This window comes from Medicago sativa, chromosome 3, assembly GCF_051527215.1.
Source record: "Medicago sativa cultivar Bolivia chromosome 3, Bolivia_mono, whole genome shotgun sequence".
NCBI lineage: Eukaryota > Viridiplantae > Streptophyta > Magnoliopsida > Fabales > Fabaceae > Medicago > Medicago sativa.
The window spans coordinates 22,415,684-22,487,772 of NC_140751.1; the positions used below are offsets into that span (position 1 = coordinate 22,415,684).

General features: G+C 36.2%; 1 protein-coding gene, 1 non-coding gene and 1 pseudogene across 2 annotated transcripts; 2 read left to right on the top strand and 1 right to left on the bottom strand.

Moving 5' to 3' along the window:
- The first annotated feature begins 28,765 nt into the window (after nt 1-28,765).
- Nucleotides 28,766-33,874, top strand: LOC146936414 (uncharacterized). The gene has a single exon (XM_085751267.1). It carries the CDS (start codon nt 31,500-31,502, stop codon nt 32,910-32,912), a length of 1,413 nt encoding a protein of 470 aa, XP_085607393.1. The 5' UTR covers nt 28,766-31,499; the 3' UTR covers nt 32,913-33,874.
- A 16,816-nt stretch (nt 33,875-50,690) lies between these two features.
- LOC146936415 (small nucleolar RNA R71) lies at nt 50,691-50,797 on the top strand. The gene has a single exon (XR_015033700.1). It is a non-coding gene; the product is annotated as a small nucleolar RNA R71 (small nucleolar RNA).
- Nucleotides 50,798-56,286: 5,489 nt separating this feature from the next.
- LOC146936416 (uncharacterized) lies at nt 56,287-63,118 on the bottom strand (annotated as a pseudogene).
- Nucleotides 63,119-72,089: the final 8,971 nt, after the last annotated feature.

The window sequence follows — 72,089 nt, forward strand, 5'->3', positions numbered from 1 at the left end:
AAAAGTATGCAGGGAAGACCATTTCGAAGGAACATCAAATTTAGTACATGCGCAGGCTACAAAATATATGAATAAATTTTGTATAGGTTCCTTCCACAATTCGGAAGTAGTCATGTCTCCCTTGCACTTCTAAGGAGAGTTCATTAAAATCAATATATGATTACAAATGCTCAAGCACAAAAGCAAGAGACTTCAAACTACTCAAGCACAAAAGCAAGAGGTTTCCTATGCTCAAGCGCACACGCAAGAGACTTCATATGCTCAAACACAAGCAAGAGACTTCTAAACAAACACAATTACACATGAAAATGTTTGAGATTGAACACTTGATATACAATCAATGGTGTTCACAAAACAAATAAGATATAGACTCTTAAGACTCTAGAATTTCTAAGATATGAAAGTTGTTAAGAAATTCTAAGTGAACTTTGATGTGAAATTTCAGCAGAGTTTTGTCACTTGTAAAATTGTCGTGAGTCTCTCTTTCAATCTTCAAGTCTTCACTCCTTTATATAGAGGTGTGAAAGAGACGTTGCTGATTCCAGCACATCAAAAGAGTTGTTGTTGAAGCTTGATAATCACCAATGATCTGTTGCTTGATTTGGTTATTTTCCTAGGAGGGAACAATTTCAAATTCATTCCTTGAATAGAGAATAATCAGCGAAGATGCAACTGTTATCTTGTACTATTGCAGACATGAAGAGTGGAGTGGTGGAGTAGTGGTTGTACAATTGTACTATTGTCCTTTTCCTGCACTCTTCAGTGGATAAGCATCTAATGCCTTCTAATTCCTCTGAAATAGTCGTTGCTCCAGGTTTCTATTCCTTCTGCAATGGTGTATCTTCAGAATAACAAACTTTAACTAACTGCAGCTTCCGGTCTTCAGACTCTGATGAACTTTAGCTTCTGATGATCATACACTCCTATGACGGCAGCTTCTGGCAGTCAGCTTCTGATAGTCTTCAGACTCTCTTAGTATTTAGACTCTGTCTTGCAACATAAGTTTCTTTTGTAAATTTTATTGCTCTCTTTTGTTCTTTCATAACCAATGCTTGACTTTAAGACTTATAAATTTTTATCTATGGTCCTGCACACTTGAACAAATATTAGCATATCCAATTGACATTTTAATACTTTGTTATCATCAAAGCATAAGGTGGTAATGTTAAACACATTTTGTTCCAACAACTATGGGACGTTTTAGAAGGTGGAAATTAGGGATGCCCTCCGTTTAGTTCTATTATTAGTAGTTGAATAAGCATGTAGTCCCTACGAGCTCTGATATTGTAACATTAGGGCCGATGATGATGATTTAATTTTTAATTAGCAGCTTGAGTTGAATCTTAGAAACTTTGTTATTTTCCTATTTATGAATATTGAACAACAAGTATGAATTTATTAATGTGATAAATGATTAATCTTCTTCTTCTCCCACAAATTTATTTTAAAAGAAAACATTTTATCATTATTCTATGACATAATGTCGAGTTTTGTAACATCCTTACTATTAAATATATTCTTATTATTTAATAATTATCGTTGGGAAATAGGGTGCTACAACATACATATTTATAAAATGATATAAATAATTTTGATAAAAAAATAAAAATAAAAAACATGAGGTTAAAAACTAAGTCTAAGATGCTTTTTATTCTATTTACTTCCATTAAACAAAATAAATAAAAACGTCAAAAAAAACAAAAGCAAATGTTTCTAAAAATATATGGTTTCGAAAAAATTAAAGGCAACGGAGATAAAAAATTAAAGGCAACGGAGATAAGAAAGAGAAGACGAGCAAGTGCATGGAAGGTTTTTATTTCTGGTTACATATATATGCAAGTGCATGGAAGGTTTTTATTTCTGGTTACATATATATTAAATTAAAATGTCATTTTTTTTGGTGGTGGCCGAGGTTCGAACCCCGGACCTTGCATATTTTATAATAGGGTGCTACAACATACATATTTATAAAATGATATAAATAATTTTGATAAAAAAATAAAAATAAAAAACATGAGGTTAAAAACTAAGTCTAAGATGCTTTTTATTCTATTTACTTCCATTAAACAAAATAAATAAAAACGTCAAAAAAAACAAAAGCAAATGTTTCTAAAAATATATGGTTTCGAAAAAATTAAAGGCAACGGAGATAAAAAATTAAAGGCAACGGAGATAAGAAAGAGAAGACGAGCAAGTGCATGGAAGGTTTTTATTTCTGGTTACATATATATGCAAGTGCATGGAAGGTTTTTATTTCTGGTTACATATATATTAAATTAAAATGTCATTTTTTTTGGTGGTGGCCGAGGTTCGAACCCCGGACCTTGCATATTTTATTTTATGCGTTGTGCATACCAACTGAGCTAAGCTCACGAGGACAAGGTACTAGTCTTTGTCTCTTTTTATTTTGGATTAAATAGTTAAATTGTTCCTGTAAATTCGTTTGTTTTTTGTTTTCCTTTCTATATTTTTTTATTGCAAAAAAAACTCTGTAAATCTAAACATTTTGCTTTTGATTTTCATTTGTTAATTATCAACATATTTGTTGTTGTCGATTTATGCAGTGCGCGGATTCATAGATTCACTTTTATTTCCTATGAACCCTTATCTCCTACCCACATTTCTGGACCAAAAGTAAAATATTTAGAAATTACTAGGTTTGTTTTGCAACAAAAGAAGATACAGAGATGAAAACCAAAAACATGTAAACTTATATGGACGATTTAACCATTTAAGTTTTTTTTTTATACAACAAATCATTGTCTCTTTATTTGCTATTCTAATAATCCTCATTCATTTTCAAGCTCATATATTACATAACCATGACTGTTCCGAGTCTTTTGATATTACATTAAAAAAAATTAAATCTAATATCTTTCGTGTGCAATTGTAGAGATTAAAATTCATATTGAATATGGAAGCAAACCGTAATGAGTGACAAACCTCTCTCCAAAGAGACTAACCCTTCACCACAACCATGCATAGTGAAGGATAAAACACAATTCTCATCATGATAAGCATCCACAATGGTGAGGTCTTCTCCATTTAAGACCTGGTACCTAATAGATACCCCATTGTGGAATTTTTTTTTAAGGTCTTAAACGATCAAAGGTCTAAGTTAAGACCCCATTCTTCTTTTTTGTTTTTTTGGTTACAAGACCTCATTCTTAGGGACACACATCACTTTTTATTAAAATAATAATTTCATGGCTTTCTAATCAATTTAATATTATAAAATTGATATAATGTTTTAAACAAATAATATTGGTGGGACCCAATTAGACCTTTTGTTAGAATGTCTCTATTGAAGTGGTTGAGGACCTATTAAGTATTATTATTAAAAAATTATTAAAAAGTGATGTGTCCATGTGTGACTCATTTAAGATCTAAAAAAATTGGAAAAAGAACAAAAGCACAAAAATTGGAAAGCGTGTGGAACACAACATAAATTGAAAATACAATATTTAGTTTTGATAGTCTTTGCTTGGTGACCAATGGTCATTTTCAGTCAATATAATTGTTTAATATTACTGTTGGGATCTAATGGCTGGAGAATGTCTATTCACATAAAATATTGTTTAACTGGTCATAATTTTTTTATTTTGTTATACACATTTCGATACATACCTCAGTGGACTTTTATAAAAAAAATTAAGAAATATGTTCGATACTTATAAATTTTTTTATTTTGTTTAATACATAAAATCGTTTAATTTTTTTCCCTTAAAAAATACCGTTTATAATTTAAATCATTTTGAAAAATAAATGATTCTTGTCGTACTTAGCATTCCTTGTACGGGGTAAGTAAACAAGGTTAGTTATTATAATTCTATTTTAATTTCTTCAAAAAGAAATAAACATAACAAAATTCATAATCATAAAATATTTTTCTAAATTTATATACATGGTGCTATAATTAATTATGGTACGCTTAGATTGAAAACCTACAATTTCTATCTTCAAGTTAGAACCAATAAGAGAAAAAAAAATTACTCGACTGTAATCAAACATCTAAAAATCAATTTCACAACTAAGTACACCCAATATCCGGTCAATGATGTAATCATTTTTAGATTTAATAAAGTATTGTTTTTCATTGGTGTTGACTTGAGACCTTGGAGCATGCTCCTCCTCAAAGTCTCAAGTTTGGTTCTTCCCGATGTCAATATGGGTGAGGTAGTTTAGCTACTTAAAAAAAAGTATTGTTTTTCATTATGTTATTTACAGTTTTTGTTAAATGGGTAATGTGATAAAGTCCTTGATTAAAACTATAGATTTATTATTAGAGATTACAATAAAGTCTTTTATTATATTAATCTAAATTGTTCTTGATCATTGATTATTGTACGTAGGACATCAATATATATATATATATATATATATATATATATATATATATATATATATATATATTGGCCAAAGATTAATAAATCACATTTATTAAATTATACTTATAGATGATGCATATGTTGATATGATCATTGAACCAACTCAATTGAGATTTTGTAGTGGTTAAATCACCTTAACTTATTATAGTTTTGCAAGAATATCAAGCTCTAGAGTTAACCAGAGTTGTAATGACAAAAAAAAATATATATAGACTACTCTTCTAGATCGAAAAAGAGAATGTGTCATAAAAAATTTATTCGAATGAAAATAAACTTAAAAGGTCGATTCAGAAAAGAGATCAAACTTAAAGTTGGCTCATGCATTTCGATGGGTCATTCTAACATACATCATTCATTTTTTGCTCATCCATTACATTAAAATGACTTTTTTAATCTTTCAACATTAAATTGGCTAAAAAGTTGTGGTTGAACATGTACATTGATTTGAAATACATTGATATCATATTATAGGAGCATTGATTGGTTTTCTCTAATATCCTGCTCGTCATTATTGGAATATTACCAGTCTAGCGAGACAGAGGACTAAAGTTTATAGAAAATGAGTATGACAGAGAATGTTTATTAAATGATATTAGTCAAGCACGAGTAAAGTTTAGTGTCGGAACAAACACGTTTAAGACAAGAGACAAATTGGTTAATAGCTACGAGGGCTATTTAGTGGTATAGCATATCATTTTCCCTTCATTTTTCATGCTCTTTCTCTCTCTTGAAGCAAAAACAGAGTTTTGCTCTTCCTTCTCTCTAAGAAAACGTGACTCACTCTTCCTCTCTTCAATCAACTTCCAAAAACTTCATTCCTTCATGAATTGAGCTTAGGTTTTGGCACCTGCATGAACTAAGATCAAAAAGGAGCTTGGTTTTAGCTTAATTTCCAACTCTAGAGCATCAAAGAAAGAATCAAGAAGCTAGGGTTTTATGCTTGCTGTTACAAAATTGTTAGGTGAGTTCATAGCTAGCTAAATCTCCCTTTGGATCGAGTAATCCTAGTGAGAAAATTGTGAATTTATGCTAAGATAGTACGATTTGAACTTTAGTACCCAAAGTCAACTCTTGTTGTTTATATGCTAAAATTGCCATGAAATATGTTTATTATTGTTTCTATATGTTGCTGGATGTTTTGGTGCATTGCAAGATCAATTTGGACGAGTTTTGGGTCAAAATTGCAAAATCTGCACCACAAACCCGAAGAAACTCGCTATTAGCGAAATAATTTCGCTAATAGAAAAATTCAACTGAGCCATGCCCAGAAAAAATCGCTATTAGCGACATCCTCTGACTTGCCAGCATGCTTTTTGGTGTGTTGGCTCAACGTAGGGTTGGTGGTGCATTCCGAAGCTTTTCTTTCATCGTTTTACACCTTTATAACCCCAAAACAACATCTAGGCAATGCACATAACATCAAATGATTCTTGAAATGAAAATCATGGCAATCTTAGCTTAACTAACAAGAACGGCTTATGAGAGAATTATACGAAATGAGATGGGGCAGAACTGAATTTAGGAAAAGGGAATGAAACTAGAGCCTCAATATAGTTTATCGAGAACTAGAACGTTTATCATGAATTATATGTATGATAAGATGAGAAGCAACTAATTAACCTTTTTCTAAGAATAATAAGTAAGACGTAGGTGTCGTGTCTCTTGCGATCCATGCTAGGTTAGGATCTCAAGGGGTTCCCGCCAGGGGAATGGGATAAGCTTGTAAGGGAGCCCGCACGTTGCTGAGGGAGTCCGATAATTCCTAATTTTTGGTTTCATCGGTTACGTATGGGATTGTGTTCATGATTACTCCACCCGGGGCAATCTGTAAAATGAATCTAGATAATATTGTTGTTCCACGCTAACCTCTAACATAATGAATGTATATGATTTTATATGATACGCTGTTAGACATGATGAATTATGCATAAAGCAAGCTATGAAATTATACCAGTGACGAACTAAGTTTCCCCAATCGTCCGGTTTAAGTTTGTGTCATGAATATTTTATATTCAGCCTCAGTGCGTTTAACGTATCTTGGTGTTGCGGTCTTAGGTTCCCTTGACTGCCATGACATGTAGGAATCATAAGACCTATAACGAGTTATACGAATCTATGACGGTCCTAGTATGCACAACCGTCTAAGTATGCAAGTCCCCACACACGTATAATCAACCGTCAGGTTGTATTTTAGACACGTGGTAACCATAGGTTTTCCCGAGGTTACCTATAGCCTAGGATTAGGTAGAACTCACTGAGACATTATGTCTCATCCCACTCCTTTTTGTTCAGGTTCACAGGTTTCCCGTGGCAAAGGTAAGGAGAAAGCTTTGGATTGATCGTGCTTTTGTGGAACCAATCTTGTGTCTCACTAATGGATGCATATGTTATATTATGAGATGTGTTGTAATGAATATTGTAATCAAGTTTCGTTCGACTATCTTTTCGAAAAATAATGTAACATAAGACTCAAGTTGGCTTGTATCTGAATTCTCGACTGATGTCGTATCTGTATTGTATTGAAAATTCTAGACACTTTCAATTTGGGCGTTACATTTCCTATTTTTCCTACCTGATTGGTTTTATTTTTCATCTCACAAATTCTTTCACATCATATCTTTACTTATTTTATACGATTTATGATTCATTTTTAAGAGTAAAGTCAAATTTTTATTTTTAAATCAATTAGCCTAGTGACAAGAAATTCACTTGTTGAGGCACCTCTAACATGAACAAGTGAGAAATTTAAGGCTTGAAACACGACCTCAACATATATAATGTGAAGTCCAGTTTTAGTCTCTGAAAAAAATCACAAAACTCAATTTAATCCATCAAAAAGTTCAAGCTATTTTTAGTTTATGAGAAAAAAAAATGTGTCAACTTAATCCCTATTTTCTTTACCGTTTGTTTGGTTGATCAAGAAATGAAAGATGTAGTAAAATAAAGTTAAATGAAAAGAAAATAAATAGAAAATAAGTTAAAAAAAAATTGAAAGGAGAAAATAAGATTTTTTTTTTTTTACAAAAAATTAGATGATTATTACTTGGTAGTTCAGTATGTAAGGAAACAATATCTATTTTATGGGATCAGCTGCTGCACTTCGTGGGTAACAATGCCGAAGCCAATCTCTGTTTTTGTGGCAACTTTAATTCTATTCGGTCCGTGTCTTAAAGAAGGGGTAGGGGTTCTATTTTTCGTCAACATGATTCCGATATTTTTAATAAATTTATTGCAGATGGTTCTTTTGTCGACTTGCCAATTTGTGGAAGACTTTTTACTTGGTACCGTGGTGATGGGTATTCCATGAGTCATTTGGATAGGTTCCTACTTTCTCCTAACTGATGTGCGACGTGGCCGAATTGCATTCAACTGGTGAACCAAAGGGGCCTCTCCGACCATGTCCCTTTGGTTTCGTATGTTGACGAAGACAATTGGGGACCACGCCCTTTTTGTATGTTAAAATGTTGGCCGGATTTACCTAGTTATGACTAATTTGTGAGTGATAAGTGGGCATCCTACAACATAGAGGGGTAGGGCGCTTTTGTTTTAAAGGAGAAGTTGAAGATGTTAAAAGGATGTTTAAAAATCATTGTCAGAATTTGGATGCTCGGTGTGGTATGTTAAAGGAGCGGATGTCGACTCTCGACATCTAAGGGGAGATAGGCGCTCTTGAGGACGAAGAAGAGATAGAGCTTCATGAACTTTCAATCAGTTTGCATTCTTTATTGTGTGTTCAGACAGGCAAAAGTTGGCAACAAGTGAGATTAAAATGGTTACAAGAAGGAGATGCTAATACAATTTTTTTAACGATATCATGTCTTCAAGGCGTCGTAGTAATTCTATTCAGTTGTTACAGGTCAACGGTAGTCAGATTGAAGGTGTTCAGAATATTCGTGGGGCTGTTTTTAATCATTTTTCATCCCACATTCAAACAACAGCATTGGCGCGGCCAGGGGTGGAGAAATTGAGGTTTTGCCAGTTATCTTTGTTGAGGTGGGTTCTCTCATTCGACCTTTTTTGTTGGAGGAGGTGAAACAAGTAGTATGGGATTGTGATAGTTATAAGAGCCCGGGTCAGATGGCGTCAGTATGGGATTGAAGGGGGACTTTATGCGTTTTGTAACGGAATTTCATCGTCACGGTTAATTGCCTAAGGGGATTAACGCAACTTTTATCGCTCTAATTCCAAAGGTGGTTAGTTCTCAACGCCTGAATGATTTTCGCCCAATCTCCTCGGTGGGTTGCATGTATAAGGTGCTAGCTAAACTTCTTGCAAACCGTTTGCAAGCAATTATCGGAAGCGTAGTGTCGGATTGCCAGTCAACTTTCATTAAAGGCAAGCAGATTTTCGATGGTATTTTGGTGGCAAATGAGGCGGTAGATGACGCACACCGTCTTAAAAAGGAAATGTTGATTTTTAAGGTGAATTTTGAAAAGACATATGATTCGGTGGATTTTAAATACCTGGATACGGTTACGAAGAATATGAATTTCCTGACTCTCTGGAGGAAATGGATGTCCGAATGTGTTGGAATGGCTACGTCGTCGGTTCTCGTTAATGGGTGCCCCGCGGACGAATTCCCTTTGGAACATGGGTTACGTCAGGGCAACCCACTTTCTCCGTTTCTCTTTTTGTTGGCGGTTGAAGGTTTCAATGTCCTTATGATGTCTTTAGTGGAGGCCGACCTATTTAATGGGTATAGAGTGGGGTGTGACAATGCCTTGGGTTTGTCGCACCTTCAATTCGTTGATGATACTTTGATCATAGGTGAAAAAAGTTGGTTGAAAGTACGTTCTATGCGGACCGTTTTGTTGATTTTCGAGCAACTATCTTGTTTAAAGGTTAATTTCAGCAAGAGTTTACTTACGGGTGTTAATATGTATGATTCTTGGTTGTCTGAAGCCACTTTGTCTCTGAACTGTCGTGTGGGGGCTTTCCCTTTTGTGTATTTGGGTTTGCCTATAGGAGGGGCTCCGCAGAAGCTAGACTTTTGGAAGCCGATTTTGAATTGTATTCATTCTAGATTGTCGAATTGAAAAAGCAAATTTCTCTAGTTTGGCGGCCGCATAATTCTTCTGAAATATGTCCTGTCATCCCTACCAGTTTATTTTATTCCCTTCTTCAAGGCCCCCACAGGTTTTATTTCTTCCATGGAATCTATATTTAAATTTATTTTTTTGGGGGGGGGGGGGGGGGGGGGGGGTGATGAATGTAGTTTTGCATCAAACAAGATAAGTATTTGTATCGTCTCCACAGGGATTAGTGCGACATCAAGGATAATTCAACATCAATTATCATTTCAAGTTAAAAGAGTGCAAAGTTGTTTGAATTATAACTAGCTAAACTAATTTGCAAAAAGTAAAGTTGAGATAAATAAGGATTGAAACTTGTTAGGAGTAGAGTTCCTTAACCAAGCATTGCACATAACCTAATGATCCATACGAATTCTAGCTTTGTAAACAACATTATCACAATCAATTCTAAACTATCCTTCGTGTCCAAAGTGATATAATTAATTCTAAGGTATCGTTTAAACATTCGTGTCCAAATCCCTTAAACGATAACAAAGTCGATCAGATAACTTAATCGACCGTGTCCAGCCTGATTAAGCATCCGAAAGCATTAAACTCTTGATTATGGTGATTATCAAAGATAAACAAACTTGTCAAGAATGATATAACCTAAGATAGATTGCTACTCTAGCTCTAGATTCAAGAGTTTGTGTCCAAAGCATCTTGAATCTCATGGAAAGCATTAACACAAGAATAACAACAATATTTGAATATAAATTGCTAGAATCATATTTTGCAAGATCAAAAGGATTACATGTTTAGCAAGAATCAAGTACCTCTCATCCCAACAAAGAGTGTTTAGCTACACATCATCATGGAAGCCTTGCAAGGATGGATTGAAAAGGAAGGAACCATTACACTTGTGATGTCTCAACAAAGGAATAAGGATCCAACTTCCAAAATCACTCTCACTTCATATGATCTACCCTATTTTCTCTCTAAGATATTACAATGAAAATTAAGAGAAAAGCTATGGAAAAACTAACTAAGTTCTAAGACTATCTCCCTAATGAAATTCTAATAATATATAATATATCAAGCCCAAAATATCTAAAAATAATATCTCACATAATATCTAAAATAATATCTTACATAAATATCTTACATAACTAGCAAGTGGGCCACTTGAGTGAGTATTTTAAAGGGCTAAGTTTTTACACCTACGCTAATAGCGAAATATACGCTATTAGCGTGGTTGGTCGGCCTAAGTTCTGGCCAATTGCAGTGTGCCACGTTGGTCCTTGCCTTGTTTCTTCACCCTTGGTACGCTAATAGCGTAGTCCTCTGGAACCTTTACGCTAATAGCGTCATTTACGCTAATAGCGTATATCTTCAAACCCAGATTCTGCTTCGCTCCAGGTACGCTAAAGGCGTACCTCTCTGGACCAATTTTGCCAATAGCGTGGAACACGCTAATAGCGAATTCTTCAAAACCAGCTTTTGCTAATTTGCACTTTTTCATGATTTTTGGTCTTTGCTCAGTGTCTTGAGGCTAATTCCTGCACAAAAGGATAGAGTAAGATATATAAAGCGTAATAAGGCATTTAACGCTTATTTCTCGGCTTTTCTTACAATAACTTGCAGAACAAGTAACAAAAAGTGCTTAAAATATAACATGAATTTTTAGCACTTATCAAACTCTCCCCAACTTAACTCTTTGTTTGTCCTCAAACAAAAGATTGAAAATCAAACAAGTTAATAACAAGACACAAGTACAAAAGGCTTTGAAAATATTTTCAGATGAATGATTTAAAAGTGAATGCGCGGGCAAGTCTAAGTTTCCAACTAATCTAAAATTCTACTACCAACATGAGTTGAGTCCTAAGTACAAAGTTCATGTCAAATATTTCAAAACAATAATATATTTACTTACGAACCACACCTAACACACTTCTATGAAAGTAGATAAACAATTGAAATCAAATGAATGAGGATTATGAACACACATCCGGCAATCAAGTTAACATTCCAATCAAGTTATGTGTTCATCCAAATATCATTTCAAAAGGCATAAAAACATGGATCAAAAGGTCTTTGAGGGTTATAACTTGGCTTGGCTACAAAAGAAATGTCATATGTGTGGCAATTGAAATCAAAAAGCCTAACAAAGAGGAACATTCCTTGTATCAACCATTAAAATTCCCAATCTTCCCTACCAATTATTACAAACCCTTGGTGTTAACATGTGAAGCACTTTGATCTCGACAACTTATTCTATTTTTGGATTTTTCTTTCTTTTTCTCTTTTTCTATTTTTCTTTTCATGTACACATTGTTTTCTTTTCTTTTGTATTTACAACACCATGTTGTCTTGATCAAAGATAAAATTACACCATTGTACTTGACATAAGATTTACATCTACCTTCTCTCCCCAACTTGAATCAAAATACACCCTATTTGAATGTTCCTTTACTCTAAGGCAAAAGGGACAAATAACATTGAAAGTTTGGGGTTCAACAATTAAAAACAACTCAGAGTCCTAAAGTGCGTCAAAAATGAACTGGGTTTAAATTTAAGGGCAAGTTCATCAAGCATGGTGCTTATGACTTGACAGTTCACAATTGAGGACTCCGATTCATTTGGCTCAAGTGGGTTAGCAAGTACTCGCTCTTCTCACAAGGTAGGCTATTTGTGGTCAAGTAAGTTTCACTCATAAACAAAAATGTGCCTTGATCACTTCCATGCCTTCACACAATTTAAAAACAAATATTGGATTTAAAATAACACAATTGAGTTAAACAATGAATCCGGTCTCCTTGCATATGTACAAACACTTGAGGTTTCCTCACTTTTAACTAGTACTAAGTGGTTCACAAATAAATAAATTATTGTGAAAAACTAAATTACATGAAATTTGCACAAAGTATTCGTTTCATATTCGAGTAAAAACCTAGAAAAACTGAAAACTTGTACCTTGGCTTTGCACTTTAACCATAATTATGTATCATTACCAATCATCTGAGATTTGAAAAATGAAGCAAGAGTGATGCAAATGAAGCTTCCATGATTTTCAAAACAAAATGAAGTACTTAATCAACAAAAAATGCTAACACATTATTCAACATAAAACATAGTACTAATAAAACAAAATACGAGTCCATGTGCCAAAATGAAACAAACAACAGAAGCAAACTAGTGTTTAAAGGTATCAAGAAAGAAAACAAAAAACCAAACTATGCTTGCTCGCAATTGCGAGTTGATCTACTCGCAGTTGCGAGTTATGACCATTTTGCTCGCAGTTGCGAGATGTTTTTACTCGCCATAGCGAGTTGTGTCAGTTCAGGATTCTGCTCTCTGTTTAACTTCTGTTTTTGCTGTTTTGATGCATGCACATGACTTCGAGACTTATTATGCATTAAAACAGTAAATGAATTGGGTTGCCTCCCAACAAGCGTTTGTTTAATGTCGTTAGCTCGACGCCTTTTTCGTTAGGGTGGCCAAAATGAGACGGACAACACATCATCCTTTGTGTTCCTTCTCTGTGGGAGGAATTCCATGAACTTTAAGTACAGATGATGTGGAGTCCATGTCCTCCTTAACTTTGATTTCAACAAGGCGAAAATTTCATCAATGACCCGGTCAATTTCAGCCTTGCTCACTTTCTTCCCCTTTTGTTCAAATGTTTCTTCCTTGCTAAGTAACCGTTCCTTTCTCTCTACCACCTCTATCACTTCTCCGCTATCAACAGTTTTGTCCTCTTCAGTAAATGACCTTTCTTGAGGAAGTTCGATTTCATGTGGTGGACCACATTCCTCTACTATTGCATCTTCCTCAAGTTCAACAACACCTTCTCCAACAATCTCTCCGTCATGAGTGGATTGAATGTTGACTTGATTATCCATGATTTTAGCTTGAATCATCTCCAACTGAATTGATAAATTCATCAATCTTTGGTTGGTATTTTGCATGTTTATCATGGATTGTTGCATGAAGATATTCAAAGTATTTTCCACATTGGTCATTCGTTCATCTTCAAAAGGATATTGCAGATGCTGTTGATATGGTTCATACTCGAATGGAGTGTAGAAGTTGTTATAACCATGATCAGCCATGATTTTGTCTAGGTGATGATCTGAAATGGAAACAACTAACAAGAAACTTTTCTTTGTTTATCAAAGAGGGGTTAGTGGTAACAACTATTAAGTAAAAAAAATATATACGGAATATGTACGAATACTTAAAACGATAAATCAATCGTTCTATCTATGATATCTAAACACCAATCCCCGGCAACGGCGCCATTTTGATGAATGTAGTTTTGCATCAAACAAGATAAGTATCTGTATCGTCTCCACAGGGATTAGTGCGACATCAAGGATAATTCAACATCAATTATCATTTCAAGTTAAAAGAGTGCAAAGTTGTTTGAATTATAACTAGCTAAACTAATTTGCAAAAAGTAAAGTTGAGATAAATAAGGATTGAAACTTGTTAGGAGTAGAGTTCCTTAACCAAGCATTGCACATAACCTAATGATCCATACGAATTCTAGCTTTGTAAACAACATTATCACAATCAATTCTAAACTATCCTTCGTGTCCAAAGTGATATAATTAATTCTAAGGTATCGTTTAAACATTCGTGTCCAAATCCCTTAAACGATAACAAAGTCGATCAGATAACTTAATCGACCGTGTCCAGCCTGATTAAGCATCCGAAAGCATTAAACTCTTGATTATGGTGATTATCAAAGATAAACAAACTTGTCAAGAATGATATAACCTAAGATAGATTGCTACTCTAGCTCTAGATTCAAGAGTTTGTGTCCAAAGCATCTTGAATCTCATGGAAAGCATTAACACAAGAATAACAACAATATTTGAATATAAATTGCTAGAATCATATTTTGCAAGATCAAAAGGATTACATGTTTAGCAAGAATCAAGTACCTCTCATCCCAACAAAGAGTGTTTAGCTACACATCATCATGGAAGCCTTGCAAGGATGGATTGAAAAGGAAGGAACCATTACACTTGTGATGTCTCAACAAAGGAATAAGGATCCAACTTCCAAAATCACTCTCACTTCATATGATCTACCCTATTTTCTCTCTAAGATATTACAATGAAAATTAAGAGAAAAGCTATGGAAAAACTAACTAAGTTCTAAGACTATCTCCCTAATGAAATTCTAATAATATATAATATATCAAGCCCAAAATATCTAAAAATAATATCTCACATAATATCTAAAATAATATCTTACATAAATATCTTACATAACTAGCAAGTGGGCCACTTGAGTGAGTATTTTAAAGGGCTAAGTTTTTACACCTACGCTAATAGCGAAATATACGCTATTAGCGTGGTTGGTCGGCCTAAGTTCTGGCCAATTGCAGTGTGCCACGTTGGTCCTTGCCTTGTTTCTTCACCCTTGGTACGCTAATAGCGTAGTCCTCTGGAACCTTTACGCTAATAGCGTCATTTACGCTAATAGCGTATATCTTCAAACCCAGATTCTGCTTCGCTCCAGGTACGCTAAAGGCGTACCTCTCTGGACCAATTTCGCCAATAGCGTGGAACACGCTAATAGCGAATTCTTCAAAACCAGCTTTTGCTAATTTGCACTTTTTCATGACTTTTGGTCTTTGCTCAGTGTCTTGAGGCTAATTCCTGCACAAAAGGATAGAGTAAGATATATAAAGCGTAATAAGGCATTTAACGCTTATTTCTCGGCTTTTCCTACAATAACTTGCAGATCAAGTAACAAAAAGTGCTTAAAATATAACATGAAATTAACACTTTTTAGCACTTATCAGGGGGGGGGCGATGGTGAGGATATTAGGAAAATTGCCTGGGTTGATTGGGATTCTTTCTGTTCATTGAAGGAGGAGGGTGGGTTAGGTGTCAGGAGATTACGAGAATTTAATGTGGAATTGTTAGGAAAGTGGTGCTGGCGTATGTTGGTAGATAATAAGGGGTTGTGGTATCGAGTCTTGAAGGCTAGATACGGGGAGGAAGGGGGCGGTTGAAGGAAGGAGGGAGGGAAAGTTCGATTTTGTGGAGAATGTTGTCTGCCATCCGTTCTGGTGTTGGAGTGGGGGCGGGTAACTGGTTTGAGGAGAGTGTCCGTAGGGTGGTATGTGGAGGTAGTAGTACCTATTTTTGGCTAGACAGTTAAGTGGGGGGAGCACCATTTCGTATGCAATTATTCCCTTGGCTTTTTGATCTGGCTGAAAATAAACAGGCGACGGTGAGGGAGATGGAGGGTAGAGGGTGGGCGGTTGGTGGAAGAGCTTGGGAGTGGAGAAGGCGTTTGTTGGCTTGGGAGAAGGAGTCTGTTACGGAGTGTGCGGCCCTGCTGTCTGATATTGTTTTGCAGGATACTACTCTTGACAGGTGGCGGTGGGTTCACGATCCTATCAATGGTTACTCAGTCAGAGGGACTTACCAGTATCTCAAGACGCCGGCAACTCCTGTGGAGTGCGTTCTATCTGATGCGGTGTGGCTGAAGCAAGTTCCATTGAAAGTTTCAGTGTTCGTTTGGCGGCTCCTACGTAATAGACTTCCCACTAAAGATAATGTAACACCCATACTAGACGTATCTAGAAAGTCTAGCAAGTGCGTTAATTTAGTACTGGATACATTAAAAATTTACAACAATAAAACTTTGAATGAATATAAAAGACAACAAGGGCGTTCGTACGATGATAATACAACTTAACTTCTCTAAATCATAATAAAAGCATCCTTTAAAATCCACACCATCCAGCTGCGAGTACGAACGAACACTTGTCGCATCATCCATTCGGCTACTAGCTTGCTAATCCACCTGATATCTGAAACAAATAAGGATTGGGATGAGACATAATGTCTCAGTGAGTTCCACCTAATCCTAGGCTATAGGCAACCACGGGGGAAAACCTACGGTCACCACGTGTCTATTTTACAACCTGACGGTTGATTATACGTGTGTGGGGACTTGAATGCTTAGACGGTGGTGCATACTAGGGCCGTCATAATTCATCCTACTTGTTATAGGCTTACTATCATACGTGTCATGGCGGTCAAGGGAACCTAAGACCACTATGCCAAGATACGGTAGACGCATCGAGGACTTCATGTAACATATTCATGACACAATCCTAAGCCGGACGATTAGGGAAACCTAAGAACGTCATCGGCATCATATTCTTTACTTGTCCTAATCATAACTTGTTCTTAACATAAACATACATGATCATAAACATATCATACATAATCGCGTCTAAGTTCATTATTCATTATGTTAGCGTTGAACAAACATTATTATCTTGGTTCATTTTACGGATAGTCCCGGGTGGAGTAACCCCGAGAACAATCCCATACCAAGCTTCTTTGTACCATAAAAATATTGGGAAGAAACTTGTTCACCATGCTTCTTGATTTGGTAAGAGATTGGGAAAAATTGAAGAAGAGAAGGTGAAGGGTAAATCAAGCTAGAACCAAGCTTCACACACTTAAGAGATCAAGAGAGAGCAATATTAGCTCACTTGCAATATGAAGGAAGAAGATTTAGTGGAGAAGAAGAGAGAAACGGGCGTGAGGGAGAAGAGAGAAGGGATAGAAGTTCTCCAACTTCAACCCTAGAGAGAGAAAGAAAAAGGGAAAATGAGATATTTTTCCCCAAAATCAAATAAATATCCTTCCCACGTGAAATTACCAAAATGCCCTTGCCATAGGCGTATTAAATACGACACTGATACTTTATCCATATTATGCTGACATGTCATAAAATATTAACTATTAACTTACTTTCCATGAATTAAATTCATCTGACACCGTCAACGGGTAATATAACGATACTGTCAGGCGGGATATAACATTCTACCCCCCTTAAAAAAAATTTCGTCCTCGAAATTTAGAGATCACTTTATCATGGAACGAATTCAACATAACATCTTGAAATAATCCTTGCAGAGTCGGAGTCATCCCTTTTCATAATCTTAGCTTAACTTAAAACATCATGGTCATAACTTTTCTTTACGGCATATTGGACTATATCTCGGATCCACATCTTATCTACTTAGCATAAAACATTTGCATAAATAACTTATCATTAACTGGAACACTTAGGATTTTCCTTTTAACTGGAGTCTTACTAGAATCCAGGTTTGCCCTGCAGTGCTCAATTGCATCATAAACATCTTATTGTGTAAACACATAGATCATACATAATCTTTCTTATCTAACTTGAGACACACATGTCCCTGACTTACATTACTTATCTAGTCGATTCAACGAATCTCTTATCTCTTCAGAGTCTTAGGAAAATATTCTGTTCTCATTTCATCTGAACTCATAGGTATCTCATATAGCTGGACATGAAGAAGCAAATTTAAATTTGACATCCATCAACTAATTCTTTAACAATCATGGCATCGGAGAGTATGAATCTCATCATACATAGCTCACGAATCATAATCCTTTACATGATAAAATTCTTAAACTTCGGAAGAGAATTCTTTTCTATTCCTTCTTAACTGTATGTATGCTTCAGACACATATTCTTTCTATCCGTTTAACATTTCTTGTACGTGCCCGACATCACCAATAAGCAACCTGATCATTTCATTACTGTTTCAAGAACTATTCACTTGTCTCATAATACTTCTCATGAAGCTTCTTTACTGTTAACATCTTAACCGATTTACTTTCGTTGCGCTACTCTGATTCCCACCGGTTGCGTTTGACCAATACTCAAAATCATAGAGACGAGTGAAACTTCACGTTCTTTTTCTTACGCTTCATCATCTTCTTGGACTCTTCTCTAAAGACCCTTCATGTGGCATCCAATGTCGCAACTTGCTTTCCATAAGGCCTTGTTAAATATAATCTCATAATAGACTCGCCGTATTCTCATAACATTTCCTTATGGTTGAACCTTACATACTTAATATTAGACTTACCTTCTGCCATATCAATACCATACTTAACTTTTATTCCTGAGCAGATCTCAAACTCCCATAGCATGCTCATAATTCACCTCGTGCTTATCTTTCTTGAACATCCTACTTGCATCTTCGTCTCTCGCATGTTATGCTTTGCTTAATCTTACTAATGCTAGCTCGTTTATTTCCTCTTGAATAAAAATTCATAAAAGTTGCACACGGATCATTTGTGTTGATGTTTCTTTATTATATTTATAACATATTGAATTTTGGGTCTCGGTCGTTACCATAAAATTCGTGGAACGAGTTGATAACACAACAGTGTCATCAAATCTTGATCCAAATGTTCAAATTATTTTTCATGTATTGTAACCGACCGGTACCTACGAAATTCCATTTGAAATCATGGACACCAATTCCAATCACCCGTATGCGTATATCATTTCTAAAATTTTATAAATTTGTCATGGTAACGTGCCTTAGTAAATTAATTAAGCAAATCATAGATCCGAGGGGTAATTGATGCTCCACAAAACCTGAGAATCTTGTGATCTAACGTAACTCCTCACCACCTTAACTTCTTACTTCATGTCTTCATGTCCGTTTCGTATATCGGAACCTTTAATCTCTTGGTTTAAACTCCTTTCTAACTCTTGACACATTAATCTCCGAGGTTACCTTAAACTGAATCGATTCCATTAATGGTTGTTCATGCTCTTTTTCCTTTGAAAACTTTAGGATGTAATGTGCATTCATTACTTAATGTTATAAAAAGTGTTATTGCAAAAAGGTTGTGAAGACAACTCTCCAATAGTCACTGCGGACACTAGAGACGAACTGACAGTTTTTGAAAAACTGAAAATTTCGCCCCATATTCGCTATCAGCAAAATCATCTAAAGTAATTTCGCTATTAGCGAAAATTTTGCTATTGGCGAGTTTCTTCATCTCAGTTCTCCAAATATATATATATATATATATATATATATATATAGTACAAAATCTTATTCCTCAAGCAACCCAATGCACATTATCCATTCTTAACATCATTAAAACATTTATATTGTATGCATGACAAACATCAACATCATTCGATTCAATTCTCGGCTCATCCGAAATTAATGCCTTAATCCTGATATCATTAACATAAAGCGTTCACATAAAACCTTGACTTCGCGTGCTGTGAACGGTTTGACTTGTTCTCTGTCTACTCGATCAACATTCCAACATTAGAACCATATCCTCTCTGGACATTCCAATCTTTAGCTTCATTCACAAACCTCTATCTATGAGAACATACAAATTCTATCAACATGTGTCGGCTTCTCCTTATCTTGTAACCTCATACTTACATTCCAGAAATATTCATTTCCTTTCCATAACACAGTCTTGCTCCAACAACGACTTTTACCGAAGCTTCCGGTCACTCTTAAACATTCCTAAAATATTCACTTACGGATATACAAAATATCTTTAACAACTTCCCAAACGTTGTCGGATCAACCCATCTTGACATAACCTTACATTCCTGGAGAAATCAAACTCAAACTGATAAGCTCACCGGCCACCATTTGGCACGATTAGACTCTTACTATTCTTACTCCGAGTTCCTACATTCTCAAATCATCTTCATCACATACTTCGTTCCTCCTGGTCCTATTCAGCTCTCAGGCATCCGCTCTAACCGTCGAGTGTTAAATTGAGTTGATCAGGCTCAACTAACATCAACAATTAAAACATTTACCTGGAACCCAATGGTCCCACTTCCTTGTTGTAACTTAATGACCCAAGGCACGGTCTGAATCGACCTGCTCAGATACCAAATGTAACACCCATACTAGACGTATCTAGAAAGTCTAGCAAGTGCGTTAATTTAGTACTGGATACATTAAAAATTTACAACAATAAAACTTTGAATGAATATAAAAGACAACAAGGGCGTTCGTACGATGATAATACAACTTAACTTCTCTAAATCATAATAAAAGCATCCTTTAAAATCCACACCATCCAGCTGCGAGTAAGAACGAACACTTGTCGCATCATCCATTCGGCTACTAGCTTGCTAATCCACCTGATATCTGAAACAAATAAGGATTGGGATGAGACATAATGTCTCAGTGAGTTCCACCTAATCCTAGGCTATAGGCAACCACGGGGGAAAACCTACGGTCACCACATGTCTATTTTACAACCTGACGGTTGATTATACGTGTGTGGGGACTTGCATGCTTAGACGGTGGTGCATACTAGGGCCGTCATAATTCATCCTACTTGTTATAGGCTTACTATCATACGTGTCATGGCGGTCAAGGGAACCTAAGACCACTATGCCAAGATACGGTAGACGCATCGAGGTCTTCATGTAACATATTCATGACACAATCCTAAGCCGGACGATTAGGGAAACCTAAGAACGTCATCGGCATCATATTCTTTACTTGTCCTAATCATAACTTGTTCTTAACATAAACATACATGATCATAAACATATCATACATAATCGCGTCTAAGTTCATTATTCATTATGTTAGCGTTGAACTAACATTATTATCTTGGTTCATTTTACGGATAGTCCCGGGTGGAGTAACACCGAGAACAATCCCATACCAAGCTTCTTTGTACCATAAAAATATTGGGAAGAAACTTGTTCACCATGCTTCTTGATTTGGTAAGAGATTGGGAAAAATTGAAGAAGAGAAGGTGAAGGGTAAATCAAGCTAGAACCAAGCTTCACACACTTAAGAGATCAAGAGAGAGCAATATTAGCTCACTTGCAATATGAAGGAAGAAGATTTAGTGGAGAAGAAGAGAGAAACGGGCGTGAGGGAGAAGAGAGAAGGGAGAGAAGTTCTCCAACTTCAACCCTAGAGAGAGAAAGAAAAAGGGAAAATGAGATATTTTGCCCCAAAATCAAATAAATATCCTTCCCACGTGAAATTACCAAAATGCCCTTGCCATAGGCATATTAAATACGACACTGATACTTTATCCATATTATGCTGACATGTCATAAAATATTAACTATTAACTTACTTTCCATGAATTAAATTCATCTGACACCGTCAACGGGTAATATAACGATACTGTCAGGCGGGATATTACATTCTACCCCCCATAAAAAAAATTTCGTCCTCGAAATTTAGAGATCACTTAATCATGGAACGAATTCAACATAACATCTTGAAATAATCCTTGCAGAGTCGGAGTCATCCCTTTTCATAATCTTAGCTTAACTTAAAACATCATGGTCATAACTTTTCTTTACGGCATATTGGACTATATCTCGGATCCACATCTTATCTACTTAGCATAAAACATTTGCATAAATAACTTATCATTAACTGGAACACTTAGGATTTGCCTTTTAACTGGAGTCTTACTAGAATCCAGGTTTGCCCTGCAGTGCTCAATTGCATCATAAACATCTTATTGTGTAAACACATAGATCATACATAATCTTTCTTATCTAACTTGAGACACACATGTCCCTGACTTACATTACTTATCTAGTCGATTCAACGAATCTCTTATCTCTTCAGAGTCTTAGGAAAATATTCTGTTCTCATTTCATCTGAACTCATAGGTATCTCATATAGCTGGACATGAAGAAGCAAATTTAAATTTGACATCCATCAACTAATTCTTTAACAATCATGGCATCGGAGAGTATGAATCTCATCATACATAGCTCACGAATCATAATCCTTTACATGATAAAATTCTTAAACTTCGGAAGAGAATTCTTTTCTATTCCTTCTTAACTGTATGTATGCTTCAGACACATATTCTTTCTATCCGTTTAACATTTCTTGTACGTGCCCGACATCACCAATAAGCAACCTGATCATTTCATTACTGTTTCAAGAACTATTCACTTGTCTCATAATACTTCTCATGAAGCTTCTTTACTGTTAACATCTTAACCGATTTACTTTCGTTGCGCTACTCTGATTCCCACCGGTTGCGTTTGACCAATACTCAAAATCATAGAGACGAGTGAAACTCCACGTTCTTTTTCTTACGCTTCATCATCTTCTTGGACTCTTCTCTAAAGACCCTTCATGTGGCATCCAATGTCGCAACTTGCTTTCCATAAGGCCTTGTTAAATATAATCTCATAATAGACTCGCCGTATTCTCATAACATTTCCTTATGGTTGAACCTTACATACTTAATATTAGACTTACCTTCTGCCATATCAATACCATACTTAACTTTTATTCCTGAGCAGATCTCAAACTCCCATAGCATGCTCATAATGCACCTCGTGCTTATCTTTCTTGAACATCCTACTTGCATCTTCGTCTCTCGCATGTTATGCTTTGCTTAATCTTACTAATGCTAGCTCGTTTATTTCCTCTTGAATAAAAATTCATAAAAGTTGCACACGGATCATTGGTGTTGATGTTTCTTTATTATATTTAGAACATATTGAATTTTGGGTCTCGGTCGTTACCATAAAATTCGTGGAACGAGTTGATAACACAACAGTGTCATCAAATCTTAATCCAAATGTTCAAATTATTTTTCATGTATTGTAACCGACCGGTACCTACGAAATTCCATTTGAAATCATGGACACCAATTCCAATCACCCGTATGCGTATATCATTTCTAAAATTTTATAAATTTGTCATGGTAACGTGCCTTAGTAAATTAATTAAGCAAATCATAGATCCGAGGGGTAATTGATGCTCCACAAAACCTGAGAATCTTGTGATCTAACGTAACTCCTCACCACCTTAACTTCTTACTTCATGTCTTCATGTCCGTTTCGTATATCGGAACCTTTAATCTCTTGGTTTAAACTCCTTTCTAACTCTTGACACATTAATCTCCGAGGTTACCTTAAACTGAATCGATTCCATTAATGGTTGTTCATGCTCTTTTTCCTTTGAAAACTTTAGGATGTAATGTGCATTCATTACTTAATGTTATAAAAAGTGTTATTGCAAAAAGGTTGTGAAGACAACTCTCCAATAGTCACTGCGGACACTAGAGACGAACTGACAGTTTTTGAAAAACTGAAAATTTCACCCCATATTTGCTATCAGCAAAATCATCTAAAGTAATTTCGCTATTAGCGAAAATTTTGCTATTGGCGAGTTTCTTCATCTCAGTTCTCCAAAAATATATATATATATATATATATATATATATATATATATATTGTACAAAATCTTATTCCTCAAGCAACCCAATGCACACTATCCATTCTTAACATCATTAAAACATTTATATTGTATGCATGACAAACATCAACATCATTCGATTCAATTCTCGGCTCATCCGAAATTAATGCCTTAATCCTGATATCATTAACATAAAGCGTTCACATAAAACCTTGACTTCGCGTGCTGTGAACGGTTTGACTTGTTCTCTGTCTACTCGAGCAACATTCCAACATTAGAACCATATCCTCTCTGGACATTCCAATCTTTAGCTTCATTCACAAACCTCTATCTATGAGAACATACAAATTCTATCAACATGTGTCGGCTTCTCCTTATCTTGTAACCTCATACTTACATTCCAGAAATATTCATTTCCTTTCCATAACACAGTCTTGCTCCAACAACGACTTTTACCGAAGCTTCCGGTCACTCTTAAACATTCCTAAAATATTCACTTACGGATATACAAAATATCTTTAACAACTTCCCAAACGTTGTCGGATCAACCCATCTTGACAAAACCTTACATTCCTGGAGAAATCAAACTCAAACTGATAAGCTCACCGGCCACCATTTGGCACGATTAGACTCTTACTATTCTTACTCCGAGTTCCTACATTCTCAAATCATCTTCATCACATACTTCGTTCCTCCTGGTCCTATTCAGCTCTCAGGCATCCGCTCTAACCGTCGAGTGTTAAATTGAGTTGATCAGGCTCAACTAACATCAACAATTAAAACATTTACCTGGAACCCAATGGTCCCACTTCCTTGTTGTAACTTAATGACCCAAGGCACGGTCTGAATCGACCTGCTCTGATACCAAATGTAACACCCATACTAGACGTATCTAGAAAGTCTAGCAAGTGCGTTAATTTAGTATTAGATACATTAAAAATTTACAACAATAAAACTTTGAATGAATATAAAAGACAACAAGGGCGTTCGTACGATGATAATACAACTTAACTTCTCTAAATCATAATAAAAGCATCCTTTAAAATCCACACCATCCAGCTGCGAGTACGAACGAACACTTGTCGCATCATCCATTCGGCTACTAGCTTGCTAATCCACCTGATATCTGAAACAAATAAGGATTGGGATGAGACATAATGTCTCAGTGAGTTCCACCTAATCCTAGGCTATAGGCAACCACGGGGGAAAACCTACGGTCACCACGTGTCTATTTTACAACCTGACGGTTGATTATACGTGTGTGGGGACTTGCATGCTTAGTCGGTGGTGCATACTAGGGCCGTCATAATTCATCCTACTTGTTATAGGCTTACTATCATACGTGTCATGGCGGTCAAGGGAACCTAAGACCACTATGCCAAGATACGGTAGACGCATTGAGGTCTTCATGTAACATATTCATGACACAATCCTAAGCCGGACGATTAGGGAAACCTAAGAACGTCATCGGCATCATATTCTTTACTTGTCCTAATCATAACTTGTTCTTAACATAAACATACATGATCATAAACATATCATACATAATCGCGTCTAAGTTCATTATTCATTATGTTAGCGTTGAACAAACATTATTATCTTGGTTCATTTTACGGATAGTCCCGGGTGGAGTAACCCCGAGAACAAACCCATACCAAGCTTCTTTGTACCATAAAAATATTGGGAAGAAACTTGTTCACCATGCTTCTTGATTTGGTAAGAGATTGGGAAAAATTGAAGAAGAGAAGGTGAAGGGTAAATCAAGCTAGAACCAAGCTTCACACACTTAAGAGATCAAGAGAGAGCAATATTAGCTCACTTGCAATATGAAGGAAGAAGATTTAGTGGAGAAGAAGAGAGAAAAGGGCGTGAGGGAGAAGAGAGAAGGGAGAGAAGTTCTCCAACTTCAACCCTAGAGAGAGAAAGAAAAAGGGAAAATGAGATATTTTGCCCCAAAATCAAATAAATATCCTTCCCACGTGAAATTACCAAAATGCCCTTGCCATAGGCGTATTAAATACGACACTGATACTTTATCCATATTATGCTGACATGTCATAAAATATTAACTATTAACTTACTTTCCATGAATTAAATTCATCTGACACCGTCAACGGGTAATATAACGATACTGTCAGACGGGATATTACAGATAATCTGGTGCGTAGGAGAGTACTTCATCGTGACGATACTTCTTGTGTTGGAGGGTGTGGCAGCCAGGAGACAGCGGCTCACTTTCTTCTCAGATGCGACGTATTCGGTGGTTTGTGGCACATTATTTATCAGTGGGTTGGTATTTCTTTTATTTCTCTAGAGTCGATGGCCGATCATTTTTATCATTTCGGTCAGTTAGCGGGTTTACCGCGATTTACTCATACCTTCCTCAAATTAATTTGGCACGCTACTGTTTGGGTGATTTGGAAGGAAAGAAACAACAAGATCTTCAACAGCAAAATTCAAGATTTGGCTCATTTATTATAAACTGTCAAGTTTCTGTCATTTTCTTGGTTGAAGGCTAAGTTACTCACTTATGCTTTCAGTTACACTTCTGCTCACTTCTTCTTTCATTTTCTGACTGCTTTCACTTCTGTCTTGTTCTTTTTTCGTTGTGCATTTTGGCAACATATACTTAACTTTGTATTTCTTTTGGGTGGTTCTCTTTTACACACCTTGTGCGAGATGAATCACTCTTGTTGAGTTATATTCCATTTTGGTTCTTCAAAAAAAATGTATGGAAACAATATTAAGAAAAATATGCGTAGTTTTAAATTTACATAAAAGTCTTTGATGAAACACCGTGAAAACAATTTTGTCAAAAAAAAACCGTGAAAACAAGATGTTTATAAAAGAATGTTTTTATTTCTTTTTACTTACATTAAGCAACTGCTAAACAAACAAGAGGTTTAAAAAAAATGTGGTTTGAAAAAAATTAAAAATTAAAGAGAATAGAGGAAAGAAAGAAAAGACGAGAGAGTGCAGAAAGACTAAGTATTGTTTTTTGAAATGAGTTTGAAAGATTTTTTTTCTGGATTTCAATTTTTTAGGTTGAAGAATATTATTTATCAAAAAAAAATTTGATGAATATCTATAAAAACTACCATTTTCAGCACTTTTGGGTTGAATTTTTCCTTTCCAAAAATATCCTTAATTTTCAATACAAATAACACATGTAACAAACATATAAGAATGAATTTAAATTTTAAAACAAATGTAACAAACACGATATGAATATATTTAAGGATTTATCAAAAAAAATGAATATATTTATGGTTTATTTTCCCTTGTATCATTTAAAAAGGGTAACAAACTAGATGAGTATATTTATGCTTACTTTTTAATTATCTCAATAATACCCTTAAACAGCTTTTTCTATAATAAAGATCGTTGTTGATGTCATTAAAAAAACAAATTTAATTAATTTTTTTGTTACATTGTTGGTGTCATTAAATAAATAATCATGATTAGTTTCGTTTGTTACAGCAACAAACATTTATATTTTTAGTTTTAATCCAAATCAAAATATCATTAAAAAATTACCGTTAATGATTTTCAAACATTTACGCAGTAAAAAGAGCGGAAAGACAGGCACGTGAGTACCGGTCTTTTAGCTAGTTATGAATAAGAGGAACAATTTTCTTGTATCATGAAAAAACTATTCCAATAAAAAAAATTAATAAGCCGATTCATAAAAAGGTCTGTTGGTTGTGATTTTTCCTAGTAGGTCCATATATTCATTAATTTTTAAATTTTATCAAAATCATAGAAAGAGTCGTATTAGTCTCTCTATATAGTCATTGTCTATGTAACCAAAAAAAAACAAATTAGTCCATGTCTCTTTTTTTGGGGACAAATAGTCTTGTCTCTTTATCTGCCATTCTAATAAGAATTGTTTATTTTCTACCCTATCTGTTACATTATGAAGACTGTTTCGAGTCTTTCAACATTACAATATCATTTTTATGTGTGTGAAAATTGAATCTCCTCTGCATGTAACTTCAAAAACACTAATATATCGAATCGGATAGAACTGTAATGAATGAAAACTTCTCCCTCAAAAAATTAATATTGATGTATTTTGAGAATACTCTAATAAGAATCATTTGTTTTCTAAGTCATCTACATTATAATGACTTTTCCAACTCTTTCAAGATTACATTGGCTAAAAATTGTGGTTGTACATCCACATTGACTTATGAGTTTTTCTCTCCTAGCTCATTGGTTGGTTTAATTTTTTCTTCGTAACTGATTGGTTTGATTTTTCATCTCACAATTTCTTCCCCTTCATATTGTTACTTTAACTTTTATGATTTATAATTTTTTTTAAGAGTGAAGTCCAATTTTAATTTGTTAAAAAATCGTAAAACGTAATTTGATCCCTAAAATATTAAGCAATTTAGTATCAAAGAAAAATAGATTGTGTCAACTTGGTCCTTCAATCGAACCAAATTACTCTCTCTCTCTCTCTCTCTCTCTCTCTCTCTCTCTCTCTGCCTCCCTCCCTCCCTCCCTCCCTCCTAGTCAGAGTCTCTTTATTTGCCATTTTAATAAGTATTGTTCATTTTCTAGCACAATCATTACCTTATGATGAATATTCCAAGTCTTTCAACATTACGTTGTGATTTTTATGTGAATAAGATATCCTTTGCTTTACTTGTAAAAAAAAAAAGATATCCTTTGCTTTCAACTAAAAAAAATAATCATCAAAGCTAAATAGGACCGCAATAGATTACAAAACTATTTCTCTTAAGATTTAATGTTGATGCATTGTGGGAGGTCATTCTAATAAGCATCATTCATTTTTTGTTCATCCATTACGTGATAATGACTTTTTTGAATCTTTTATCATTACATTGGCTAAAAAGTTGCGGTTGTACATGCAGATTGACTTCAAAGTCATTGTTATCATATTATAGGAGCATTGAGTGGTTTGATATTTCATCTCACAAATTCTTCCACATCATATCATTACTTATTTTATACGGCTTATAAATTTTTGAGTTTTTTCCCTAGCTCATTGATTGGTTTAATTTTTCCCTAGCTGATTGGTTTGATTTTTCATCTAACAATTTCTTCCACTTTATACTGTTACTTTAATATTTATGTTTTATAATTTATTTTTAATAGTTGTCATACCCCAATTTTTGACCTAAGGTCTCACTGACACATGTCCTCTGACCCGGAATATTCTTTGACGTTTCAGTTAAAATTTCGGCAGAGAGGTATTTTAAAATACCTCATTTTTGGTTCGAGTCGGGCCCTCGTCTCTCTGTTATTATTATTATTTTTATTTTATCCTACTTTTATTTTTTTTCAAATTTCCATCTTTTATTAAAAAAAAAAATTTCTTTTAATTCTAATCCTATTTTAGTTTTTTTTTCGTTTTTTAATTTGTCTTTAATTTTTATTTTATTAGGTGTGTCTTATTTTATTTTGTCTTAAATTATTCCCAATAAGTCCCAAAAAAGTTGTCCATGGTCCAAATTGGCTTCACGCCACCATCAGTGGCTGGATCAACAAAAGTCAGAAGTTTTGTTTCCTTTTTGCATCAAACGCGTACCAGCTCTTAAACAGGTTTTAATCACCATTCAAGGCACTTTTAATCAGAGTTAATTCCTGTCCAAATTGAGATTTGCAAATTTGTTTAAAAGGAACAAAATCACATATCAAAGGGACACAGAAATACACAGAAAAAATCCAGAATCACAAAGTTTTCAAAGCCAATTCACACACAAAATTCACCAAAAAAACCCAATTGATCACCGCACAATTAACCTGCAAAATCAACACAATCTCACAGACACAATTTCATCCACAATAAACCTGCAAACCCGCACAATTTTCACCGGTGTTTATCGAACAATTACACACAGCAACAGATCGGAACCAACAGCCACACAAACCAGTCCGATCTCTAAACCAAAGGTATAAACCTTCTGTTGTTCAAGGTCACCTTTTTTTTATTATTTATTTTGTAGGTTGTGTTGAAAAGAACCAAAAAAAGAAGATAAGAAGGAGAAAGAAGAAGTAGAAAACGAGAAAGAAGATGAGAGAGAAACGAGAACGAAGAAGAAAAAATTGAAAAAAAAGAAGAAAGCAAATGAAAGAGAGACAGAGGCGGTTGGGTTATGTATATAACCCTTAGATCCAGTGCTCAAGGGTGCATGGTCTTACCATGCACCCACGCGCCTCCATCCTCTCGTTTTAATCCAATGGCTGGCTTTCCTTAATTCCTGATCAGATCAGGGCCGTTGATTAAATCAACGGCCCAGATTATTTCCTCTAATCTTTTTTTGTTTATTCTTTGCACCCCTGCATTTTATTTCTTAGGTTCCTTCACGCATGTTATTTTGTTTAGCATTTTATTTATTCTCTCATGCATTTTTATTAGTTTAGATTTATTTCTGCATTTTTATTTATATATGCATATTTATTTTTCGTAATTCATTTTATTGCATGGAAATAGAATGTTATTAGGTCAATTGTACAAATATAAATGAGAAAAAGTGTGTGTGTGTGTGTGTCTTTTTATTTCTTTTACTGCTTTATATATCAAAAAATGCAAAAAAATTAAATTAGGTTAGGGAATTTTTGCGGTGATCCAACATCACTATAAAATTCTCACGCTTTTATTTTATTGCTACGTTAGTTTATTTTTAGTCTAGTTATTATTCAAAAACAACAAAAACATGCAAATAACAAAAAATCACAAAAAAATATTTTCTTAAATAAACCTTGATCTTAAATCAAGTGACGTCTTTTTATTTTTATTTTCTTAAATCAAACGTTAATCAATCTAATTTCATTTTGAGTCTCTCTTCTTTAATATAAAAAATACAAACAAGCTTACTTCGCCATTTTGGCTTTCTTTCATTTTAAAACCTTTTCAAAAACATTAAAAAACACTCAACCAATCAAACGTCATTTTTTTAACCCCGAACTACGAGGTTTTGATCCCTCACGGGTACGTAGGCAGAGGACACTCGTCCTTCCAAATCAATAAAATGTAGATAATTAGGTCTTCTTTTTTTTTTAATCATTTCAAAGTTTCATCTTTTTTAAAAAAAAGCAAGCAAGTTCATAGCACAAAATTTTAAATAAAACCAAAAGGTTCTCGTAGAGTACTACGAATATTTAGGGTGCCAATACCTTCCCTAAATATAACCAACCCCCGGACCCCCCAATTTAAATAAATTTTTTCAAAGTCGTGAAATAAAAAGTGAGTCAAACGCTAACCAAATGGCTTTGATCTCCGAAAAATGACGCGACAGAAATGGCGACTTCACTGGGGACCCCCTAAGAGGGTTGAGCCTAACTTGGCTTTATTTAAATTTTTGTGCTATAACTTGCTTAAAAAAAACAAAAATAAAAGATGGAAATTCGTGTATATATTTGTTCTTCCTTCTTCTTTCTCCCTTCTTTTAACGTGAGTGGTGAGATAAGTCCTAACCCGGACTTGAGAGAAATGTAAGATAGGACGGGGTATAATCATAGTGTCATACCAAGAGCATTCTTGGACCATGTGCACATGTGATAACCCTACTCGGTGGAGGCCTCGCAGAAGGTAGTACTCTTGTTGTCATGAGCATTCATGTCGACGTTATTACTTTCAATGTGAGTGTCCGTCGAAGCCGTGGACCTTAGTAACCCTTAACCCATCTTGGCCTTTTTAGGACGTAGTGCGGTGGCTAAACCAAGAGCATTCTTGACTTTAGTTGTCACGCGATACTACACTCAAACTAGACTACCTTATGGATGTTATTGGACTAGGAGCATTCCTATACACCGATATATTCATAAGGTTAGTTGTAATTTGGGAACTTGGTAGAACCTTTGTTACAATTACAAATGAAACCATAGTCCTTACCTAATGGCGTTGTTACCCTTGACTCCAACATGTGACTTAACCTCGCCATAATTTCACCATTTGTGTTAGCATAATCATGCATACATGCATTCATTCATAAAACAAATTCTTTTTCTCATTAAAAAAAAAAATATCGAAGGACTTAAACAAGTTTTTTTGTAAACATTGTAGATATGACTACTAGGAGTATTAAGAAGTATAGCTTCCAAAGCCAAGATCTGGAAAGCTTGAGGAGTTTGGGAGATGTCATCACTAATCAAGCGAGGTTTCAATCTCACCATGGGAAGTTGCTCAAGATTCTCAATACAAAGTTCGACGAAGGGATCCTCAAGACTCTGGTCCAATTCTACGATCCTCGTCTCCACTGCTTCACCTTCCCGGACTACCAGCTTGTCCCCACCCTTGAAGAGTATTCCTACTTGGTCGGCTTACCAGTACTTGACAGAATACCTTTCAGTGGTCTCGAGGGGCCCCCTACAGCATCCGATATTGCAAAAGCCCTTCACCTCAAGATATCCGACATAACTGATAACCTCACTACCAAAGGGAAAGAGAAAATCCAGGGGCTAACTTCCAAATTCCTAATCAGTAAAGCCAACATTTTTGCTGCATCAAAGAATACCCTTGCTTTCGAGTCCATCCTGGCCTTGCTCATCTATGGCCTTGTGCTTTTCCCCAACGTTAATGGTTTCGTCGATGTTAATGCCATCCAAATTTTCCTCACCAAAAACCCTGTCCCAACTCTCCTTGCTGATACTTACCACTCCATCCACCATAGAACCGATAAGCAGGGCGGAACCATCCTTTGTTGTGCACCTTTACTCTATAGGTGGTACATCTCACACCTACCCCAATTCTACCTCTCCAAAGACAAAGCTATATACTCAGAGAAAATCATGTCCCTTGCTCCAGCCGATGTAGTTTGGTACAACCCAGCTTACGATACCGGAACCATCATTGACTCATGTGGAGACTTCGGTAATGTGCCTCTCCTCGGTATTCATGGGGGAATCAGCTACAACCCTATCCTAGCTAGACGCCAGTTCGGGTATCCTATGAAAGAAAAGCCTTGCAACATTGCACTAGAGGGCACATTCTATCTCAACCTCACCGATAGCAAGGGTATGAGAGACCAGTTCATGAAAGCTTGGCGTACCATCCGCAGAAAAAACAGCAATCAATTGGGGGATAAGTCAGACCTCACTTATGAAACCTATACCCAATGGGTTATCGATAGAGCTGCTGAGTATATGATGCCTTACCCTATACCGAGGTACTTGTCCTCAACCACTCCAACAATACCTTTACCCCTACCCCTTAGTACCCAAGAAAAGTACCAAGAGAAAATGGCTGACTTAAACCGTGTGTGTACCACTTGGAAAAGGAAGTACGAGGAAGCTATGTCTGAAGTAGGGGATAAAGATGTGGAAATACTGCAGCTCAAGCATGAGCTCCTCAACAAAGAGCGACAATTGATCGAGAAAAACGCTCAGATCCAAGCTCAAAGTGCGAGGCTTGCACAATTTATCAGCAAGAAGGAGTGCATGGATTTCTTCGCAGGGGTGCACCCAGATTTCGAGGAATAGTCTACTACAAGAGCTCAAGAGTTTCCTAGTTGATTCACCATTTTATGTTATTTCCTAACTTTTTGTGATGTACTTTGGAGTCTATCCCTTGGCTCAGTTTTGTTAAAAGGGAGTTATCTTATAGTACTTTAATTAGTCAGTGAATTTTTCAATTATGATGTTTACAAACTTGCTTTTATAAGTCCTTCGGAAAAAAAAGTGTCTATTTTTGCATAAGCATCATGCACCATTTTGCATTTCATAGTCTCAATTCCGAGTCTCACAAATCTTTCTTTTCTATAAAAGGTCAATCTGTCTCAAAAGTGGTCCGACTGTCCTCGTCCAAGGCCAACTCGCACCTACAACACTCGTGCAAACAAAAAGAGTGAACATATCAGTCTGAACAAGAGATCACAACACTCCAGGCCGATTCAGAGAGACTGAGCACGCTGGTGGTTTCACTGGTAGCTTCGCAAAATCAGCCGCAGTTCCAGCAAGGGCCTGAACGCCAACATCAACAACAGCCTCGACAACAGGCTCCAAAGATGCAGTTTGACCCAATCCCAATGACGTATGTGGAGCTGCTTCCCATCTTGCTAATGAAGAACCTTGTCCAAACTAGAAAGCCTCCCCGAGTGCCCGACGAGTTGCCGGTTGGGTATCAACCTGACCTCTCTTGTGCCTTTCATCAAGGAGCACCCGGCCATGACATTGAGCACTGTCTCTCTTTGAAGATTGAAGTCCAGAAGCTAATTGAAGCCAATATATTGCTCTTCGAAGATTGAATTCGGACTTGCAAGCCACATTTGGGTCGTTTTTGATGTTCCTTCTACTACTTATCTGTTCAAATAATTCGTTGGTTTGTTGTTTGCTGCTTTTCAAAAAAAAAACCCTTTCGTTCTGCCCGAGACGAAAGTGAACTGGTGTAGGGCTTTTTGCTTTAAGCATTTTCATCATTAATAAAAAGGTCGTTTTGATCCCGACTTTGTTTTTTATTTTGTGCTTTGTTCTGGAAAAATGGTAATACAAAAAACCAAAAAAAATATAATCATTCTCAAATATCTGCATAATCATAACTTACACTTGTCAAAATCAATAATCAAATCATGCATTAATAAACCCGTTGAACACGTTAACCATGTACTCTCTTCCAACTTTGAGTTCCCTGTGTCCGAAGCTGAAGAAGGAAAATGAAGAGATTCCCGACGAGATCTCTCACATATTGGGGCATCTTAGCCATTGAAGCTACAAACAAAATATCAAGGAGATTGTTCAGAAGATGGCAGTCACTCACAAAGACTGGCATGAGATGTTACTGTTGCCTCGCACGGATATCGTACTTCAGTACACATTTCAAACAGGGGCAACCCCCCTCCTTCCCCAATATACAACATGGAGATAGTGCTTCCCGTGGAGGTTGAAGTCCCGTTAATAGGAGTTCTACTAAAGTCCAAGCTTGATCGAATCTAAACTCATGACGACCTTGTACAAATATATCAAGAGAAGTTTGAAACAAGCTTCTAACAAAAAGGTTCGTCCCCATGAATTTCAAGAAGGGAACTTTGTACTACTTTTCAATCAGAATCCAGGGGCAAGTGGATGCCTAATTACGAAGATTTGTGTGCAATGGCTCTTACAATCATGGATGGTGACAAACTCACACGTTCTAAGAATGCTGGTGCAGTCAAGAAATACTCTGTCAAAAAATAGCAGCTCGGTAAGTCGCAAATCTTAAAAAAAGCGACTTAGGCAAAAATGAGTGTCTCGGTGGATTGAAAACCCGAAAGGGTGGTCCAGGCAAAAGTTAGAGACAAAAAAAAATGATGATTATCCTGATAGATTGAAAACCCGAAAAGGGCGATCTATGCAAAAGTTAAGGATCATGACAAGTAACTGCATCAGTCAGCACAATCCACTTGGGGCATACCTGCTATCAAAGAACCTCCAAGTTCGAAGCATGGGGCATACCTGCTATCAAAGAACCTCCGATTCTAAGCATCTGCAGATCAAACACTCGAAACTGGGGCATTCAAAGTTGTTAGGGAGTATAGCGGTTATTGTGTTCAATGTACCTCCCAATTACAATTACCATTTTCCAAAATTTTCAAAGATCCGTGGAGCCATGCCATTGGCAGGTCACCACTCAATTCATCAAATTTGAGCCTGTGTCCATTTATTTGGAACTCTCATTTATTCTATTTGCAAAATTTCTTCTATTTTTGATGACAATACTTGAAGCAAAAATTTTCAAAATATAAAACTTTTTTTTACATTTTTTGAAAAGTGTGAACAACAAACACACTCTCTTTGAACTCATGAGTAGTTGAAGCGTACATCAACATCACCCTCGAAAAGGGTCACATTCCGAAAGAGAAACATGGCTAAGCACAATGAAGAGGACCTCTGCTTCGAGCAAGATGCTTTCACAATCAAAAAAAAAATACAAAAAAAATATACAAAAATAAATGCTCGCTAAGTTGAAAACCAGAAAAGGCGGCTTAGGCAATAGAGAGCGTCCCGATGGACTGAAAACCCGAAAGGGCGGTCCAGGCAAAAATTAGGGACACAAAAAAGGAATATACTCCCGGTGGACTGAAAGCCTGATAGGGCGGTCCAGGCAAAAGTTAGGGATTTTTAAAAACAAAAAATATATACAAAAAAAAAATGACTGTTGTAGCATGCCAGGGGAAAAGCACCTTGCGTCGGTTTACAAATGGGAACTTCTTCCAGACTTTTGGTTAGACAATGGGCTCCCTCCCCAAGAGACATCAGTTGCTACCTTGTGCCGGGTTTTACACCGTCAACGGCTCGATTTGTTCACGATAATATCACCTCCAAAGAAGTTTGCTGAGTGTTTGTACTGCGATGTCAGTCCGCCTCTCATCTTACCTGTCGTGTCCTGTCACATCGAGTTCACCTGTCACGTACAGTTTATATAGTCGTACAAGTTACATCCATACATTCATACATCCATTTATACAATCGTACATACATATATTAATACTTTCACATATTCATACATTCATGCATACACAATATATACACAATATCAATTCATACATGGTTGCATCAGTCACCCAGTGTTTGGTCGTATCCTTTCATTTCAGTCTTCAATTGTTTCAAGCTGCCAGTCCTAAACAACGGACCGCTTGAGTTTACCTTTTTGTCTTATTTCAAGCCGCTAGTCCAAAACAACGGACCGCTTGAGTTTACCTTTTTGTCTTATTTCAAGCTGCGAGCCCTAAACAACGGACCGCTTGAGTTTATCTTGTTTCAAGCTGCCAGTCCTAAACAACGGACCGCTTGAGTCTACTTTTTGCCTTGTTTCAAGCTGCCAGTCCTAAACAACGGACCGCTTGAGTCTACTTTTTGTTTCAAGCTGCCAGTCCTAAACAACGGACCGCTTGAGTCTACTTTTTGCCTTGTTTCAAGCTGCCAGTCCTAAACAACGGACCGCTTGAGTCTACTTTTTGTTTCAAGTTGCCAGTCCTAAACAACGGACCGCTTGAGTGTATCTTGTTCCAAGCTGTCAGTCCTAAACAACGGACCGCTTGAGTTTATCTTGTTTCAAGCTGCCAGTCCTAAACAACGGACCACTTGAGTCTACTTTTTGTCTTGTTTCAAGCTGCTAGTCCTAAACAACGGACCGCTTGAGTTTCCCTTTTGTCTTATTTCAAGCTGCCAGTCCTAAACAATGGACCACTTGAGTTCACCTTTTTATTTTGTTTCAAGCTGCCAGTCCTAAACAACGGACCGCTTGAGTTTATTTTGTTTCAGGCTGCCAGTCCTAAACAACGGACCGCTTGAGTTTACTTTTTCATCTTGTTTCAAGCTGCCAGTCCTAAACAACGGACCGCTTGAGTTTACCTTTTCATCTTGTTTCAAGCTGCTAGTCCTAAACAACGGACCGCTTGAGTTTACTTTTTCATTTTGTTCAAGTTGCCGGTCCTAAACAACGGACCGCTTGAGTTTCCTTTTTTTCTTGTCTTAAGCTGCCAGTCCTAAACAACGGACCGCTTGAGCTTACCTTTCGTCACGCGTCAGCACTAAAAAGTTTTGTCTTCATTAAGCTATCGTTCCAAACCGATACGGTAGTAGACAATCTCTTCCCCAGTGGAACTGTAATTCCCGAGCGGAGTCGAATCCCTTTCTGTCACGAATTTGGGTATCCCGTCATTGTTTCCACCCCCAATCAAATCATCTTCGCCGTCCTGCACTCATACTTGCATCATGAGCATTTCACAGCATCTTAGGTCCAAAATTGGTGTACTTTTGTATTTAAGTCTCTTCGGTCCGTCAAATCAAAGACTTCATCTTCAAGTCTCCGGACGAAGAAACTTAAATAGGGGCATCTGTCATACCCCAATTTTTGACCTAAGGTCTCACTGACACATGTCCTCTGACCCGGAATATTCTTTGACGTTTCAGTTAAAATTTCGGCAGAGAGGTATTTTAAAATACCTCATTTTTGGTTCGAGTCGGGCCCTCGTCTCTCTGTTATTATTATTATTTTTATTTTATCCTACTTTTATTTTTTTTCAAATTTCCATCTTTTATTAAAAAAAAAAATTTCTTTTAATTCTAATCCTATTTTAGTTTTTTTTTCGTTTTTTAATTTGTCTTTAATTTTTATTTTATTAGGTGTGTCTTATTTTATTTTGTCTTAAATTATTCCCAATAAGTCCCAAAAAAGTTGTCCATGGTCCAAATTGGCTTCACGCCACCATCAGTGGCTGGATCAACAAAAGTCAGAAGTTTTGTTTCCTTTTTGCATCAAACGCGTACCAGCTCTTAAACAGGTTTTAATCACCATTCAAGGCACTTTTAATCAGAGTTAATTCCTGTCCAAATTGAGATTTGCAAATTTGTTTAAAAGGAACAAAATCACATATCAAAGGGACACAGAAATACACAGAAAAAATCCAGAATCACAAAGTTTTCAAAGCCAATTCACACACAAAATTCACCAAAAAAACCCAATTGATCACCGCACAATTAACCTGCAAAATCAACACAATCTCACAGACACAATTTCATCCACAATAAACCTGCAAACCCGCACAATTTTCACCGGTGTTTATCGAACAATTACACACAGCAACAGATCGGAACCAACAGCCACACAAACCAGTCCGATCTCTAAACCAAAGGTATAAACCTTCTGTTGTTCAAGGTCACCTTTTTTTTATTATTTATTTTGTAGGTTGTGTTGAAAAGAACCAAAAAAAGAAGATAAGAAGGAGAAAGAAGAAGTAGAAAACGAGAAAGAAGATGAGAGAGAAACGAGAACGAAGAAGAAAAAATTGAAAAAAAAGAAGAAAGCAAATGAAAGAGAGACAGAGGCGGTTGGGTTATGTATATAACCCTTAGATCCAGTGCTCAAGGGTGCATGGTCTTACCATGCACCCACGCGCCTCCATCCTCTCGTTTTAATCCAATGGCTGGCTTTCCTTAATTCCTGATCAGATCAGGGCCGTTGATTAAATCAACGGCCCAGATTATTTCCTCTAATCTTTTTTTGTTTATTCTTTGCACCCCTGCATTTTATTTCTTAGGTTCCTTCACGCATGTTATTTTGTTTAGCATTTTATTTATTCTCTCATGCATTTTTATTAGTTTAGATTTATTTCTGCATTTTTATTTATATATGCATATTTATTTTTCGTAATTCATTTTATTGCATGGAAATAGAATGTTATTAGGTCAATTGTACAAATATAAATGAGAAAAAGTGTGTGTGTGTGTGTGTCTTTTTATTTCTTTTACTGCTTTATATATCAAAAAATGCAAAAAAATTAAATTAGGTTAGGGAATTTTTGCGGTGATCCAACATCACTATAAAATTCTCACGCTTTTATTTTATTGCTACGTTAGTTTATTTTTAGTCTAGTTATTATTCAAAAACAACAAAAACATGCAAATAACAAAAAATCACAAAAAAATATTTTCTTAAATAAACCTTGATCTTAAATCAAGTGACGTCTTTTTATTTTTATTTTCTTAAATCAAACGTTAATCAATCTAATTTCATTTTGAGTCTCTCTTCTTTAATATAAAAAATACAAACAAGCTTACTTCGCCATTTTGGCTTTCTTTCATTTTAAAACCTTTTCAAAAACATTAAAAAACACTCAACCAATCAAACGTCATTTTTTTAACCCCGAACTACGAGGTTTTGATCCCTCACGGGTACGTAGGCAGAGGACACTCGTCCTTCCAAATCAATAAAATGTAGATAATTAGGTCTTCTTTTTTTTTTTAATCATTTCAAAGTTTCATCTTTTTTAAAAAAAAGCAAGCAAGTTCATAGCACAAAATTTTAAATAAAACCAAAAGGTTCTCGTAGAGTACTACGAATATTTAGGGTGCCAATACCTTCCCTAAATATAACCAACCCCCGGACCCCCCAATTTAAATAAATTTTTTCAAAGTCGTGAAATAAAAAGTGAGTCAAACGCTAACCAAATGGCTTTGATCTCCGAAAAATGACGCGACAATAGTGAAGTGCACTTTTATTCTCTCAAAAAAATTGTAAAACTTAATTTAATCTTTGAAAAAATTATGATAGATCAGAGAAAAACTGTATCATCATCGACATCATTGAATTTATTAACATAGGCTGAAAACATTAGAATTTCCCAAAAATAACACACTATCCTCCGAGTCAAATAACTTCACCCATATTTTCTAGTTCTTATCACATGATATGCGAATGAAAACATCGCATATTTTTCTAATAGATCTAAAAGTCTCACATTATGCAAGAATCAATGTCAAATGTAGTTTTATATGTGCCTTTATATCGAGTTTAATGGTGTTTTTTCATTTTACAAGTATTTAGTTTACACTTGGTTGATGTGTAGTTAGTTTTATAGCCGCAGATGCCTATCTGAAAATAATTATTGCAATTTGTTTCCACCATCTCACCTTATTTTATTTTTTTCAGCACATCATGGAAGAAGAACAAGAGCACAGTAGTAAAAAGAATTCTCTGGCGGCCAAAAATGGTATCACCGATGGAGCCCGATGACCTAAGAGCAGTTGTCCTTCAGAATTTTGACATTCATGGTGAGGCCCAGTTAAAATTGTACTTACTTTCTTGTAGTTCTAAAGGCTTCTTATTGTCCTCATCTATTTTTATCGTATTTCTTATTTTACAGGTAGGTGTTTAATAAGGTTCTCTCTTTGTAAACTTCAGATATGACACATGGAGTGATTTCCACAAGCTTAAAAGTTGTTGTAAAGGTAATATATTTGATATTTTGCCACTGTGTATGTGAGTAGATTGAACTCTGGTTTTGTTTGTGCTCTAATTTCCCTAATTACTTCATTTTTGCTTTCAGATTTGACTATTCATGTTGGATTTGGAATGTGGTTGGTTTATCCTTTGATAACTTGGAACTATTTTAAGGTTGATTTCAAACATTTGATAGTGTTCTGGACCGGCCAAAGAGATTCTTGGCCCATTTACTTAGGCCCAATATCATTCAAAGCCCAAACTCCACGTTTGGCATTATTGCTCACAACATACCCCCTCGCCTGAAGGGGGGTGCACGAAGCAAAGAGACCGGTTCAAACGAACCCCAACGTCTCTCTTGCACGTTGTGCACGTTCCCGCAATAAAATCTCTGGCTGTTACACTTCCCATGTTTTCGTAACCGCCAGAGCCAGGTGTGCCTCCTCAACGGCTATGCAGCCCTCTACCTCTAAAAATAGGGGACTCACCGCAGTCCCCAAGGTAGAATTCTTTTCTTCCTCTAAACCCTCACTCTCTGATCTCTACTGACTTGAGCATCGGAGTGCCTGCAGGTACACACCCCCCATCCGCTCCAAGCATTCTGACGTATTCTACCACCGTCACCACCACCGCATTCAAAGCACCGGCAGTCTCCTTCTGATCAGGTACGATCAGTGGCGCCGTCTGTGGGAAATCTATAAGCTTCCCAGTTTTTATCCCTAAAAACCAAAGCTTTTCACAAAAAACTACAATGGCTGCCAACGGTGCCAAATCCCATCTACGAAGTGAGGTGCGCATTCCTCAACAGGATGGCGTGACATCTTCACCTTCACCTGTGGATACACCCAGGGAGGACCCAACCCAGGTACTTCCTATCCAACAAAGGCCTCTGCTAGGTCCCGTCCGCCCTACAGAGACGCCAGAAGACGCCACATCAACCGGCGTACTCATCAGCAAATTGATCCGCACGGTTCAACAACAAACGTCGTTAATCGAGGAGCAGAACCGCCGACTGATGGATCTGGAGCAAGCACGTCCGACAGTCCAAACCCGGCGATCTCTCTCCTCAATGCGTAACAGAAGAGGAGGGAGCCCCAGCCGGTCACGTTCCAGATCCCCTCGACATTCGGCGAGCATCAGATCTCCATCCTACTCCCGGAGGTCAACAAGAAGGTCCCCCCGACGGTCTCCACCACGGAGATACCCTCCCAGAAGGGCCCCATCGCGAAGATCCCCCTGCGCCGCACTCCACCCAGGAGGTCTCCGCCTAGGCGCAACAGATTCTCACGGTCACCTTCCAGTTCACTGGACACCCGTGATACCCGAACCGATCGTAATGCTTACGGTCCGTTCACACGGCGTATCCGGGAAGCTCCTATCCCTTGCGGACTGGAAAAACCGCCGCAAATGGACTCGTACGACGGAACTACCGATCCGGATGAGCACATTAAGAACATCGAAGCAGTTCTCCGAGACTACATAGTCCAAGGAAGAAGCGAACCTCTCCAAGACTACATCGAGAGGTTCAACAAGGAAGCCGTCCAGGTCCGGGGCGCAAATGAGACAATGAAGCTGTACCTCATTGCCAAAGGCCTACGCGACGAGACGGACGTCAAGAAAGCTGTCCTGCTGGATCGCCCAAGGACTCTCAACGAGTTCCTAGCGATCGCCAAGATCTACATCGCCTACGAAGAGGCCTTGTACGCAGATAGCCTCAACAAGGTCAGGAAGGAGGAACCTGCTGCTGAATCCTCCAAAAAGCCCTTCCGTGAGGAAAAGAGGGAAGGCAAAGCTGCTCGCGAAAGCAAGAGACCAAACGGTCACTTCATCGAGTACACTCCACTGGCTATGTCAAGGGAGAAAATCCTCGCTGAGATCGCTGTAGCCGATCTAGCAGAAGTCGACATCAAGCCACCAAAGGCTCCAACTAAGGAGAGGAAGGGAGTCGACAAAACAAAATATTGTCGGTTCCACAAGTGCCACGGACACACAACCGACGACTGCATCCATCTGAAGGACGCCATTGAACTCCTCATCCAAAGGGGTCGGCTCAAACAATACGTGAAAAATCCAGAATCAGAAAGGAAAGCGGTCGATCTCGTCGGTGACAGTTCTGAACCTGGCCGGACCATCGCCATGTCCGTGGAACATCTAGGTGATTTCCCATACAACGTGGAAATCACCCCCTATTCATGCACCTAGGAACAGTTTCCTACCGCCAACATCATCACTGGAGGGACGCTGAACATTTCCATGGGCAGCATGAAGAGGAAGTTCCAGGAGCTCATGGACGTCAACACCATGGCCCCATCCATTCGAGGAGGAAGGCCACCCTTGGCTTTCTATGACTCCGAACTACCTGGTGGAGCTTCAAATTCTGCCATCCCTTTGCTGGTACGAGCATCCCTTTGCTGGTCTCTCTACAATTGCATTACAGGGAGAACTGGGCTCGCCCAGCTGGGGGCCGCATGTTCAACCGCTCATCTGAAGTTGAAATACCATGCGAATGACGGCATCATCGCCTCACTCAGCGGAGACATCGAAGCTGCGAGAAGATGTTTTCTCCAAGCCAACAAAACCCAAAACTCGGTTTCCCAACCCAGCAAACCTGCTGAGCACAAAGGGAAAGCTGCTGCGAGTACCTTGGACGCCAACTTGGTCGAACTTGACCCCAGGTTCACCAAGGAAGACCTGAAGGAACAAAAACAGGAGAAGAAGGATCTGATCAACGCGAAACTTCTCCGACCTGTTCCTGATGGTGAATTCGAGCTGGTCCCGTTTGGCAACGACCCCTCGAAGAACTTCAAGATTGGCAAGGATCTCCCCGAACTTGTCAAGAACCAGCTGGTCGCCTGCCTCTGGGAAAACGTTGAGGCTGCCATCAACTTACGGTAGATCCCGGAGTTAGCGCTGTAGCCCAGCGTCGTAGGAAGCAGGCTCCTGAAAAGTCAGAGGCTGCAGAAAAAGCTGTAAAAGACCTCCTAGAGGCAAAGTTTATTTCCAAGGCCAAATACACTACCTGGCTCTCCAATGTTGTACTTGTCAAAAAATCTAATGGAAAATGGTGTATGTGTGTTGACTATACCGATCTTAATAGGGCCTGCCCTAAAGACGCATATCCTCTTCCTAACATCGACAAACTCGTTGATAATTCCTCTGGCTATAAACTTTTATCCTTCATGGACGCCTATTCTGGGTACAATCAGATACCCATGGCTGAAGAAGATAAAATGAAAACAGACTTCATGACCGAATCAGGGAACTATTACTACAACGTAATGCCCTTCGGTCTACGAAACGCGGGGGCTACTTATCAACGGATGATGAACAGAGTTTACGACAAGGCACTTCTGGGCGACATTCTAGAGGTTTACATGGACGACATGATCGTAAAATCTTAACAAGAGGTGGATCATGCCGCTCATCTCAAAAGAGTATTCGAGCAAACTCAGAAATACAACATGAGACTCAACCCAGAAAAGTGCACTTTCGGAGTCCAAACGGGTAAATTCCTCGGTTTCTATCTTATAGAAAGAGGAATTGAAGCAAATCCAGACAAATGCCGCGCATTTACTGAACTTCCAACACCCCACTCCAAAAAGTGCATCCAAACATGATGAGTCATAGATTAGTATATTTTAATGCTTTATTTAGTTTAGTTTTAAATAAGATTTGATTTAATTATATTGCATTTTATTTCCTTTTAGAATATTTTACTTTAAATTGTCTTTTATTTTATTTTAGGAACAAATATATGGTGGAAGGTGTCTTGGAGCAAAAGAAAGAGGACTGGAGCAAATACAGTGCGAAAATACGAAGATACGGAACAAAAATATGTTCTCACCAAGTCAGAAGCTTGGCACGGCCAGTGCCAACATGTGGAACGGCCGTGCCACCTCCAAAAGCCACTTTTGCTGCTTTTTCTTCGGGCCCAAGTTACCCTGTTGCAGCTTTACTGTTTTACCCTTTTAGTTGCTTAGTTTCTAAGTCGATTGTAAAGCTATAAATAGAGTAGCTCTCCACCATAAACATTCACCTTTTACTTTGAATATTTCAAGTCTTTATTTCAATAAAAGTTCTTTACTTTATTTACTTTCTTCTTTGCAATTTACTTTTATCGCATTCTCTCTTCTTCCCCCATGTCTACGATGAACATGAGTGAGTAGACTTCTTTGTCTTGGGATCGTTGGATAAGTCTAATGACGTAATCCGGATCAAGCCAAGCCTTAAACCCTAATTATTTGTTACCTTAATTCCTAATCTAAATTCACCGTTTTAACATGAATTAATTATTATCAAACTGTGGAAGCGAACGCGAAGGGTTTGATAATGGTTAATTCATCATCACAGATATCAATTCATAAAGCGAACGCGGAGCTTTGATATCCGATCAAGTGAATTTAGACAAGGTTTGCGAAACATGAGAATAGTCTAGCAAACCTTGGGACACATAAAGTTTCGATCTTCAAGGGTCCCAAAGGCAATCACCCATGAGAATAGGTGTGGTTGTTGGAGGGATACACTCACTGACTTCGAGAGGAGCTGTGATATGCTAAAGAGAAACTTGTCCTTAGTAATTAAGATTAACGTATAATTATAAGTTTAAGGCTTGCTTGTGAAAAGATTCGTTATTATGATGAACCAATGGTCCCGAGGCTTTTTAATATTATTGTTATTTACTTTCAAAAACTGCACTCTCCAACTTCTTATTTCTTTCTCCTCTAATCATTTTCTAAAATTAATTAGATTGACCAACTCCCTAGCGGAACGATAACTCTACTTACTACTATTACTTCGATAGGCCGGGCATTTGCGGTTTGGCCCTATCAAAACACTCAACAGAATGCTGACCGCTCTCTCCAGGTTCGTGGCCTTACGACACCTCAAAGAAACGCTTTCTGCACCACCAGTGCTATCACGACCAGATCAAGGTGAAGTATTGTACCTATATCTCTCTGTTTCCTCTGACGCGGTAAGCGCCGTCCTCATCAGAGAAACGGCTGAGGGGCAGAAACCAGTATACTTCACCAGGAAAGCATTGTTGGGACTGGAAACAAGGTACCAAAGGATCGAAAAGGTGGCCATCGCACTCCTCACCGCAGCCAGGAGACTAAGGCAGTACTTCCTAGCGCACACGGTGGTAGTCCGGACAAACCAACCCATCAGGCAGATCCTGGGTCGTCCAGACGTGGCTGGTCGGATGATGAACTGGTCACTCGAGCTATCCGAGTTCGACATTCATTACGAATCCAGAAAGGCACTAAAGGCTCAGGTGTTCGCCGACTTTATCGCCGAAATGACTTTCCCAGCTGAGGAAAGCCCTGAAGAATGGACCGTCTTCGTAGATGGGTCACCTAACGCCAAGGGAAGCGGAGCCGGAATAATCATCGAAGACAACAAAGGTATCGTTGTCGAAATTTCCCTCGCTTTGTCCTTGATAGGGTCAAACCGCAAGTGCACGGCCTATCGAAGTAATAGTAGTAAGAAAGAGTATCGTTCCGCTAGGGAGTTGTGAATTCAATCAACTTTTAGAGAATGATTAGAAGAGAAGAAAGCTTATAAAAAGGGGTTTAATTGCTGAAGGTAAATAACAATAATAATAAAAGAGCCTTGGGATTATTGGTTTGTCATAATAACAAATCTTTCACTAGACAAGACTTTAACTTCTAATTCCATGGTTTACACCGTAATTTCTTAAGACCGATTTCCCTTTAGCCCCTCACCTTTCCGATGAAAGTCCGGTGAGAGTTTACTTCTAGTAACCAAGCCTATTTCGCTGACTTGATTACTAGAAGATGCTTATAAGGATTGAAACTACCTGTGTCTCAATAATTGCAATGATTATTTCACTGTCTTGCAATTATTGTCTAGATTCACTTGTTCCAACATCAAAGCTCCGCTCTCGCTTTATGAATTGATGTTTGGGATAATGGATTAACAATTATCAAACCCTCCGCTTTCGCTTCCACAGTTTGATAATTGTTAATTCATGTTAAAACGGTGAATCTAAATTAGAAAGTACGGCTACATAGAATTAGGGTTAAAGCTTGGTTTGTTAGGATTATATCATTAGACTTTTCCAACAATCCCAAGACAAAGAAGTCTACTCACTAACGTTCATTGTAGACATGGGGGAAGAAGAGAGAAAACAGTAATATAAAAGAGCAATAATATAAAAGTGAACTTTTATTCCAAGAACAAAAGATGAATGTTTACGATGGAGTGCTACTCTATTTATAGCTTTACAATTGACTTAAAATCTAAGCAACTATAAGGGCTAATCAGTAAAACTACAACAGAGTAACTTGGGCCCGAAGAAAAAGCAGCAAAAGGCCTTCTATGAGGTGGCACGGCCGTGCCACATATTGGCACGGGCCGTGCCAAGCTTCTGACTTGGGGGTTTTATATTTTTGTTCCGAATCTTTCGTATTTTTGCTCCAAATTAGCTCCAGACTCCTTTCTTTTGCTCCAAGACACCTTCCATCATATATTCGTTCCTAAAATATAAAATATGCAATTTGTAGTAAACTAGCTCAAAAAGGAAATAATATTTAAATAAAATAAAACTAAATCTAATTAAAACGAAACTAAATAATGCATAAAAATAGACTAAATATAGACTCATCAAACTCCCCCACACTTGAATCTTTGCTTGTCCTCAAGCAAAAGGCAGTAGACATAGCAGCAACAAAAGATTGATCATGGCAATATTAAGAACACATGTCTCAAAAGAAAGGTTTTGCTTCAAATACACTAATTACAATTTCAAACATTCCTCATGAACCTATTCTACCCAACATCAAGTCTCAAGTGAGTGTGTATGTGCAGTCCAACCCTTTTCTTGCTCCTGTATAAGACAGATATTATGAGAAATAGGTTCTATCCTTAGTGCCAAAGTAACCGAGAAAAGTCCTTTCTTCATTTTATATAAGAGTGATGGGAATTTAAGTTAAAATTAAATTAGATAAACAATTAAGCACAAAGGGGCTGCAGATGCTTAGGGGCTATCTATCCTCATAGGAAGTCTTCTCGGATGTAATTGTCCTCTCCCCCTAGATTCAAAATCACCCTAAGCAGTGCTGCAAAATTTTCTTTTATTTCATCTCCGCGTAGGAGATCTTTTTGGATGTAATTGTCCTTTCCTCCTAGCATTGATGAATTTGTTTCACTTTAAGTTCAAATTAGGGAGTCACCACCACAATTAGGAAGTTAGGGATTGTCCTTTCCCCCACATGTTGGTGCCATTCTCCCGCCCCATTATAACTTTAACAATTTAAGAATATAACAATAAGGCACAATTGATTAATTTCCCACACAAACTTATACTACTTTTACTCTTAAGACTTTAAAGGGTCTAAGTTAACACTAAAGATAGAACGTGCTCCTTAAAATATCTATTCATACATTTGCTCAAAGATTGCAACTGGGTGCTTTTCTCATTGGAGATTTTTCACAATAAAACAAGATGTGGGTATAGCATGAACACAAGAAACACAAGAAACCACTTTCATGTACAAGAAACAACCTTTAAAGAAGAGACAAAACAAAAAAAAAAATTATGCCATATTTTACATTAAAAACAAGCTACTAATCATGCCTTTCGCCATAAAAGCAAAACAAAAGAATAAAGTTCAAGGGAGTTTGGGAACACTACGACTCTAGACACTTTATTAGGCTCCCCCCACACTTAGGAGAAGCATTGTCCTCAATGATTCAAGAAGAAGAAGAAGAAAAAGAAGAAGAAGAAGAAGAAGAAGAAGAAGAAGAAGAAGAAGAAGAAGAAGAAGAAGAAGAAGAAGAAGAAGAAGAAGAAGAAGAAGAAGAAGAAGAAGAAGAAGAAGAAGAAGAAGAAGAAGAAGAAGAAGAAGAAGAAGAAGAAGAAGAAGAAGAAGAAGAAGAAGAAGAAGAAGGAGAAGAAGAAGAAGAAGGAGAAGAAGAAGGAGAAGAAGAAGGAGAAGGAGAAGGAGAAGGAGAAGGAGAAGAAGGAGAAGGAGAAGGAGGAGAAGGAGAAGGAGAAGGAGAAGGAGAAGGAGAAGGAGAAGGAGAAGGAGAAGGAGAAGGAGAAAGCTCACAATTTATTGAGGTCCATAGTGGACTTTGGAGGTGAAGGCGTTGCATCAAGTTTCGGAGCATTTGATTGTTTTCTTCATTTATTCTATTGCTCCTTTGGACATTGTTCCTTTCAACACCTTATCTTTGATGCTCGGTGTTTTTTTTTTTTTTTGAACTTTGGTTTGCATCCATGCCCGCCGTTCATCATTATAGCTTCCACCGGCTTCTTGTTCATGGTGCAAGTTTGCACCTACCTCCTCTTCATTACCATCATCATCACCATCATTATGTACCTGTGGGTTAGTACCAACATAAAGCAAATTTTCCACCTCCTCAAGACTAGTTAAGTCCGGATTAGATAGAATAATCAAACAATAAGCTCTAATAATTTTTCATTCATATTGGTAATTGTGAGTAGGGTCATGGGTTCTAAGTAAGGACAAAGTAGTGAGAGTATATAAGTCTAGATAATAGTTCCCCTCTACCCTCTTGATCCCTTGATTCACACTCACCCAAACTAGCAAGAAAAGTGATGATTCCACCTACCATTATATAACCCTTATCATCTGGTTTCTTTTTAACAATTGAAACAAGATAATCTAGCAAATAATAGCAAATTTTAATATGATGGTTATAAAGCATAGCCCACAACATAAACAGCTCTCATCATTCCCTACCTCTTTCCTACTCTATATGGTGCAAGCCATAACCCTTTGAAGGTACCTAAGCACAGGGTTGTGTTATTCAACAACCTAATCACATATTCATCTATTTCTAGTCTATCCACAGCATTAACATCAAGTTACATGTAAGGAGAGATAGTTCTAGAGATTAGAGATTTATACCCATTCCTTTGCTCGGGATCCTTGAATTTGATCCTATGATTGCGGGCTGTTGATTGCTTCTTGCACCACTTCCGGAGTCTTCAATCTCCTTACCTTTCCTCTTGGATGCCATTGACCTTAGTTTTGATTTTTGGTTGTTTTGGGTGAAAATGGTTGGTTTAGTGATGATATTTGGGTTTAAATGCGGTTTAGAGAGTTATGGAGAAAGGATGAAAGATGGTATTTTGAATAAGGAAAAAAAAATAGAAATTTTTTTTTTTTTTTGCTGAAAGGTTGGCACGGGCCGTACCAAGCTTCTGGTAAGAAAACAAATTTTTTTTTTTTTAAAATTTTTTTTTTTGATTTTTTTTCTTGGTCAACGGCTTCAACTTTCTTTCACTTTTTTGCATCATATTTGGACAAATACCTACAAAACAATTTAAAATAACACAAAACAAAAATAAAAGCAATAAAATTCATGGGTTGCCTCCCACGAAGCGCTTGTTTAGAGTCACTAGCTTGACGGTTAGAATGTGGTTTATCTATCCTATACCCAATCTCTCAGAAAGGGACAATGACATCAAACAAACATTCTCTCCCGAATCACACATGACTTTCTCAATGGTTTCAGATCCTATGACACAAGGTAGGGAAAAGCTTCCTAGATTCTTAAGTTTATGTGGCAATTTGTTTGGAAGTATTTCAATAAAATTCATAAACTGCTCATCTAACTTGGACTCATCAAACCCTTGTGTTAATGGAATTTCTGGCTCTTGAGATGGTGAAACAAATGACTTATCATTCTCTCCCATGGCTTTCTCACCTTGAGGCTCATCACTCCCTATTTCTCCTTCATTGTTCTTAACTTTCACAACTGGGTCCTCTAATTGTTTACCACCCCTAAGAATAACATCACTTATATGGTCTTTGGGTTTGGTTTCAATATGGCTTAGAAGGACTTTGGAGGTAGGAGAGGAAGCAGCCGCTTGTTGGGCTACTTGAGAGATTTGAGTCTCTAGCAATTTGTGGTGAGTAGAAATGGAGTCTTCTTTTGAAGTAAGTTTGGCAAGAGAGTCACTCAAAAATTCAGTTTGATTTTGAAGCTTTTGGAGCTGCTCGGATTGATTTATAATAAAATTTTCTAAAAAGATTTCCAAGCTAGATTTTTGAGGGACTCTTTGGTTATTTGCATAACTGGGTGGTGTTGTTTGTCATCCAAAAATATTTTGAGGGGTTTGAAAAAAATTTTGGTTGTTTCTAAACCCTTGATTATATTGAGCATAGTTTACTTGCTCAGGACTTCTAACAACACTACCTAGTTCACAATCAATGCCAATATGGCCAAATACACCACAAATTTCAGAAGAAGGAGATGCAAAAGAAGAAGAAGAAGAGATGACACTAACATTTTTGTTTTCAAATTTTTGGGTTAATGCATCAATCTTAACGGCTAGGTGATCATAGTTAGAAACTTCATACATACCTGCCTCCTTTTTGGAGGGTGAAGAATTAGTGATGGCTCTCTCGTTGGTCCACTTGTAATGATTTTGAGCCATGTCTTCAATCAAGGCGTATGCTTCTGTGTAATTCTTGTTCATTAAAGCTCCACCTGCAGCTGCATCAACATAAATTTTTGTGGTATACAAAAGACCATTATAAAAAATATGAATAATAAGCCAATTCTTTAAACCATGATGGGGACAAAGTCTAAGCATTTCTTTGAAACGCTCCCACGCATCGTAAAGAGATTCTCCATCTTTTTGAGTGAATTGTGTGATTTGAATCCTTAATTGGACGGTTTTAGAATAGGGAAAGAATCGGGCAAGAAAAACTTGCTTCATTTGTTGCCATGAAAAGATAGAACCGATTTCCAATGAATGAAACCAAGCACTAGCTCTACCCCCTAAGGAGAAAGGAAAGAGGTGCAGCCTTACGGCCTCTTGGTTTGCATTCAAGGTTCCACTGAGTCTTAAAAAGGTTGAAATATGAAAATTCGGATCCTCAGTGGGTGATCCGAAAAATTGATTTTGCTGCACTAAGTGAACAAGTGCAGGTTCTATTTCAAAATTGTCCTCAACCGTTGGGTACACAATAGCATCGTATGACTCATTTGAAGATGGGATTGCATACTCTTTGAGAGAGCGTTCCTTAGCCATATCGTTATTATCTTCCCAAGAAGTTAAAGGCAAAAGAAGAAATAGAAAAAGAAATAAAATAAGATAAAATAAAGGAAAAGATTTTTTTTTTTGGAAAGAAATACAAATATAAAATAAAATAAAATAAAGCAAAAGATTTTTTTTTTAAAGAAATATAAAAAGAAATAAAACAAGGAAAAAGATTTTTTTTTCTTTGGTCTAACCACTATTAAAAAGTTAATCAAATTACAACAACTCCCCGGCAACGGCGCCAAAAACTTGATAGGGTCAAACCGCAAGTGCACGGCCTATCGAAGTAATAGTAGTAAGAAAGAGTATCGTTCCGCTAGGGAGTTGTGAATTCAATCAACTTTTAGAGAATGATTAGAAGAGAAGAAAGCTTATAAAAAGGGGTTTAATTGCTGAAGGTAAATAACAATAATAATAAAAGAGCCTTGGGATTATTGGTTTGTCATAATAACAAATCTTTCACTAGACAAGACTTTAACTTCTAATTCCATGGTTTACACCGTAATTTCTTAAGACTGGTTTCCCTTTAGCCCCTCACCTTTCCGATGAAATTCCGGTGAGAGTTTACTTCTAGTAACCAAGCCTATTTCGCTGACTTGATTACTAGAAGATGCTTATAAGGATTGAAACTACCTGTGTCTCAATAATTGCAATGACTATTTCACTGTCTTGCAATTATTGTCTAGATTCACTTGTTCCAACATCAAAGCTCCGCTCTCGCTTTATGAATTGATGTTTGGGATAATGGATTAACAATTATCAAACCCTCCGCTTTCGCTTCCACAGTTTGATAATTGTTAATTCATGTTAAAACCGTGAATCTAAATTAGAAAGTACGGCTACATAGAATTAGGGTTAAAGCTTGGTTTGTTAGGATTATATCATTAGACTTTTCCAACAATCCCAAGACAAAGAAGTCTACTCACTAACGTTCATTGTAGACATGGGGGAAGAAGAGAGAAAACAGTAATATAAAAGAGCAATAATATAAAAGTGAACTTTTATTCCAAGAACAAAAGATGAATGTTTATGATGGAGTGCTACTCTATTTATAGCTTTACAATTGACTTAAAATCTAAGAAACTATAAGGGCTAATCAGTAAAACTACAACAGAGTAACTTGGGCCCGAAGAAAAAGCAGCAAAAGGCCTTCTATGAGGTGGCACGGCCGTGCCACATATTGGCACGGGCCGTGCCAAGCTTCTGACTTGGGGGCTTTATATTTTTGTTCCGAATCTTTCGTATTTTTGCTCCAAATCAGCTCCAGACTCCTTTCTTTTGCTCCAAGACACCTTCCATCATATATTCGTTCCTAAAATATAAAATATGCAATTTGTAGTAAACTAGCTCAAAAAGGAAATAATATTTAAATAAAATAAAACTAAATCTAATTAAAACGAAACTAAATAATGCATAAAAATAGACTAAATATAGACTCATCAGTCCTTTGATGTTACCAATAACACTGCAGAGTACGAAGCCTTCCTAGCTGGCTTGCGAACCGCCAAAGACATGGGGGCCGCAAGGGTGAAAATCTTTACCGACTCGCAACTAGTGGCTTCCCAAGTCACAGGAGAGTTCCACGTAAAAGAAGACCACCTCCAAAAGTACGTCCAGTTAGTACTAGAGAAAATGAAAGAATTCGACGCCGTAGAAGTAATCCACGTTCCCTGCGAACAGAATACTCGGGCAGACATTCTTTCGAAACTCGCAAGTACACGAACTGCGAACGGAAACAAAACAGTAATACAAGAGGTCCTCGGCGAGCCAAGCATCCAGAACGTAGGAACTCTGCATCAAGAGGTCAACTCGATCATCAGAATGGAAGATTGGAGGGGACCCGTCTCTCGATACATAGAGAATGGCGAGCTCCCGACCGATCCGAAAGAACAGACAAGGTTGAAAAGGAGGGCCTGCTCATTCACTTTAGTGGAAGGAACCTTGTACAAAAGAGGTTTCAACACTCCGCTAATCAAGTTCCTAGGACCCAATGAGACCCAAGAAGTCCTCGCCGACATCCATGACGGCATCTGCGGACAACATCTTGGTGCAAAAGCTCTCGCAAAAAAGGCCCTACGAGCAGGATACTACTGGCCTACCATGCTGAAAGACGCTCAAGACTACGTGAACCTCTGCGACAAATGCCAGCGACACGGAGACATGCACCTAGCACCTCCTGCTGAGCTAACGTCCTTGGTCTCACCTTGGCCTTTCACATGGTGGGGCATCGACCTTCTGGGACCATTCCCCAAAGCCGCTGGGCAACTAAAATATCTGGTCGTCGTTATCGACTACTCAACCAAATGGATCGAAGCAGAACCATTGGCCAAAATCACAGCTAAAAATGTACTCCACTTCTTCAAGAGAAACATCTTAGCAAGATTCGGAGTGCCAGCGTTAGTGATATCCGACAATGGTACATAGTTCACGGACCAACGGTTCCAGGACTACCTAAGGAACATCGGCATCAAGCAAAGCTTCACCTCCGTCAAACACCCTCAAGCCAACGGCAAAAAAAAATCTCCCTCAAAAAAAAAAACATTGATGTATTTTGAGAATATTCTAATAAGCATCATGCGTTTTCTAAGTCATCTACATTATAATGACTTTTCCAACTTTTTCAAGATTACATTGGCTAAAAATTGTGGTTGTACATCCACATTGACTTATGAATTTTCTATAGCTCATTGGTTGGTTTAAGTTTTTCTACCTAACTGATTGGTTTGATTTTTCATCTCACAATTCCTATCCCTTCATATTGTTACTTAAATTTTTATGATTTATAATTTATTTTTAAGAGTGAAGTCCAATTTTCATTTGTGAAAAAAATCGTAAAACTTAATTTGATCCCTGAAAAATTAAGCCATTTAGTATCGAAGAAAAATAGATTGTGTCAACCTCATCCTTCAATCGAACCAAATTACTCTCTCTCTCTCTCTCTCTCTCTCTCTCTCTCTCTCTCTCTCTCTCTCTCGTCAGAGTCTCTTTACTTGCCATTTTAATAAGCATCGTACATTTTCTGGAACAATCATTACCTTATGATGATTATTCCAAGTCTTTCAACATTACGTTGTGATCTTTATGTGAATAAGATATCCTTCACTTTTAACTAAATAGACCAATCATCAGAGCTTGTGTGGCAAAATTATCTCTCATAAGATTTAATGTTGATACATTGCAAGAGGTCATTCTAATAAACATCATTCATTTTTTTCTCATCCATTACGTTATAATGACTTTTTTGAATCTTTCAACATTACATTGGCTAAAAAGATGTGGTTGTGCATGTAGATTGACTTCAAAGTCATTGTTATCATATTATAGGAGCATTGATTGGTTTGTTTTTTTTTTCTTTTATTATTTAAAAAGTGTAACAAACTAGATGAGTATATTTATACTTACTTTTTCATCATTCCAATTATAGCCTTAAATTACTGTTGTAAATTTGGAGTGTGTTTCAAAAGTTTCAAATATTTTGAGTCCAGTATATTTAATTGAAAAATATAGAAAAATATTTTAATAGAAAATCATTATCTTATTATTAATTATAATATTTGACTAGGTTTTGTAACATATTTTTAATTCTATATTTTTTAACCTTCTTTCTATGGAAGTTACACAATTTCACTTGCTTAATTTCATAAATATTGAAACAAAAACAAGTATGAGCTCTTCCACATAGTAACACAATTATGGGTTATCATCTTCCTGAAAATATATTCTTGCTAGTTCTGCATCCTTGATTTTATATTGGGAAGGGTCTGTTAAATCCTGGGGATTAGCGTATAATTACGCAGAAAATCCTTAAGAACAGTGCGATCAGCACGTCTCAGACTTCTCACTGGTTGTTCGTTCTACAGATTTTGATAGTCGGTAGCAGGTTTGATTTGATTATAAAAGATGTTGATAAAGTTGTGATCGGTGATCTAAATCAACAACAATCTAAAAAGAAATAAGTTTATTAATCTCTCTTTTGTTTATGTTTTAGTGATTCTTTTATTTATATATTGATTATTATTTATAGAGATAATTTATGCCTAATTTTACAACAATTACATCTTTTTATTGTGCCCGTAACTTTTCCTTTTATTATATTCAAGCAACATAGAGTTTTGCCCGTATTATTTTTTTTAGTATCTTTCTTACACGAGCGTATTATACAAAAATACACGTTCATTTTACATCACATGTTCAAATTCTTGAATTCGATGGCTTCATAGCCTACTGAAAATGTTATTTCAATTCATAACTGAGTCTATATGATTGTTTATTGGAGGGTGGCGTTTAGTTTGGACCAACAGAAGTAATGGTCCGTGATTAGATCATCTAACTAACTTTATCATGGTCTATTAACACCAAATCTAACCCATTAACTCTATCTCACTCATACTCTTTCTCTTTCTTTCTCAATTCCCTTCCTTCTCTTTCATCAACAAGTGTACAACTTTCCTAATTTCATCTCATTTGTTGACCATAATTTTCTCTCAAACTTTCCCTTTCTTCCTCTTTTTAAATTGGAAAAAGATCGGGAACTCCAATTTGGGAGTAAAAAAAAAAGGTAGCACACCAACAAAACATGAAGAATTAAACATTTAGATGATCGATATTAATCTGGTAATGTAAAGTCCAAGAAAGTTGCCAATAGTTGAACACAAGAATGAGAAAAGGAAAGGTTGGTGATGGTGTATCAAAGGAGAGAGATACTGGAAGAGTGAGTACTCATGTGTGAATGGACTATCATAAAATCTATACATCTTATTTAATCAATGGTTTAAGTTAATCGTTGCAGGCCAAATTAAACGCCACCTAAAATGTAAACAAAAGTAATGGTGGCTTGTTGTAAGTTACTCGATGATAATAAAGGATATTAATGGTTGTGGTAATTAAGTACTCAAACAAAGTAGTTCATTTCAAATGAGAAATGCAGAAACTTTTTTTTTAGGGTGTGTAGGGTTCGAATCCCACACTCTACATATATTATGCAATGTTATACCAACTGACTTAAACTCACGAGGACAAAAATGCTTAAACTACCCATGAAATAAACAATATTCAATGATAAAAAGCTCCAACAACAAAAGATAGTCTACTAGCCAAGAGGGGAACTTAAAGCGGCCTTATTTCTGTTGAATGATAGTCTCCAAAATAGCTTCAGAGACTGTCAATTGCTGCTTAAGATCTTCCACATGTCGATTTAAAGTGTTAATTTTTAAGCGCATCTCTTCAACTTCCTTGGTTACACGCTTCTGGGAATCCAATAGCTTTTGCAATGCATTTTGAGAGAATTTTAAATCAGGAAACAAAGCGCGCTTTTCAACACGATCCAACCAATCCTTATCAAAACCAAATTTGCGCACATCTTGTAATAACTCAGCAAATTCAGATTGGCTTGAACCTAACACATCCAACACACTATCGGTTTGGAGGAATTTCAATAGCTCAACTAGACAGTTGTAGGCATAACCCTTGTATCTATTACTTAGTGAAGCGTCCGTTAAAAGAATTGAAGGATGCTTAACAAGGAAATCAGTCAACAAAGACAAGTTATTAGTAGCTAAATGATTTTGGAGACTAGATTCTCAAGCTCCCTTATACAACCAAATAAGAGCTTAAATCTTCATCTATTTGAGAAGGGTCCCCTGAAAGTATAGGAAAAAATAATTATGCGTATTTTTTTATTTTTTTTCACTAAGCGAAGAAAGGACAGGCATCAAGGAGAAACACCGACATCCCAACTAGGTTGGTACCCCAATGAACCCCCATCTTATGCCACCAAACTCAAAATTTTGTTTTTTTTTTTTAAAAATAAGGAGAAAAATATGTACAAGAGGGGGGACTATACCAAAACCATCCATTAACGATAAAAAAATAAAAATACCTTCAGAAGGCTTTGAAGGAGACTGAGATGGAATACAAGAGAGTCTTGATTTGGAAACTAATATTTCTTCATCCTTAGGAAACTCATCCTGAATATTTGAGCTTACTTTCATGACAGCATCATCATTTAGGGAAGCTGAACAAAGGGTGGGAAAGAAGAGGGTTCAACTTCAAAATGAAAAGGTTAACGAGGTAACTTAAGAAAATAAAACTGATCCAAAGAGTCTTCACCTTGATCAATATTAGTGTTATCTTGCCAGATTTTAACATCAACATCTTGAGTGGTAACATCACCATCTTCCTACAAAATTCATTTAAAAGAATATATTTTTCATGAATTCTTAATATTATAGGATCAACCTTACTATCCTTCAAAAAAAAAAAAAACTTACTATATATTTTTTCCTAAGTAAGCTTACTTTATTATAGAAAAAGCAAATAGGAGTATAGAAAGCAAAAGAATTCAAATGTCAAAAGAAGTAGACTCCAATTATGTTCTCTTTTCAAAATGACTCTTATAAATGGAATCTCATCGAAATTTAATAATAAAAAAGCTTAAATGCAGTTTTCCCCTCTCTATGTTTTAAAACATTGCCATTTTCTCCTTCCATAAAAAAATTTATAATTTAACTCCTAACTTTATCCCCTTTTGCAAAAGTGGCCCCAACCCTCAATTCTAACCAAGTCAACGCATATGTGGCAACTGACTTAGCTGAGTCAGATGTCATCTGTGTATTTTTTTAAATAAAAAAAACGACAACAATACTTGAAGGCTTTGTTAAATAAAATAAACTCACTTTTGAATGAGGTGATGAAGTTTTTGTCTTGGCATTAGCTGATACGGTTCCTTCTTCAACACTTATCTCGATACCCTGCTTAGAAGATTGTAGCATAACATAATTCAATTCCTACATAGAAAAATTTCAAAAAGAATACAAGCAAAATGAGGGGAAATGCCTTTTGTTTAGAAGCAGCTAATTGTAGAGGTATCTCATTCTTTGTTGTTTCTGAAATGGTGGACAAAGTTTATGCTACATTTTCAACAAACTCATGCTCTGTCTCTAGTGGTTGTTCAATTTCTTGCTGCGTAAAAAATAAAATGTTTGTTTCAAATGAATTGCATTGGTGGCTGTATTCATATGTGGTTAGCTTGAATAAATAGAATAGTATTGACCTGTGAAGAAGTCAACTCGATCGTGTCCTGATGTAACTTGAACTTCAGTGATTTTTGAACTTGGATATCCATTACGAGTTTCGTGACCTTTGGACTCATCATGTACCTGCTCGAATAGCTTCAGAAAATCCTTGCGCAATTCATAACCTATAGCAAAATATTAACATCATTATATAGTTGGGTCACTCTTTGACGATTCTAAATTAAGAACTTATTGATTAAAATAGTCAAATGCTTCGATTTCCAATTCATTGAATAACAAATTTTCATAAAACTCTACTATTTAAATTCCTTAAAGAGTGTCCTGGGGACACTCGTTAGCATTTCCCTTAAAATTTGTATAGGTCACTCACGAACTCTTATATTTTAGAAATACCTATCACACATACCTCTACTATAGAAGCTTCAATTGTCTATATAATCAAATGGTATAATTTATTAGAGATGAATTTTAGAGGAAAATCATCCTTAAATCCTTGGTATGTTTTTTATGATGTAAATATTACTGCATGATATGTAATTATTTAAAAATATTGGATAGAGTGTGTACCATAGCCAATATTTAAACCATAAATATCATTTTTGAGGTCTGTTGTTGATGCTGAAACCAGAGAGACTTTTTGACAATTCTGTATGAAACAATATTTTACAGCTTGAAATTGAATTCCCTGGGCGTGACTGAGGCTTGGTAGATTTTCAAATACTACAAGTTTTAGATTTGGAATCTCCACTTTCTGATGATCATCTTCGCCTACAAATATTTCCTCGAGGCTCATCTGCTTCTCTTATCATTAGACCCTGTAGCTCAGGAAGCTCTTTACATATGGAGATTGAAAAGACATATTTCAACTTGTTGCACTTTACTACATCAAGTGATTTTAGCTTTGGAAAGCATGTCTTTGTTATAGACATAAAAATTGAGGAATTTTTATTCTCGAAATCATCTTCAATAATATGTTTCAACTCTTTGCATTCTTCAATTCTCATATCAAGCAACTGTGGTAGACACGTTATTGTAGAACTGGAGAAAAAACTTTTCAAATTTTTGCATCGCATGATTTTTAATTTTCCAAGGTTTTGGAGGGAAAATGAATGTTTGGGACCCACAAAAAGGCGCGTCATCATAGGCAGAACATGCAGCTCGATGCTTTTCAAACCTAAGTTCATTTTCTGTTCATTTACTTCATTGAGACAAAAGATACTTTCTACTTTGGAGTTCTTGTTTACCACCAGTGTCTCCAAAGCGAGAAAATGATCCACATTCCCACTCAATTCCTACGATAAATGAATGCGAAATAAACACGTGCATATAATATGAAAAACAAAGATATATAGAATTAGGGATGTATACCTTGATGATTGTATTGTCCACAGATCTTGTTACTGAATGATGAGTTATAAAATCAGCAAAAGATTTTATATTAAATTGCAGGCATTGTTTGAGTGAAGGATATTTCAAACGTGGAAATGTTGTGTGATATTGTTTGGGACACAATCCGACTAAACTTGGCAGATTCCAAAGACTGAGATCTTCCAATGCTGGAAGATGAAGATGAATCTTAGTGGGGTTTTGAGGATCACCAGTGTATTGTCCAACTATATATTCCAATTGCACACAATTAGCAACAAGGAGCTCTTTTAATCTTGGGAAGACAACGCCCCAGTAATTGCCACCAGTGCTATCATGATCTCCAGTGTCTATTATAATGTGCTTCAATTCATCACACTCATAAATTGTCAAAGTCTCCAACAACATTCTTGGAGCAATAGATAGGATAAATACTGATTTCATCTTCGAAATATTCCACAATTCAATTTTCTTAATATTGCACAAGATATGTGGATGTCTTAAAAGACATTGAGCATGTTTCCATATGTTAAGGTAATATGCATTTGATTTCTGCAGTTATGTAATCCAAATCAAAATCAAAGAAATTATGCATTTGAAGAAATTAACTCAATGTCCCAAAGCTTTTAAACTTGTAACACTATTAAATGATACTAAAAATTGGACATTATTGTTTGGTATTCTAGGTACCTTTTGGTATTTAGTGATTTCCTATTATATTAACAGTAACCTTTAACCTTAGGATCTTTAATATGCGACGTACGACACTATAAATATCTAATAAAACAAAACTATCTAAGGTTTCTTTTCCTTTCTTTTTTTTATTATAATAAAATGTATCAATAGCATTTAGCTAAAAAAAAGTATCAATAGTTTCTGATTAGAGAAAGTATAAAAAAGGTGAGAGGGTTACCATTAAGTTGTCCTACGGTTGCTCCTCAGAAACCAATGGGATTTTAGTATTTGTGGTACTACTCAATTTGTTGTGCCCATATTTTTTACCACAACAATATTTACCAGTCCATGAAAAGATATTGCATTTGATAGGATCTGATTGTGCTGGTGGCTTAGAAGCATATCTAGAAAGAGAAGATGGTCCCTTAATGGATGAAGTCATGATACTATTACATTCTGGGAAAATATCGATCAAAGTTGGTAAACCATCGAGCACCATTTTTTTTAAAGAACCAAGTTTGATATCTTGACCAAATATGTATTTTACCTTATCACAAGTTTCTATTGTGATGGACTCTAGTGCTGGAAGATCGTGAGGAGAGTGAAACTGATGTATTGAATTCAATTCTTGGACACTTCTTAATACTAAGAACTTCCAGTTTCTGAAACATTGAGCCATGACTTGTGTTATCATTATCATCATCAACAATTATTATGTTTTCAAGAAGATCGCAATCAATTATTTTCAATGTCTCCAACGACATTAGGCTGCTAGCAGTTCGGAGTTGAAATACGAAGATCAACATCGGGCATCCTCTCAATGACACGCTCTTTAAACTGAACAGGTTTATGTTGAACTTGAATAAGCTTTGCAAATGTTTACAATCCTTGATAGACAAATTTTCTAAATTGTTTAGAGAATCAAAGGAAAGAGGACCGTTGAACAATTCTTCCAAATTTTCTAGGTTCCAAAGATCTAGTACAACCAACTTGGAGAAGACTTTCGATACAATATGCTTAGTGTCAATGAGGCACTGTAATTGTGAAATCCAACTCAAATCAAGCTTAACTATATCATTCATACCTTGATCTAATGAAATCCAACTCTTTACGCATGTCACCCAAATCGACATGCGTAAAGAGAAGCGATCAAATATTCTTCAACGACTGAATTGAATGACGTGATGATAGAGATAGTCTAGAATAATGATCATGGATTAAATGCAAAACTCTAAGGCACATAATATTTTCAAAAAATGAGTTTGGGACTTCAATTTTCACATCGCGACGATACTTATCCTTATGCACCGTGACAATTAGAATCTCAAGCTTGGAACCATCAATCTTAAAGGAAAACACATCCTTAAGCTTGCCTTTCAACCATTGCCTTTTGATTCTTATCAGACAACTTCACTCTCTTTGTTCGCTATCCATTGGGCTGCATCACGAACCAAGTCATGCATTTTCACTCTGCTTTGACCGGCCTCCAACAACAAACAAGAATCTAGGAGTTTATTTTTGGATATTACAACTTGACTTCGAGGATCATCGTAGCTGACATAATCTTCCCCAAAAAGACCTCCTCCGATGCCAAGTCTGGTTAACCTTTCGGTAGGAATTTTTTCATCTTCTCGAAATACAGAACACAAGAGAAATAGTTTCTTGGCCTTCTCATTCTTCATATTATCATAGCTAACTTGCAACCGTTTATAAATTTTAACAAGTTCATCATCAACACCGTGCATGGGTTTCTGCAAGGATTTTAAGGCCACATCCCACTCTTCTGGATGTGGTATGCCCTTCAAACTACTGGCGATGACAGCAACTGCAATTGGTAACCCTTTGCATTCATTTGCAATTTTACGGCCCTTGTGGAGCAAACTTTTAGTTGAAATTTCTCCAAGACCAGCATGCCTTTGGAACATGGTCCATGCCTCTTCATCAGATAAGAGCTCCAGTTGGATTGTCCTACTGCATCTTAATCTGTTGCACACTAAGAGATTACGCGTGGTTACAAAAATTCTACAGCCTTTGTGATTGTCACTGTATGGAATACCAATTTCATTAAAATCAATATCTTCCCACACATCATCTAATATTAGAAGAATCTTTTCACCATTGGTTAATCTCTTCCATAGTTTTTTTGGGTCTGTCTGATTCAGTACAGTCATCAAATTTTAAATCCAAGGGTCCAGCAATATCATTTTGAATCTTTCTAATATCAGGAGATAATGACACTGTCGTATCGATGACGCTGTTAAATTGTTTGAATTGCTTAAGTTCCTTACCCACTTGTTTGGCCATTGTAGTTTTTCCGGTTCCCCCCATCCCTTGCAATCCGATTATAAAATTGTTGTCATCTTTAAGAGCATCTAAAAGCTCTTTGTATTTGGATTCCCTACTTTTAAAAAGAATATAGTGTTGGGATGAATAACGTTCAACATCTGGAAGACGAGCAGGGAGTTCAATTGAAAGTTGCTTTCCAGTTTCAATCAATCTTTTAATTTGCTCCTTCTTATTTGTCAGTTCCTTTCCCCTTCTATATCGCCATATGATATGGGGACAAAATCCAAAAAGACATTTTTGTTTTGTTTTGGTGTCTTCTTGAATGAGCTTATCAACTTCTTTTTCCCAAAAAAAGAGCATTAGCTTGAACATCCTCTCCTCTTCTTGTTGCTACATCAACACGTTGCTTAACAGTTGTGCTTTCTATTTCCAATACCCCATTAGTAATGCATGTGAAGCAACATATATAACTTGACTCTGCGATTGCCCCATTTATCAATTTCTCCACCTAAGGCTTCGCCAAATCAGTCAGAAAACTCGTCATCTAAATACATTTCAATAGATCAAAGTTAGACATATATGTGTGTGTGTGTGTTGTATTGTGTATTGTGTAGGAAGATTTTCTTCATTCAGCATATGTTAATTTGAAAAATGATACTTGATGACACACTTTTCATCAAAGAAATTTTTTTAGCTTGTTCAAACAAATATTTGAGAAAGTTCAAATGGGAGTCCATCCAATATTAAAGTTTAAGATCCTTAAGCCAATCTCTAAATACCTAATTTATCTTTGAAAACAATAAACAAGTTATGAAAAAAATGATCATGTAGAAAGGTAGAGTGGAGACCGAAATTCGAAATCATATACCAGTAGAAAATCTGAGAAGTAACTTAAGTCAGTATCAATCTACTGTTATTTCCCATTTTTCAATACTTGGAAGCAGGCTTCAAGGTTTAAGCTTTAGTTTGAGTAAAATTAATATGTTTAATTCTATCCTTATATACTAGAGTTGGTTTCTCTAAAAAATAATACAAAAGCACATAATACTCTTAAGAAATCTAAAACCTGGTCCCTGTAAACAATTAACTAAAATATCGACTGAATGAATGATCAAGCAAAATGATATTGTTATTTACCTGATCTTTCCAACAAAGTATTTTCACCACATTCAGTGCATACTTAAGTATCATGAACAAGAATCACAAGAATCTTTAAAGATAGTGCAAACAATAAAGATAGGAACAGTGTTTTTGGATAATTTGATGAGTCTAGATAGTGCAAACAATTCATTTGTGAAAGGTTCTCATTAAAGACAATTTTGAATATTTGGTTTATTGGATTATTTTCCGTTTACGATGGTTAAATATTAATATAAGTATCTGTGTTGAAATTTGGCTTCAAATTTGTGTTTTGCGAAACAAAGAAATCGTGACACGATTTCCTCAACGTGTCACGATTTTCTAGGCAGTGAGCATGGTTTTTCTGAGTGATCAATCGTGTCACGAATTTGGAAAAACGTGACACGATTTTCAACTTGTTGGGCACGTTTTCAGGATAAGGTTGGTCGTACCTTGGGTCGTACGCGCCAACCGTGTCACGATATGGCCAATCTTGACACGTATTTGGCAGTTGAAGACTGCTATATAAGTGTTTCTTTGCAAATTTTGAAGGAGAGCTTGAAGAGAGAGAAACTTGGATTACAAAGGAAGTAACTTTAGGGTTGAGTGTCTTTGTAGTGAGGATCTCTTGGGTTGGGAAACATTGTAAACACCTTGGGTAGTGAGATTTCACCATTGGAAGGATCAAAAGCTTCCTTTTGTGTTTTTCTCTTAGGATTCTTTGAGAGTGTGGGTGACATGAAAATGGGTAGAAATTAGATCTTGTTCTTTTGTGAGCTTTTAAGCTAATCTCTTGTAACTCATTTGTATCACTTTCATCTTAGTGGATTGGAGGGCTGCTCTCTCCCCCAGAGTAGGTGATATTGGACCGAACTGGGTTACCATCTTGGTGTGTTTGTTCCTTTCTTTCATTGCTTATCTTTATTGTTTTGATTATGCTTGTCGTGTTGCCTTACACTTGGATTAGGTATATTTTTGTTGTTGTTGCTTGGAGACACTTTATCTATTGATTACCACTTCCTTTGCTCCACACATCTTTGTTATTCATTGGAGTGATTTTGTCCGAATTCACAACAATATGCCATGACATTTTAATTAATAAAAATGTAAATCCTATTGAATCAGACCAAACCAACATGTGATCATCGATTTGGTTCAGATTTCATCATAAATATTACAAAACTTAAACAAAACCGACTATTCTACCAACAAAAATTTGACCTTGTAACCTTAAGAGATTGAAACAGCGGTAAAATGTTCATGACATTTTAATTAATAATAATTTTTCTCTCCTCAATTAAGGAAAATTAAAACTAAAATTATTTACCTTATTTCCAGCAGTTGTATGAACAATCTTCCCCTTTCTCCAAAAGCAGAAGAGATTATAACTGTTTTTTTTTCTTTTTCTTTTTTTATTTCTTACCCAACTCATTTGTGTTTTAGTGACAAATTTATTTATAGTCCAAAAAAAAAAAAAACAATCGAATAAAGTAAAGTATACTGGAAAGGAACCTCCTTTGGAATGAACATTATTACAACATGAAGCAAAGTACATTCATGGAGTGGTGAATGATGCATGATAGATATATATAGCTAAGCAAGCAAGGCACAATTTTCTACTATATTTTACACCTGAAAAATTATATTTTACAAATCGAAAATTCTGAAGTTAGATACTAATTTTTTTCTTAATAAAGTATTATATATTCTACAAGACTTAAAAAAAAATCATGCTTTTTTTTTATTTAGGAGTGTTAAAAACATGAAAAACTGTATTCTACACATTTGGATTGCTATAAATGTAAAAGTCTTGAAAATTTAAACAACCACACAAAAATTTGTCAATCCGAAGATGTGAAAAAAGGATGGACGCTGAAGCCCGGATACGAGATACGATACGGATACGATACTGCACCGATACGCTGATACGGAAAAATTTCAAAAATCAAGATACGATACGGCTGGGATACGTTAACAAAAAAACTTATATAATTAAATATACAATATAATTATAACCATTTTTTTAATATGCAAATATATTAACAAACAAAAGAAAACAGTCATAGGCTCGTAGCACATCAACATAAATATAAATAATATCGACGATTAAGAGAGTGATGATTAGTCAATTACATAAACAATATATCCCAAAAAAAAAAGCATCATCACAGCTATATTATATCCAAAAGGAACATTGTTAGTGTTATACCATATCTATCCAAAAAAGAAGCACTATATCCAAAAAAGAACACATCAGTACTCAAGAGTTAAGTTATTTTAGTTAACATTAATTGGGAAATATCGGGGCAGGTATCAGTGCAGGATAATTATCGGATACTCTCCTGATATGTATCGGGAAGTATCGGATACTTATTTTTTAAAAAAATAAAATTTAATCTTTGGATACTCTTATGATACGTATCGGGCAGGTATCGGTGCAGGATGCACAGGGGATACGATGCGTCACCCATTTTGAAGTATTGGGGCTTCACAGATGGGCTATAATGATCCTAAAAATGGTTGAAGTTAAACTTCTTATAATAATATTACAAAGATAGAGCTGGAGAGAAATAAGCAGTTGAAGGTCTCAGTTCAAAACTAAACGTGAGAAACATTAATCTAATACTAATTACTAACATTTGTCATTCAAAACAAAATACAGAGAGGGATAAATCGGCAAAAAAAAATCAGAGAAGAATGTTTGGGGGAGGACATTTTCATATTAGAAAATAAAAGAATCAAAGTACACTTGAAACAACTTTTATTTCTCAATATTTTTGTTTGGATGGAGTAATAAAAAATTTCATTGTCATCATTTTGGACAACTTTTATAATTATTTTTTTTTGGACAAATTTGAAAATTGAAATTGGGGTCAATTTGTAAATTTCACAAATTTTGCGGGGTCAAATTATAAATTTTGAAAAGAATTAAAGGGTCAAATGAGAATGACATTTCTTAGAAAGAGGATGACAAGGCTACACCTAGTGAATCTGACAAAGAAAAGACTGATGAAAGCGTGACTGAAGAAGAAGAGAATGTTGGCGGTTCTGGAAATTAAGAAGGAAAGGGTGAAGAATCTTCCGGTGTTAATAAAGATCAGGCAGATTCTATTGTGAATGTGGAGAACATAGATTATGATAAAGAACCTAGAGGAAGAAGATTGGCTCAAGGTATGGCTAACGGATTGAAGAAAAAGAAACATAAGGCTACTGCTACTAAAAGTTAACCCTCAAAGGCTACCAAGAAAAAGGATGTTGTAGGACCTGTAAGAGGTTGGAGTAAGGTTACTATTCCTAAAACCAAGAGAAAGTCAAACAAAAGGATGGATGTCCCTGAGAATGACACTGACTATGATGAAGAGCAAGATGTCCTGGACATCGTGCCCCCTGTTAAGAAAAGAATTACTGGTGGAAAGAAAGTTCTTGTTAATCTCCCTGAGACGCCTATTGATAATGTGTCTTTTCATCATGTTTCTATTGGTTAATATGGCTAATAAGATGCGTGATAGAGGGGGTGAATAGCGTGTTTGAAAAACTTTTCGCAGTTTTAATGAAAGACGATTTCAATCAAATTGACTATTTGGAAATTCGCTTGAGCAATCACACAATTAGCAAAAAGATAAAGCTATGTGATAATAAGATTCAATGTATAATTTAGAGGTTCACAATACAAATCTTATTACAATCAAAAGTTAATTGTTCCTGAACAATCTTCAAAGCTTAAACAATTTCAAACCAAACCTATATGAAAATATAACAAGCTATCAAAACAAATTCACAATGCATATGTAATTGACAAATTTGAATAGAATTGAAACCTATTGATTCAAGCTAAGCACTAGAACCTAATTTAAGGAATTAGATTAATTTTGATCAAAAACAACTTAGATCAACACAAGTTTCTATCCTAACAATTTATCAATTAGCATATGCAAAAATCAAAAATAAAGAGGATAAGTAAGAGAGATAACACCGATATTTTTATAGTAGTTTGCTCTTTTCGACTTCGCTAGAGCTACATCTACTCTTCTTGATGAAGTACGCCTTCACCAAGGTCATCCAGTAGTAGTAACAAAGTTGAATAAAAATGTGATTACAAGAGTTCCTTGAAACTAATCATAGTCCTTCAACCCCTATGTAAACATTCCCCCAAATTACAAATAACATTTTAATTTGGTGCTTCTTGAATCTTAGGACTCTTGATTACCCGTGCACTCTTTCATACTATTCATTCAAGTTTTCGATGATATGTCTGGTAAACTAATCCCCTTCGATTGCAAGAACAGTTAGAAAGAACCCCCAAGCCCTTTGGAGGTGGAATGAGATTATTCAATTCACTTTGGAACCTTGATTATGCCCAACCAATTTCCTTGAGAGAACCAACTTACAATCCCTATAATCACCCAAGCAAATCAATATGACTCAATGTACAAAGTGATTCTAAGAAAAAGTGTTTAATCTTGAAGAATTTATGAACAAAGAGTTTTTGAGACCTAGAGAGAATAGTTGCAAATGATTCAATAATTTAGGAGTAATGAAAAGGAGAGTATATATAGAAAATGAGGCCAAGTTAAAAATTTTGTGTAAAAACAACTAAATGAATCGATTCAGTAAAATGATGAATCGATTCAGACATCAGGGATACAAGATAAATGATCATGAAGATTGATGTGATTCATGCAAGGATTGAATCAATTCAAAATCCCCAGGATGGAGATTGATACTATTCAAACCAAACTGAATCGATTCAATCCAAGATAGAGAATTTTCATGATACATTTCAATTTGAATGACACGATTCAGGAATGAATCGATTCATAGTTTATTTGAGTAGATTCACATAAGTCAAAGAGTTGTGTGATATGATTCAGATAACACTGAATCGATTCATTAGTGCAGAAGCAGACATTTGACAGCAAAAGATTATAATTTTGATAGTTAGGAAAGGGGGACATTGGCCCATAGATCACTAAGGTGCTTTAAACAAGTTTTATGTGTAAACTACAAAGAAGGTGAAACACTAACCTACGAAACTAAACATGCAATAAGAACATCATCAAAATAACAGTTGATACAACTAGCTTCAGTTTCAAATGTGGAAAAATGGATGTATGTATGTCAGAGAAGGTTAGTTGTGGAAAGGGAATTAGGAAAGGATGCACTTGAATGTGAACAAGTAATGAACCTCATTAATGATGCCGGTTTAAGAAAGACAGATAGTGGATTTGGAAACTGCTTTGAAATGCTGGTAAAGGAGTTCATTGTTAACATTCCAAAGGACTGTGATAGTCCTATGACCAAGGTATTTAGAAAAATATTTGTACAACAAAAATATGTGGAGTTCTCTCCAGAAGTCATCAACAAGTTTCTAGGAAGGAGTGAAGAAACTTGTGCTGAGTTGGAAGTAACTGATAATCAGATTTGCAAAGAGATAACTACAAATCAAGTGAATAAATGACCCACCAAAGGTAAGTTGTCATCTAGAAAGCTGAGTGTGAAATATGCCTTACTGCACAACATAGGAGCTGCAAACTGGGTACCTACAAACCATACCTCTAACATTGCTACTGGTTTAGGTAAATTCATATATATTGTTGGTACAAAGACTGATTTTGATTTTGGTTCCTATATCTTTGAACAAACAATGAAACATGTCCAGTCCTTTGCTGTGAAAATGCCTATTGCATTTCCTTATGTTATATTTGGTATCATTCTTAGCCAACATCCTAGCATCTTTTTTGCAAATGATGTTGCAAATAAGAGGGAATCTTCTCTTTCTTCGCACTATAAGTTGTTCACATGGACACATGTCCCAGACATTGTCATGACATCCAGAAAGGAGGTTGCTAAATCAACTTCAAAGGAAGGGATTATTGAGGAGCTCAAAGTTGTGTCCAAGACTTTGGAGGAGACCATCAGGACAAGTACTGAAAGGAAGATTTGTGTGGATAAGTTGATTGTGGCTCTATCAAATCAGAATGAAGATGAAGAGATGGCTGAAGAAAATGATAATGTAGTAGGCAATGAAGATGAGGATGTGGCTAGAAATACAGATAAAGATGGAAATTATGATCAGGAGGATGGATCTGAAGCTGAAGCTTATTTTTTTTCCTCTTTTGTCGACTATGCTCTGGATTTATTAGCACTTAATGTGCCTGGTTTATAATATCTGCACTTATGTCCTAATACTTCTATTTTGCACTCTGTTATTTTGCTACTTCAAGTACTTTATTTCTACTTCAATACTCTGTTATTATGTATGAAGTTTGTCAGAATTTATGGCTAAAAAGGGGGAGTAGATATATATGCTCATGTTATGCATGATTTTCTGACATGTTATGTATAAGTTTTGCAACTGAGGGAGAGTAGCTCATTTGTTATGGTAGATTATCATTATGCATGTTCTTAAAGAAGTATTTCTTGAGGGGGAGGATAATTTGAAGTATTTCCTGAGGGGGGGAATAATTTTTTTCTCTTTCTGAATATACCATTGAGGGGGAGCACTTTATCTGTTTACTAACGTGATGATGCATGATAATATATTGCTAGTATGTGTTTGATGATATACTGACGTCCTATCAGAAGTTTTGACATCCTAATGATTTGAGAAATTTAATTTTTTTCTCTTATGCATTCTATGTGGGAGTTTATTTCTCCCTGTACTGATTATTTTTATATATATTTATGAGTTTATTTCTCTCTGTCGATTTTATTTCTCCTGTTCTTTTTCTGTAAGACTGGGTTCTATTCTATTCTGCTGCGTATTCCTCTGATGTGTTGAATGATGTCTCAACATGTTCATCTATGCATTATTTTTAAAGTTGTTTTTTTAAAATAATGTTGAAGTTCTTCTGTTATCTTCTTTCATGCTAACCTCTTATGTTAAAATTAAAGAATGTATGGCCATATGATCTCGCTCTTTTGTTATATCTATGCAAGTTCCTTGACGTTTTGAAGAATTATGATGCAAAGATTGTTTTAGCCAAAATTTGCCAAAGGGGGAGATTGTTGGGTTTGTAGCCATGTGTTGGCTACATTTTGTTAAAACAATAGTTCTAGCGAGATGTCTTAACATGTTGGTGCGACATCATAGCGTGTCTTGATCCGCTTTCTTGGAGATCAATCTAAAACATGAAGATTCCTAAACATTCTCTGAAGATTTGTTTCACGTGAAGAGTTGACCAAGTAGCGTTATACTTAGCATGTTCCTTAAAAATGTTGTTGCAACATTTAAGGAAACATATGATCTGCTTCAGAATATTTGTGCTGGAATCTCGTGATTCAGCTGGATGTCTAGCCCGATTTGTGCATCAAACTCATCCTACAATCAGGCTATATAAAGGAAGACTCAAGACCTAATTTGATCACTAAAGCTTCATTTTACAAAAAGAGTCAATTAGGGTTTTAGTATGTCTTTGTTATTTGTGAGCCATTATCATATCGCCCTGATATTAGAGTTGGACTTTGTAGTTGAGTTGTAAAACTCTGAATCTCTCAAAGCTTGTAAGCAGGAGTTGATTCGCATTATAGGAGAGTGTCTCCATTTCTGTTAGTATTTCAAGGACGATCACTGGATTGTGAATAAGAGGAAGTGAGTAAGGGATCTCATATCTAGGACTAGGAGAGTCTTAGGTAGAAATTACACGGGTAGTGGTTAAGTGAGATGCTAGTAGACCGAGGATTTTTATGTATGCTTTGAATTGATACTACTATAGTGAATTTTCTTCCTAGCTTGGTAGCCCCCGGACGTAGATGAAGTTGCACGTAACTGGGTTAACAAACATCTTGTGTCTTTTTACTTCCTGCCTTGTTTATTGTTTGTTAACTGTGTTATCACGACGTCTTGACATCCTTCTTGAAATCACACTTGTTCTGACATCGTGTATAACATCTTTGTTGAGTGCCAGAATTTCAAAACCAAAGTGTATTTATATTCTGGTAAAAGGAATTTTCGGATTATATAATCCGAAAATTTCTGGGTATAAAATTTGGATTATAAAATCTGAAGGATATTTTGGGAAATTTACAGGACACGCGAGTAACACATAAGGTAGAAAAAGTAATAGTTTAGGTAAATATATCATCCTTGGGGTTTCCCAGCCTTGGTAAGTCCACCCCGGGATTCAATTAGCATTAAAAAAAATAAAATTATATTTAAATAAAAAGTAAGTATATGATGTGAGAGAAATTTTGAGATGAAAAATAAGTTAACAATAATTTCTTCCACTCCCATCTCACAATAAATTTTTACACTCCCATTTGCATTTCAAGTTATGTAGGTTTTAGAGTCTCACATCTAGACTTTATTATTCTGTTTAAATTCTAGTGACACACAGTGCACTTGGAAGCTTCTTGATGATCCATTCAAAAGATAGGAAGATCATTATGACTTAGATATTTGCTGCAAAACATTCACAAAAACTTCAAGAATGAGACCAACC

What these genes read in the sequence shown, in the direction of transcription:
- LOC146936414 (XM_085751267.1), top strand. Translation starts at nt 31,500, where the DNA reads ATGACTACTAGGAGTATTAAGAAGTATAGCTTCCAAAGCCAAGATCTG.